Consider the following 72,089-nt stretch of genomic DNA (forward strand, 5'->3'; position numbering starts at 1 on the left):
CTAATCAAGCCTGATTAATGCTTTTCCAAATGACACAATATCTGACCCTGAAGTATGAGACTTGAAGTCAACGACACTGCTCAGCCCCCAAACCATTGGGTTCCACTAGCATTTAAGACATGAAAGGTTTTTTCAGAGCCTTCTTCACATCAGTATTCCTCAGGCTGTAGATAAATGGTTTCAGCATGGGAGTGACCACTGTGTACATTACCGAGGCTGTTGAAGTTGAGGGTGAACCTGGGGCAGTGCTGGCACTAAGGTACACACCTAAGCCTGTTCAATAAAACAGGGAGATGGCCAAGAGGTGAGAGGCACAGGTGGAAAATGCTTTACACTTGCCCTGCACTGATGAGATGGCATGGATGTACGAGGCAATCTTGGAGTAGGAGTACAGGACCCAAGATAGGGGAAAAACTAACAGCAGCGCAGCTTCAAAATCCATCATGAGGTCATTGAGAAAGGTGTCAGAACAGGCCCTGTGGATCACCTAATTCAAATCACAGAAAAAGTGGGGGATTTCTACATGCGTACAGAAGCTCAGCCTCAGCAACAGTAAGCTCTGCATAAGGGCATTCAGGACACCAATGGTCCAGCACAACAGAACCAGCTGCTCACAGTGTTGGGACTTCAGGATGACTTTGTAGTTCAGGGGGTGTCAGATGGCCACAAACCGGTAATAGGCCATCACGGTCAGAAGAAAGTCATCCAGACCTCCAAATATTATAAAGAAGAACATCTGTGTGATGCAGCCTGCATAGCCGATGGATCTGTTCTGCATCTGGATGTTCACCAACATCTTGGGGATGCTGGAAGAGGTGAAGCAGACTTCTACCAGGGACAGGTTGGCAAGGAAGAAGTACATGGGGGTATGCATGTGTGGGTCTGAGAGGATGGCCAGGAAGATGATCAGGTTCCTGCTTAGAGTGAACAGGTACATGGAGAGGAACAGCCCAAAGATGAGAGGCTGTAGGGTTGGGTTTTCCGAGAATCCCAGGAGGAAACGTTCTGCAAGCTGAGTTTGGTTTCCCATTTTCATGTAGTGCGTTTCACTATAAGGATGAAGTAGTTTAACTAGAATCATATTCATTCACAATAGACTTAACCAACAGAGTATATACAAAATGAAATTTTTCATTCTGAATCTAACTTCCACGTCTGGAGACGGCTCCAGTCCCATTTCATTTTCCTAGCAGGATCACTAAGTATTGAGTCCCACCTTCATCCTGCCTAAGGCATGTAATGTTTCTCACATTGACTGAGACATTTTTGAGCATTTGGTACATATATTTTATTACTCATTATACACTCAGCATTGATTTTCCAATTACATGGGTGAATCAGAAAGCTAGGGGAGATACTCTGTATATGTGCTTCCACATAACGTAATAAATAATGGGATTCAATTCTGGTTATGAAAGATAAAATGAACTTCAGTCAAACCATGCAAGTGAAGGCAGAAGTGACATGTCTTTGATTATATATATATGAGTGATTAGTCTCATTTTGTAGAACCCAATTTTTGTAAATTTAATAACAATTGATTTGGAAATGCAGTTAAGAGATTAATTTATTTATGTGCATACATTAATCAATATGTTTCTCTAAATTTTGATGACCCCCTCATAATATGGATCAAGACATATTTTTGCGCCAGACATTTTCAGCATAAACACCTACTTCTAAATACACTTTTTTTTATTGTACTGAAGCATACTCAAGGACAAATGAAAGGACTCCATGGCAGAATACAAGCTATCATCAATGGCCAATCTTTATATGTAAGAAGAAAACAAAGACAGGAATAAAACTCTGTGTTGTAAGAGCACACTATGAAAGCACTGATATGAAAGGAGAAAATGAGAGTGACTGGGAAACCTAGAGTGTCTCCAACTCACAGGTGATGTAATAAATGTCAAGCAGGTGTCTGACAGAGCTCTCCCTACTGCATCATTAAGATAACACTGAGTCATGGGAGAGCACAGAGTGAGAGCAGAGACAAAACTGTTAGATGTGTGTGTTCCTGCAGCTGCTACTCTCAGGATTTCCACACAAGTGTTTCCGCTCTCCTGACCCTTTCCTGTTAGTAAGGGAACAGTCAGTTACACAAACTCTTTACTGCCTGAATGGGCACACTGGTGACTCAATCTACAGAGGCTTTTCCAGGGCCACAAGTTGTGGTCTTCCCTCCTGTAATGAGTTTTGAGTGGTGAATAACCATACACACTTGAACTAGAAAACTGTTAACCACTAATGCCTCTCATTTTTAAATTATAGATAATATTTTCTTACCCTCATTTCTTCATCAGCAATATCCATTACCCTATGAGATCCAACATTGTCTCTCCCCTTTGACAATTATTAATAAATGCATTCATTAGGTAAGCAAAGCACTCAACAACCCCACGCCTATATGGTGCATTAGAATAGAAAGCAAAACTCCTGGCTGACTCCAGCAGGGCTCTGTGTATCCACAGCCTGAGACCCCTGGTGTGCTGTCTGCTAGGCTCACTGGCATGGCACCTTCAGGTGGAAGATGACCTTTTAGATTCCCAAATTTCTCCCTGGTAAGTGGATAGTGAATGCTGCAGAGTGAAGTTCTCACCCAGGCACAGCAGAAGGAAGGAGGGAAGCATTGTTCCCTGAGCCAGACTCAGGATCCCAAAAGCAACAAGCAGGCTGCTTCTAGCCTGAGGTTTACCCGTCTGTGGGACCACAGCAGAGGAACTACTTACAGTTCCTGGCACCTGCTCTTTGGGCAGCTCCCTGACCTCTAAGCACCTGCTGGAATCAAGGGACTCTGGCCATGACAGAAAGCTGTATTCTTGCAGGTATTTCCCAAGAGACCATGATGGATTCAGGTGAATTCTCTCTCTCTTTTTCTGCTCTGTGACAAACACAAATACCTGCCATTTGATTTCTATCTTTAAAAATTATAGCTCAATAATAAAAGCCAGTTCCCAAAGAAAATTATCACGTATTTCCCCTACTATGTTATAGTTAATGCTGAATACATAAAAATCTAGACATAGAAAGAACATCTTCAGATTTAACTCTTGTTTTATTCCTGAGATACTGTGATTCATCTAATTATTTTTCTTGTTAATTTATGAAATTTAGTAAAAACTGAAAGTCACACTTACATAAAACTAGTTCCTATATATTTTTGGAGGCAAATAATTTATTTCCTGTATCAGAAAAAAAAAGGAAAATCTCACATTCCCTATAATTAGTAAGTCTGCATTTTTGGAGTAATATTGGGAGTAGACTCAAAAAGATATAACAAGGTTCATGATATATGGCCTATTTTTGTCAAGTGGAAACTCCATGCTTATTCAGATGAAAAAATAAAGTAAGTACACTCTATACTCCGATAGGATTCTGCTCTTATACCTGTAGTCATACAGACTACATATCACACACACACACACACACACATACACACTCACACGACACACCAGTAAGTTTATGTAAAAGTGAAATTTGATAATAGTTTTTAGTGGCTTGCACTGTGACATTTCCATCCCCACAAGAGACCTGTTTCAGGTCCTAGCTGCTTTGCCTCCATCTAACTCCCGCCAGAGCACATTGGTGGCAGGCAGATTTTGATCCAAGATCTTGAGTCCATCGTACCCCAAGTGCCAAACACAGGTGGAATTTGTGGTCCTACGTTCAACCTTCAGCCACTGAGGCCTTTTGGGTAGTAAATTAGCATAAGATAGTACACCCTCTCTGTCTGTAACTCCCTAACTGTTGGTCACTTTGCCCCCTCTATCCAAACTTCAACTATATCAGTTAAGTTAGCTCAATCTTAGAGCATCCAGGACGTGGTGCCAGCACTGAGCGTGGCAGAGGCACATCATGCAAATGTCACAGGTCTAATGCAGGTTGGAGGAAGAGACTAAATCTCAGGAAATAAATTCTGCAAGTCAGTCACCAAAGTCACACACAGAACCTCAAATAAACTTAAGAAACATGACGAAAGACATACAGCTGACTTGAGAAGCAATGGAGCCTGCTCTTCAGCATGAGTCTCCGTTGCACCATTCCACGCTCTCACAAGATATCATTTAAACGATTATTGTGAGATGTCTCTTTCTGTACCAAAGATAGCATATTTGATAACCAAGGCAAACAGAACAGAACAGGGACATAGCAGTCTGGGGAATTTTATTGTGGCATTGGTTCCTATTTTAAAAGATAAGATTGGTAAGAAATACATTACTGTAATTAATTCCTACTGATTTATTATTAGTCATGCAATGGAGGCTGCCTTCTAGGGAATCATAAACATTGGAAAACACGCACATAGGAGCAAGAACATGTGAGATCCCAACGCACGACTGGATGAGCATTCAAGTTCTGTATAAGTTCATGTTATTGCAAAGTTCCCTGAACCTGAATGGTCAATTGAATAGATGGTGTTCATGTGGTTCCTTCGGCTTCTCCATTCCTCACCTGCAGTGGCTATGCCAAATTCAGAAAGGACAGAATGTCACCTCTGGGGCAGGCAAGGTCAAAGTTCCCACTGGGACTTTTCAAGCAGGAGCGTGAAGAAAATTTAAGGAAAATTCACATCCATCAACCATTCACTCAATCCCAGACCCGTATACCTGGACCACAAGACACTTTCAGCACAAAGTACTTGGACACAGGGAGCAGAATACTGTCACACACAAACTATCTAGAATGGAAAATTATTCTTCCTTCATTGCTGCCCTTTTCTTGATTTTTATCCATTGTAAGCAATTTATTTACATGGGACCTTCTTGGGCGATGACACAGGGATGAGAGTTTTGGAGTAACAGAGTCTCAATTTTGTCAGTATGTCTGAGAATACAGATGGCATCCTGGGTTCCAGGAGCAAGATCCTAGACTGGAAGGAAACCAACTGACCACTCACACACTACACTCTGGTACCATAGTCTGTGCTGTTTGGTAGTAGCATGCACATAGGAATGCTGGACAAAGATCAGAGTTGCATCCTGCTCTAAAATTGCATACATGGCATCCCATGTGAGAAATCACACATTTGAATACATGGCATCCTATGTGAGAAATCACTGCCTCATTCTCTCAACAACAGGGTTCACAGCTACCAAGTGCACCATTTTTTGTATAGATATGCTTATCCTATTTCTAACACTTTGAAGGGATATCAGCGTAGAAATGATGAACCGATGAGTGTTGCTAGGAATGACTGGGAATTAAGGGCTTTGCTTTTCTCTATAAAAAAACTATATTTGGGTTCTTTCTCTGACACATCTATTTTGTAGGCTTGACTGTTCTTGGTGATGCTTTCCAGGAGTGATGATATAAGTGTGTGAGATGTTACTCTGTAGGCAAGTGAGTCAAGATTGCATGCATCCCCTGAAATATTTTATACAATGCATGTGAGCCTATAACTATCATCATCCAAGCAAAGGCAAATACAACTAAAAAAGCTGAACAAGATTCTTATAAGAGTAAAATCCTGGCACCTGTGCCATTTTTACTTTATATTTTGCAATAAAAAATAATGTGTTATTACAAGCCAATGATTGAAGTCTTTTCAACACATCTTCTGTTCATGGAGACATAGATATATACAAATGTTCTCATTCTTCTCAGGTGCTGTGTTTTTGTTGTTCTGCACAAGGTAGGTCCCTAATGTCCAGCAGGTATTTCATAAATAAAATTCTAGGAAATAAGACATCTTCCCTGCATGCTTTCCACTTCCTTCATTTTTTATTTAATTTGAAGTTTTAAATCACAATCTTAATGATTAGAAAAACAAACAAACAAAAAAAACAGAAAAAAAGTGCTGCAGTACAGGCATATTGGCAAGGGATACTAAAATAATCAAGTCACAAGATACCAGTTCCATTCCTATATATCGTGGTTTATTTGTGTGTATTCTATATTATCTGTGACATATAAGGAAAAGCATGAACATGTGACTTTTTGATGTGGCTGGAATAGAAAATCTAAAGCTGTTACAATAATGACGCCTAGGGCCCGGCGCGGTGGCGCAAGTGGTTAAGTCCTCGCCTTGCATGCCCGGGATCCCATATGGGCGCCGGTTCTAGTCCCGGCAGCCCCGCTTCCCTTCCAGCTCCCTGCTTGTGGCCTGGGAAAGCAGTCGAGGACGGCCCAAAAAGCTTTGGGAACCTGCACCCGCGTGGGAGACCCAGAAGAGGCTCCTGGCTTCGGACCGGCATAGTATCGGCCCGTTGCGCTCACTTGGGGAGTGAATCATCGGATGGAAGATCTTCCTCTCTGTCTCTCCTCTCTGTATATCCGCCTTTCCAATGAAAAAATAATAAAAATAAATCTTTAAAAAAAAAAATAATGACGCCTAATTGCATGTTTTTAAAAAATAAACCAGTAAGATAGGAGAGATTATATTAAATAGTATCATATGATGTCATATGATAAGAAATTGTATCAGGGGATACGTGAAATATTCAATTATGCACACTTGACCTCATGCAGCTAAAGAGCATGTGTAAGACTTATGCTAGTTAAGATTCCCATCAACACTGCATGTGGCATACATATGCAAAGGGATACCAGCAGACATCCAATGGATGAAATCTACTCGTTTTATAATAAATTTGGTGAACTGGAGATCATTATCCATATTGTAAAAGGCCAGTTCACAAAAAGAAAAATTTACATGTTCAATAAAATAAGATTTTAAAAAGTAATTAATTGCAAAAAGTAGTATAGGCACCATAAAAATAAACATGGATTTATAGTTTTAGCACATAGACTATTACCACATGAACATCTATTTCTCCATGACATTTTTGAGCCCCTTTTATTGCTGGAACCATAAAGGTGGAAAAAGGAGAAATCAGAAAGAAAGTTTGCTGACCTACAAGAAATTACACACACTGCAATTCATTTCCAGTGTACACGGATGAATTATTATTATTATTAATATTAAAAGCAAGACATGAACAAAACAAGCAAGTGTTGTGTCTTCCTTGGATAAATGCATCACAGTGTCTGACCTTAGGCTTGAGACATGAAGTAACCAACTCTGTTCAGCCACAAGGCCATGGGTTCCACTACAGTTTACACAGCAAAAATCTTTTCAGAGCCTTCTTCATGTCTCCACTTCTCATGCTGTAGATGAAGGGGTTCAGCATGGGAGTGACCACTGTGTACATCACCGAGGCTGTGGCAGTTGAATGTGAATTATGGCTAATAGAAGAACTAACATACACACTTGTGCCATAAAGTAAGGAAAAAAACGAGATGTAAGGGGCACATCTGCCCTGAGCTGATGAGATGGCATGGATGAAGGAGGCAATCTTGGAATAGGAGTATAGGATCCCAGTCAGAGGACCTCCTGTCAACAGCTCATCTGCAAGATACGTCATGAGGTCATTGAGAAAGGTGTCAGAACAGACTCTGTGGGCCACCTGAAACACCTCACAAAAAAAGTGGTGGATTGCTAGATGTGTGCAGAAGCTCAGCCTCAGCACCAGTAAGCTGTGCAACAAAGCAGTCTGATGGTCCAGCAGAACAGAACGAGCTGCTCACGGAGCCGGAGATTCACGATGACTGTGTAGTGCAGGGGGTGACAGATGGCCATAAACCAATCACAGGCCATCATGGCCAGCAGAAAGTTGTCCAGTGATATAACAATTATGAAGAACATCTGTGTGATGCAGCCTGCATAGCTGATGGCTTGGCTCTGCGATTGGATGTTTGCCAGCATCTTGGGGATGGTGGTGGAGGTGAAGCAGATGTCCACCAAGGACAGGTTTGCGAGGAAGAAGTACATGGGAATGTGGAGGTGTGGGTCTGAAAGGATGGACAAAAAAATGAGCAGGTTCCCACTTACAGTGACCAGGTAGAAGGAAAGGAAAAGTCCAAAGATGAGAGGCTGCACTACTGGGTTCTCTGAAAGTCCCAGGAGAAGGAATTTCACAACCCATGTATGGTTAATTGGTTCCATGTTGACAATGTGACTACCTATTGGAGATAGAATAGGACAGAGTTGAGTGCTGGATGCCTTGCAGAAACATCATCATTTTGATAAATGGATCCCTCCAACATCCCTCTGCTCCTTCTGATGAAGAATTCCTCTCTGATGAGCCGCATTTCCTTGTGAAACTGTGCACCTGCAGGTATGCGTTCCATTCATAGACTTGAGAGAATGAATATTGACCACTCATCATGTTCCTGGCACCGTTTCAACAATGTGTGAGCAAACCTGAGACCCATATGTCCTTAATCCTGAAGACAGAATATAAGCAAAGAGAAATCATGCAATAAATCACATCATGCTCGTGTATATTTGGAGGAGAGCAACAAGCTTTAAGCCATGGGAAATAAATAAGGCTGTACTACTCATGTATCAGGTCAGAAAAACCCAGCAAACAATGTGTCATTTGAACAAAAGTTAGGATCTTAAGGAACATAAAGCAGGTGCACAACCTTGTCTTGGAAATAGTGTGTCTGGCAATAGATTCGGGCCAGGCAGATACCCTGTGAAGGGGCTCATTTCAGGTGATTAAGACAACTGTGGAAGACTTTCACAACAGGAATGAGCAATAGGGGAATGTTGACACGGATGAGAGAATATTAAGGCAGGAGGTAGGCTCATCCCCCTGACACTTCAAGATGGAGGAAGTCCTTCTGTCCAGTGTCACTGCATTTGATCTTTTTTCTGATGAGCTACAAAGACCTTTCTTGAAGTGGAAAGGGTACTACTCTATGTCCACCTGTGCTTGTGTGTTCTAGCTACTGTATTATGTGTGACATTTGAGGACACAGGTGGTCTTGATTTATAATATGCCTATTTGAACTTAAAAGTATCATAATGTCAACAATACACTGAAAAGACGGAAGATCCCGAAAACTGTGTTTTAGCAGAATGTATTGGTAGTTGGGGATTGCATAACCCCTAGGGTCCATGAGTCACTTCAAAATGCCCACAAGTGAGAAACGTCACAACCTTGTGAAACTGTCAGCATTCAAAGCACAGTTTGGATTTTTCAGCATGAGAAAGACAATAATCATGACCTTGAACCAGTGCAAGCTGGAGACTATGTGGTGAGGTGCCCATTTTCTGTCACTGTTACTGCTAACCACCTCCACAAATGATGTACATACAAACAGACACACACACATAATAATATTTATGTGCACACAAGGCATGTGGGAACGTTAGAAAGTTAGTGGAAATTCACACTGTGTCTTACTCCTGCTTTTCTACCGTCTCCTTCAAGCCCCTGAGAAATGTAGTGAATGCCATGGTCTCCTTCATGTGGCATGAACACTCTACCCATTCCATCACATCACTGGAGAGGAGCTCTGTGGGGCTGTCACCATCACACTAACTGTCCCTATGGAGTGTGGATGGTACCCATAACTTCAGCTTGTGACTCCCCTGCTGGCTACATTTCTATATGTCCATTAGCTTACCTGGGCTGGAAGGTTTCTTTTCTTTTTTTTTTTTTTTAACATCCCTAATAAATAGGAATGTTCCCAACGGGGGGATCTGACAGGATCAGGGAGCTCCTCAGAGAGATCATTAGAGCTTTCACTGGTCTTGGCAACTTGCCTGGTCCAATTATATCTTCTTGATATCCAGCATTAAAAAAAAAATAAAGAGATACAGCAGGTTGGGATCAAATAGAACAATGTGATGATATCCTCAAGGCATTGAGAAACATGCAGATTGAATGCTACTACATGAGCAAAGAGAATAAACCAGCCATTCACCAAAGTCAACACACAAAGAACATCATAACTTGGCTTGGGTTTTTTGTGTCAACCACAATTATTTTCTTATATCTATTGCTTATTATTTGACAGTCGATTTCTATGAGGTCTCATGGCTGATGAGGGAAGGTCTTCATTTTCCCTTTGAAATATGTCATATTTAGTATTCCATTTTTCTGAGTCTCTCTCTTGTCTTATAACCCCATTGAGCATTCTCTCATCTTAGTTCTCAGCTTTGCCCAACCTACACACGTTCTGTCATGCACACACATTTACAAAAGTAGCCATTCCTTGATTTTACATGAAATAACATTCTCCATGGGATGTGTCCCTCAAGACATTCATTATGTCAAAGGCATTTATTTAGGTATGCGATGTCTTTGCTTTGTTCATGCAAGGGTTAAGTGAGTAGCTGCCTTACTTGCTTTATTTCTGTATCAATCATGACGTGGTCCAGGGAACAGTACTACATAACGTAGAAACAGATTTGAAGTAAGGAAAGAGCAAGAACCGGAGAAGAAATCACATCATTAAGATCATCAAAAAATGTTTTAAACAAAAGTAAATCTCCTACATGGATTGCATAGCAATAGTGTAACATAAACATAGATTTAAATCAGTGACTATCTGATCACAAAATATATGACATGGAATATTCTGGCATAGAGAAGATTCAAGGTCATAATTGATTGTTTTGAATAATAATAGGCATTTAGATAGTATGTGTATTTTTAATTCCTTACAATTTTTGTTTGTTTAAAAATATTAATTTAAAATATTTTGAGATTCAACAGATTTTCAAATATATAATATTCTCTTCATATGTAGAAATTCTATGCATATATGATGTTCTTTCTTTACATCATGGATATTACCTCGCATCATGGAGGGTTCATGACAACAAACATAAAGTGAGGACACTAAAACAGAGTATTCAAGACAACATTAATTCCAAAACAAGATAGTGTTACAATTTAGATAGCAAAGTTTGAAAGCTTTCATAAGTTCTGGCACAGGTGTCTCTCTAGCTGCAGAAACACTGCATTTGTCCACACTGCACGTACTGTTAAAGAGGATCAGAAAACTCAGAGACCTGAACTGTGGTGTCTGTAAGAAGCTAAGCACCTCTGACAAGGCTGGTGTCCATTATCACAGCTGCAGTTTGAGTCTCAGCTGCTCTGCTGCAGATCCAGCTCTGGGGATGCACCTGGGAAGGCAGCAGAAGCTGACCCCACTGTTCAGCTCCATGGGAGACCCAGATGGAGATCCTGGCACCTGGAAAGGCAGCAGAAGTTGACCCCAGTCCATACATCCTTGCCATGCACATGTGAGACCCAGATGGAGTTCCTGGCTCCTGGAAAAGCAACAGAAGCTGACCTTGGTGCTTAGATCCCTGTCCTCCAAATGGGAGACCCAGTTGGACTCCCTTTCTCCTGATTTCAGTCTGGCCAGACCTGGATATTGGAGTGAATAGAGGCACTCACTCTCTCCTTGTGTCTGTCATGCTTTCAAATGTTTAAAATGGTTACAGGGTGCTATTCAACTGTCTCATGCCTATTTTCATTTTTATATTTAGCACCAGCATCCTATTTTCAAGACACATTTAACAGTTCCATTGGGAGTCCATCTTTCATTGCAGCTTCATATTTCAGTATGATAGTCTCTAATATACAGCTATTGTGCTTTTCCTTAAATGAAAAGTCATAAAAAAAGTCAACACAGGAACAAAATGAGAAAATCTATGAAACAAATATAAAACAGAAGGCAAAACTTTCTACAACAGTGGGATTTAAACACTGTTGGGTGTGTACCAGTATTCTTTGATTTCCTTTGACCTTCTTCATCATTTGAGTTACAGTTAGGGCCTAAAATAAATTTAACTTTCTGAGAGTCAAGTTTTTATGCAATTTGTTTATTACAAAAAGGAAGGAAATCCAGAAGTATGATACCTAATTGAGGAAAACCAGGAGAAATGGATAGACTTTCTGAAACTGGTTGATCAGTTGTTCGAGATGACATTTTATTTCATCATTGATCCATTTATATTCTCCCTTTCATATTTCAATGCAAGTTACTTGTTAAGCAGTAGCACAAATAAACCCATCAGGTAAGCAATGTGGAACCCACGTGTTAAGATATACTTCTCAGGGACTAATAAGAGCATCACTTAATTTTTCATAAAATAATTACAAATAAAAAGAAATTTAATATTTTAAAATAAAATAATTGGCTAGAATCAGAATTTGCCAATAGCCACAGGCGTAGCATACAACTAACCATGATATTCAACAAGCAAAACTTAAAGAAATCAGTTTCCCAGGAGAAGAAACAATAATCAAATCTCAAGATGCTCTTTCCATTTCTACATAATTTTTGCATTCAACGTTAACTATGACATATTATGGGAAACACATGATAATTACCTTAGGAGAAATGGCTTGTCTCACTGAGCAAAACATTTTAAAGTGAGGTGCTAAATGGCAATTATTTGTGATTGCCCCAGAGCAGGAGAAACAGAAAAAGATTCACCTGAGTCCGTCATTGTCTCTTGGAAAACACCTGCAAGAAAACAGCTTCCCATCATGGCTATAGACTTTTGGGGCCAGCAGATGCTTAGAGGTCAGGTAGCTGCCTAATGAGCACGTGCCAGCAGCTATAAATAGATCCTCTGCTGCAGTCTCTCAGACTGTGCAACCTTGGGTTAGAAGCAGCCTGCTTGTTGCCTTGGGTGAATCACCCTGGTTTCTGCATTTGGGGTCTGAGTCTGGTTCAGGGACCAGAGCTTCCCTCCTTCTGCTGTATCTGGGACCAAGCGTCAGGCTCCAGCATCCACCATCCACCATTCCCAAGAGGGGTATCTGAACACAGCAGGAGTGGTTTCAGGCTATGGCCACAGAGTCACCCAGGAGCTGAGCTAACACACCAGACAATTCCGGAGTTCTTCATCATGTAATTAACCACTGAATACAAATGCTAGTGATTATCATGGCAAAAAATGTTGGATCTCCTAGGGCAATGGTCAGTGCTAATGAAGAAATGAGGGGAAAAACGATAATCTCTCAGAGACAATGAGAGGCTTCAACTGCCTGGAGTGCATGGAGCCAGCTTTGCAGCATTTTACGTTCCGGGGGAGAGAAGAAATTTTCTTAGTGGACGGACATGTAGTGCAGTGTACGGACATCCAGGCAGTGAGAGATTGGTTGTTCCCCATTCAAAATTAATTAGAGGAGGGAAATGACAACCCCCTGGTCCTGGAACAGCCTCTGTAAACTGAGTCAAAACTCTCCTCCTTTGCTTTATGACTGACTGTACCTGTACTGAAAGGAAAGGCCCTGGTAGGAGAAATGTGTGGATGGAAATCCTAATAAGAGCAGCCACTGCAACATAAATGTCTAACAATCTTCTCTCTGCTCTCACACTGTGTTCTCAGATGAATCAATGTTAATGACACAGTAAGACGGGCTCTATCAAAGACACCTGCCTGACAGATATTGCATCATCTGAGAGTTGGATACTCTCAAGGCTTCCAGTCACTTCCATTTCTCTGCAATTTCATGCTTTCCTGGTGTGCTCTGGTGAGAGAGTTTTATTCCTGTCTTTATTATCATTTTACATACACAGATTGCTTTTTCTGCCATTCAGTTCTTTGATATGTACTTGGAGTGTTCTTCAATGCAAAAAAAGAATGTGCATTTAAAGGTAAGTATATTATGGTCCAAAACATCTCGTGAAAAAGTATTTTAATCCATACTTGTGCAGGGTAATCAAAATTTAGATAACTATTTTGCAAAACACATATACAAACATGAGTAAATCTGCTAGCTGCATTTTGAGACATTTTGATATACCTTTTCAGTAAAATTTAAGAGAACTAATGAAAGATTGCAAATCACAAACTCATTCTGAGTTGCAAATCCACTGCAATTAAAATCTACAAAAAATATGATTCTGCACACGGAGTCTTAATAAGTCCTTTACAAGTATTTCTAACGTTCTCCACATTCAGTTGTTCTCATTTGACATCCTTTATGATTCCTCCTGTATAGCTCATTCAACTATTTACTCATAGTGACACACTTCTGCCTCCAGTTGCATTTCACTAAAGATCATTTTATCTGTAATAAGCAGAATTGCATCCCAGTATCTTATAATATACAGAAAACCACATATTATACATCATTTCAACTCCTGCTTATTTCTTCATGCATTGATTTGGAAAATGTATAGTGAGTTGGTATACACTAATGAATAAAAATTTCTAAGTGGTCAAAAAATATCTTATTAAATGTGAGATGTAGTTGATGTTTTAGGGAAGGCCTGAGAGAGTTAAGGAATTCTTGTTCAGTGATTTCACTGGGAAAGGGACAAAATGGGACCTGAGCCATCTCCAAATGTAGGAGGTACATTCTAAATAGGAATGCATCAGTTTCGGATTTGCACTCTGATATTCACTTTCTCTTTGTATGAATATGCTTCAGGTGCAACTGCATATTCCTGATTGTGACCTGAACCACATGAAAGTGAGAAACCAAACTGAACAGCTTTCAGCATTCATTCTCCTGGGATTCTCAGAGGACCCAAGCCTGCAGCCTCTCATCTTTGGGCTCTTCCTCTCCATGTACCTGGTCACTGTCAGTGGGAACCTGCTCATTGTCCTAGCCATCCTCTCTGACACCAACCTCCACACGCCCATGTACTTCTTCCTTGCTAAGCTGTCATTAGCAGATGTAGGCTTCACCTCTACCAGCATCCCCAAGATGCTGGTGAATATCCAGACACAGAGCCAAGCCATCAGCTATGCAGGCTGCATCACACAGATGTTCTTCCTTATGCTATTTGGAGGTCTGGATGATTTTCTTTTGACCGTGATGGCCTATGACCGGTTTGTGGCCATCTGTCATCCCCTGCACTACACAGTCATCATGACCTCCCAGCTCTGTGTGAAGCTCGTTCTGGTGTGCTGGACCATCACTGTCCTGAATGGCATTATTCATTGCTTACTGGTCCTGACTCTGAGCTTCTGTACGCATGTTGAAATCCCTCACGTTTTCTGTGAGTTGAATCAGGTGATCCACGGAGCCTGTTCTGACACCTTTCTCAATGACTTCATGATGTATACTGCAACTGTGCTGCTGGCAGGGGGTCCCCTATCTGGGATCCTGTACTCCTACTCCAAGATCGCCTCTTCCATTTGTGCTATCTCATCAGCTCAGGGAAAGTATAAAGCCTTTTCCACCTGTGCCTCTCATCTCTTGACCATCTCCCTGTTTTATGGCACCTTCATAGGAGTGTACGTTAGTGCCAGCACTGACCCAAGTTCAGCCTCTTCTGCAGCAGCCTCGCTGATGTACACAGTGGTCACCCCCATGCTGAACCCCTTCATCTACAGCCTGAGGAACACAGACATGAAGAGAGCTCTGAAAAGACTGCTGTTCATAAAATTTAGTTAAACCAACTGTATTAGGGCTGAGCAGCATCAGGGACTTCATGTCTCAAACCTCAATGATAAATATTATGACGAATTTATCAGAGGAGGAAGCAGAGCTTGCTTAGTCTGTTCCCTGTTTTGTTTCTATTATTATTAGTAGTAGTAGTAGTAGTAGGATCCATTCCTCTGGGCACACTGCAAATTAATGACCCACCGCATTGCAATGTTTTTTGTCTGGTATGTCAACAATATCTTTCTGATTTTTCCTTTTTCCCATTTTTATTGTAAGTCTTGTTTCAGAAATTCAAGGGAACTCAACAATTCCATGGAAAATGTGAGCCAATGTGGGCAGTTAATGGGCTATATGACTTTTAATTGCATGCTTATTTTTAAAGTGACTACACATTTTTATAATGAATTCATGTATTTTAAATTCTATCGAAGTACCACTTATATTTGCTTTTGGAATGGCCTTTTTCGGTATGCCTTCGGTACCCAGTTGCACCATATTTAATGCAGAAAATAAGATTTCATTCTTTTGATGGCTGTGTGTTATTCCATTTATGTATACCACATGCTCTGTTGATGGGAATCTTTGTTAGCATAGTCTTACGCATATTCTGTGAAATGCACGATGGTAATTGTGGAATTGAAGTGTCCATAGTTCTCATGATATAGTTTCTAATCAAATAACACCTTATGACTCTAGTCAATGTTCTCCTTAATAGCTCAATAGTTCATTTTTTAGTTAAGATACATTTAAGAATCACTATAGTAAAATTTTGATTTTTTTATTCCAACCAGAACAAAAAACACATATTTTATGCTTTTTCTTATATATGATAGTTCATATATAATGCACACATGAAAACAAGATATGTAAGAATGGACCTGGAATCTTGTGATTTTGTTATTGTATTTTTTGTCAATACTCCTGCACAGGAGTCACTCTGATTTTTACTTGACATTAACACTATGATTAAAATATTGAAACTACTTTACTGCATAAAGTTGTAGAAGAAAAGGAAGAAAGGGGATATTGAAGCAGGGAGGTATGACTAATTTCTTTGAATTTTATTTATAAAAGTCCTGAAACCTGTTCTCTTTCTATCTGTAGATATTTAAGAAATTTAATTTTTTTAAAAAATCATAAGAATATTCCCATCAACTCACTTGAGGCAACGTTGATTTCCTCAGTGCAGGGATAGAACTTTTGTGAAAATGCCTGTTTCTTCATTGTGGTTCTGAGAATTCTTCTTACGTCTGGTAGGACAATATGTTATCTCTACCATATTCCAATGCAAGCTACTTGTTAAGCAGTAGCACAAATAAGCCCATAGTGTAAACTTTGTGTGAAATCCATGTGGTTAAATATCTGAAGGCATGAATTTGTCAGGGGTTAAGGGAGTATTACAGAGCTTTCCATAAAATAAGATAAATAAACTAAATTTAATATTTAAAATAAAAAAAATTGGATAGTATAGTATTATACAAGTAGCCACAGGCTTAACATACAACCAACCTTTATATGCAACAAGTAAAAAATAGAGAAGTCAAGTTTCCCAAAAGTAAACAATCAAATCTCAAGATGCCTTTTCCATTTCTTTTTTTTTTAAGATATATTCATTTATTGAAAAGTCAGATATACACAGAGGAGGAGAGACAGAGAGGAAGATCATTCTTCCAATGATTCACTCCCCAAGTGAGCGCAACGGCTGATGCTATGCCGATCCGAAGCCAGGAGCCTCTTCCGGGTCTCCCACGCGGGTGCAGGTTCCCAAAGCTTTGGGCCGTCCTGGACTGCTTTCCCAGCCCACAAGCAGGGTGCTGGATGGGAAGTGGAGCTGCTGGGATTAGAACCAGCGCCCATATGGGATCCTGGCGCGTTCAAGGTGAGGACTTTAGCCGCTAGGCCATGCCACCTGGCCCAGCCTTTTCCATATCTACATTATTTTTGTACTAAGCTTTAACTACAACATCTTAGGGGAAAACCATCATATTTGTCTTTAAGGAACAGGTTGTGTAAAAAAGAATTTTTTTAAAGGTGAGGAAATAAATGGCAGCTAATTGTGATTGCCACAAAGCAGGAGAAAGAGAAAGAGGATTCACCTGGGTGCATCATGGTCTTGAGAAACACCTGCTTTCTTGCCCAGGCTATAGTCCCAGGTACCAGCAGGTGCTTAGAGGTCAGGGAGCAGCCTAATGAGCAGGTGCCAGGAGCTGTAAGGACTCCTCCTCTGCTGTGGTCATATAGATTGTGCAACCTTGGGCTAGAAGCAGACTACTTGTTGCATTTGGGGTCCTGAGACTGATCAGGAGCCGGAATTTCCCTTCTTCCCTCCTCTGTGCCTGGGACAGAGCTTCAGTCTGCAGCATCCACCATCAAGGAAGGAAACTGAGCATCCATACAGACATTTTAGTCATGGAGAGGTGATGCAGGTGAGCTTGGTAGACACTTGAGAAGGGATCTCAGACTGTGGACACAGACAACTTTCCCTGGGGTTTAACCAAAAGCTGAACTAACCTAGCCAAACCCTGGGATAGGTCTAGGGTTGTGACTGCTATGCTTAAGTATTGAATGCATTGGTCAGTGATTTTCAAGGGGAGGGAAATGTTGGATATACTATGGCAATAAACATTGCTAATGAAGAAATGAGGGCAAGAAAAGATCAATTCTAGTAGACAATGAGTGGTGAAAGTTCCCTCGAGTACATATAGCCACCTTTGCACATTGGGGAATCTGGAGAAAGCAGAGAGTGAATTTTATATGTGGTAGACTCATGCTGGAATGAGTTCATATTAGATTTTAGTGAAAAGAAACATAGTGGTGAATACAACCCCTGGCCCAGGAACAGCCTCTGCAGACTGAGTCAACACCCTGCTCTTTCCAGGAGTGAAGAGTTGCAGTAACTGACTGTTCCAGTATCAACAGGAAAGGGCCAGGAGAGGGGAAATGTTTCCTGGAAATCCTGATAGAAGCTGCTGAAACACTCAGGTCTCAGGGTCTTCTGTCTTCTCTCACTTCACTCTCACGTAACTCAATGTTATCTTAACTAGACAGTAAGAACAGCTCTATCAAAAGACACCTGCTTGACAGTTATTACATAAGCTGTGTGTTGGATACACTCAGGGTTTTCCTACCATTCTCATTTTTTTCCCTAATTTCATTGCTACCCTGGTGTGGTGTCAGGTGAGAGAGTTTTATTCCTATCTTTACTGTCTTCATACCAACAAATATTGACCATTGTTGTCAGCTTGCTTTCTGTCATGGAGTTCTTTGAGCATACCTAATAAGCACACTGTACTTATTTCAGTACAGTGAAAAATATATTTACAGTGTAGCGTGGTATGCCCCAAATGTCTCATGCAAAAATATATCCTAATTCAAACTTATGAGGGGTCATCAACATTTGAACAACTCTTCTTTGCAAAATGTATGCACAAAAATAATTGAAGCTTTTAGCTACATTTGTAAGATCCTTTGATGGACCGTTAGTAGAAAGTAAGAGGATGTGTCAAAGCTTCCAGTTTTTGTTGTCAAAATCTCTAACTCATCCTTGGGTTCCATACCTATGCATATTAAATCTACAAAAATTTCAGTCTGCAAACAGAGAGTTAGTAAGTCAGTTTCATATATATTTCCGATCTACTCCATGTTGAGTCCTTCTGATCATCTGAAATCCTTTGTGATTCCTCTTTGCTTAACATGATTGAGTCATCTGCTCAAAATCATAGCACTTCTGCTTGGACTTCCATAATGTGCCAGAATATCACTTTATTTCACAATCAGAACTGAATCTCTTCATCTCATAAGATGCATGAAATCACACATTTTATACAGCTTCTTCTCCTGATATTTGGTTTATACAGTCAGTTGGAAAATCAATGGTGATTTTTTAACCTCTGATGGATACATATTACCCAAGTGGTCAAAGAATACCTTATTATAGTTGAGAAGCATTTGATGATGTAGGGAAGAATTGAGGGTACAAAGCAATTTTTGGTCAGTGATCCCACTGGGAAGGACCAAAATTAGCACCAAACCAACTCTAAATTGAAGTTCTGAATCGGACAGCATAAATTTGGGATTTCTGCAGTGTTGTTTACATCTGTTTTTTATGAATATGTATCAGGTTCAGCTACTTCTTCCTGACAGTAATATCCACCACATGAAGCTGAGCAACCAAACTCAGCTTTCAGAATTCATTCTTCTGGGATTCTCAGAGGACCCAGCACTGCAGCCTATTACATTCAGGCTGCTCCTCTCCATGTATGTGATCTATGTGATTGGGAATCTACTCATTATCATGGCCATCCACTCAGACAACCACCTCCACATGCCCATGTTCTTCTTCCTTGCCAACTTGTCCTTCTTTGACATCTGCTTCATCTCCACCACCGTCCCCAAGATGCTGGTGAACGTCCAGACACAGAGTCAAGCTATCAGCTATGCAGGCTGCATCACTCAGCTGTTCTGCTTCATAAACTTTGGAGCATTAGATAACTTTCTTCTGGCAGTGATGGCCTATGACCGGTTTGTAGCCATTGGCCACCCCCTGCACTACACAGTCATCATGAATTCCCGCTCTGTGTGCAGCTCCTTCTTGTGTACTGGACCATCACTGTCCTGTATTGCTTGTTTAACAGCTTAGGAGTGCTGAGACTGAGCTTCTGCATACACCAGGAAATCCCTCATTTTTTCTGTGAGTTGAATCAGGTGGTCCACAGAGCCTCTTCTGACACCTTTCTCAATGACCTCATAATGGACTTTGCAACTGTGCTTTTAGGGGTTGGTCTCCTGTCTGGGATCCTGTACTCTTACTCTAAGATTCCCTCTTCCATCTGTGCCATCTCATCAGCTCAGGGAAAGTATAAAGCCTTTCCACCTGTGCCTCTCATTCTTTGATCATCTCCCTATTTTATGGTACAATCATAGGTATGTACCTCAGTGCCAACACTGCCCCAAATTCAGCCTCTACTGCAGAAGCCTCAGTGATGTACACCATGGTCACCCCCATGTTGAACTCCCTCATCTACAGCCTGAGGAACATAGATATGAAGAAGGCTTTGAAAAGACTGTTGTTCCATAAATGATAGTGGAACCCACAGTGTTTGGTATGAGCAGTGTCAGTGACATCATGCCTCAGGCTTCGGGGTCAGACAATGTGATGCATTTATCAGAGGAGAAAGCAGAACTTCCTGTCAGCTCGCATTGTTTTATTAATGATTAATTCCTCTGAGGGTACATTGCGGATGAATGACCCATTGCATTGCATTAGATGTAAACTGGTAGATCAATTTAAAAGTGTAAATAACATTGTAGAAAAACTAAAGCAAGAGAAGACCACCATTGAATTAGGACTGATATTTTAGAATTTTACTTAGGAGATACATTAAGCCTGTACAAATTATATCCATAAAATATTTTAAAAATAATATAATTTATTTTTTGTTAAATAATCTCACTTAGTTGATTCAGGTACAAAGGGTGAAGGGATACAGGAAAGTGGATAATACCATTGTTTCCACACTAGTATCATTTTTTCCCTGTATTTAGGGTCAAAGGAGAAACAAAGGGAAAAGTCCAACCCAGCCTCCCACACATCCCACCCAGGTCCCAAATGTGAGGCACACTCCAAGAGTCCTGCTCAAACAGTTTCTATATTTCAACAGTTTTGATTTGTTACAATCTTGCCATTCCCATCATGATGAAATCTATTCACAATCCACTGGCTGACACAGGTTCTTCATGATTAGGGTTCTGAGAATAGCAGTTCAGTTGGAGTGATCTCCAAAGAAACTTCATCAGAGATGATCCCACCCTGATTCTTGCGTGAGTTTGCTAGTACAGTGTCCGGCACAGTCCTTCACCGTAATCAGCTTATGCACATGCTGGTCGTTGCAATTGCTGGGTCATTTCTGTTTCCAGCCCTGTCTTCCACTTGAACCAATGGGTGTTACAGTCCAACTTTATCCAACCCACTTCATACTTGGTCCTGATGCTAACCAGTGGAAGCTGCAGCCTAGTTGGGGCAACTCCCCATAAACCCCAACAGACCTGCTCCCTACCCTGGTTCCCATGCAGGACAGTATGTACCACAGGCTTATTCAGTCTGTCCCACATCGCATTTAGCTCTGGTATTTGTCATTGGGCATGAAGCCTAGTTCAACCCAACCTACTATCCAGCCCATACACATACTGTGCTCTCCAGTGGGAGTGGTTTCACATGAGGGTGGTGCCCACTATCTCCTTACTAGGCCACTCCAACTTCCGGATTATGCACTCTCCAGGTGGTTCTGGCATTTAACTTAACAAAATTAGCCCCTAGTGCCAGCCTCTGCCAGCTGATGATGTGTCAAAGGCCAACCAACCCTCACCCACTGTAATTTTTGCTTGCACCAGTCAGAACAGTCAGCCCAATCTGGCCCTTCCCTAATCTAGCTCACATGAGGCCCACAGGTGTTGCAGCCCTGCCTGTTCTGGTCTGCTCCCATCCCAACCCATGCTCTCCAGTGGGAGTGGTTGTCCAGCAGGGGAGACCACATTCTCCTGCCAGCTTTGCCTCCTCATCCCCAGTTCTCATGTGTATTGTTTGGGCACTGCAACCACATCTGGTATGGCTCACCTCACCTTGGCATTGCTTAATGTGACCTGGCATGTGTTGCAACCAAATTTGGCCTGGTCCACACTCTATGTTGGTGTTTGGATTCACCAGTGGGTAATGTGAATGGGTTCAACCTGGTCTGCCCCCAAACTATGCGATACGTATGATGGTGGTCATCTTTCTTTGTCCCGTTTTGGGTTGCTCCTTATCATAGTTCTGTGCTCAACTGCAGGGACTGTGTACTAACAAAGGGGTTTCCCAAGCTCCTTCTTCAGAACCTCTCTCTGTGACAGATATTGTACATACTGGTAGTTCCATGGGCCAGCCCTCATTGCTGGCCTTGAATCCATTCCATTTCTTGGTGTTGGATGTTTCATACACTTCCAAGGTTTGTCCATACCCACACACTGCTCACAGATGGCTCAGTAGGGTCAGAGACCTAGCCTAGTCTTTCCTACATCTACCCAGGTTCTCCAGAGCACCAAATGGTGTTGGCATCTAGCCCTGTTTGGTGTGCCCAGCCCTAGTCCAGACTGGTTTCATATCCAGACTTAATGCAGCCCCTACTCTAGCCCTTGCTCCCTCCCATGGGAATCATAGCCAAGCAAGGGTGTACTCTCAGAGCTCCTCCACTGAATCTATTCCCAGCCCTAGATTGCAGGTGTGCCAGTGGGTGCTTTGACCCAGTTGGCTTAGCCCCTCAACTGTTTCAGCCTTTGCCTTCGATGCTGTGATATGGTATCCCTGCCTTATGCAGACAAGTTGGTGTAAGAGCCTAGGTCAGAATAACATGTGTTCCATCCTGATTTTTGTTCTTTTTTGTGAGTTAAGGTTTGCATGGCCCCACCCAGTCGGCCTCATTCCAGTTGCGGCTCAGCTGACCCCACATCCCAGTGTAGGATGCACCTTCGGGTGGTGCTGCCTTGACCTGCCCAGATTGCCATCGGTTCCTTTACCTATAAGTGATGGCAGGTGGCTTGGTCACTCCTAACTTAGCCCATTGCCACCCCAGCTCAGGAGCTAACCTGCTGGACTTGTAGTTCCACAGGGTTGTGTCCTTACTTCCCCTACAGAGTCTATCCCCTGGACCAAGTCCTCTCGCACACTGGTTAGTGTCTTGACCCTGACAAATGTGACCAGTCCACTATCCCACCACCCAGATGGGTAATGGTACCTATCCCTGCTAAACAGGTCCCCATCCATAGCTTTGGTGTGGACTGGTGTGTGGCAGTCAGTGATGCTCTATGCTAACAGCCCATCTCAGGATCAATCTGGCCCGAATTGATCTTTTGGACTCTCCCCTCCAAACCACCAGGTCTCAGTCCCCATGCTTGCCAGAAAGTTTCATGACCCTGTTACTGGGAATCACCCATATTTCATCTCTCACTTACACTAACGCTGGCCTTATTCATGGGTATCCCTAGACAGCAATTACATATCCCCAAATCCCCAGAGTTTGCTGCCTCAGGCCAGCAGGCAGAGCCTGGCACTACTTGGTGCACTAGTTTCCCAAAGCCAAGAACTTAGTCACTGCCTTCTACCAGTGGCTTTGGCCTGAGTCCCCAATACTGTTTACAGTCCAGTGGGGACAGCCCCCACAGCTGCCACACTGCGGGGAGCTGCAGTTACCCCCAGTCTCAAAGCCTGAACCCCTCTCAAACACTTCCTCCCTCAATAACAGGAATACAATATTAAAATTGAAACTTTTACTGGAGTATTGCATAGCAGACTGTCAAAAAATAAATCAAGTATTTTGGCTTTTCATATAATAATTTTATTTATTATGTATCTTTTTTTTACACCTCAGACTAATTTGAAATTTAAAATTGAGAGGTACACCACTGCTATTCAACATAGTCCTAGAGGTACTTGCAGAGGCCATAAGACAAGAAAAAGAAATCAAAGGCATACGTATAGGAAACGAAGAAGTCAAGCTTTCACTATATGCAGATGACATAATCCTATACATAGAAAAACCAGGAGACTCAATACAGAAACTGCTAGAACTTATACGAGAGTTTGGCAGAGTGGCGGGGTACAAAATTAACGAACGAAAATCAACAGCCATAGTGTACGCAAATAACACCAAGATGGAAGAAAATCTAACCAACAGGATACCATTCAAAATAGCTGAGAGAAGTATGAAGTATTTGGGAATAAATCTAACCAAAAGCGTAGGAGACCTATTCGAAGAAAACTACAAACTATTTAAAAAGGAAATTGAACAAAACCTCAAAAGATGGAACAACATCCCGTGCTCCTGGATAGGCAAAATCAATATCATTAAAATGTCTATACTGCCACAAGCAATATACATTTTCAATGCAATTCCAATCAAATTGCCCAAAACATTCTTCACGGAACTGGATACAATGATTCAAAAGTTCATCTGGAAACACAAAAAACCACGAATAGCTAGAACCATCCTGAAAAATAAGAAGTTAGCAGGGGGAATCACAATCCCGGACCTCTGGACATACTATAGAGCAGTGGTTATCAAAGCAGCCTGGTACTGGCACAAAGACAGAAAGGAAGATCAATGGAATAGAATAGAAGCTCCAAAAGGGAACCCACACAAATACAACCAATTAATCTTTGACAAAAAGACCAATGACAACTCAAGCAAGTGGGAAGGCCTCTTTAGTAAATGTTGTTGGGACAACTGGCTGATAGCCTGTAGAAACAAAAAGATAGACCCACATCTATCACCATACACCAAGATCCAATCTACATGGATAAAAGACCTAAACCTACATCCAGAAACCTTCAAACTCTTGCAAGAAAATGTAGGAAATACCCTGCAAGACCTAGGAGTAGGTCCCAATTTCTAAGAAGGACACCAAAAGCAATAGCAGTTGAGAACAGAATAAACAAATGGGACCTCATCAAACTAAGAAGCTTCTGTACAGCAAGGGAAACAATCAACAAAGTAAAAAAGCAACCCACAGAGTGGGAGAAGATCTTTGCACACGATATAGGCGATAGGGGGCTAATTTCCAGGATATACAAAGAACTTCAAAACAACCAAAAAACCAAAACGAACAAGCCACTCAAGAAATGGGCACGGGAAATGGGCAAACATTTCACAAAGGAACAAATCCAAATGGCAAACAAACATATGAAAAAATGTTCCAGCTCCCTAGCAATAAGGGAAATCCAAATTAAAACATCGATGAGGTACCACCTAACACCAGCAAGATTGGCCCACATAAACAAGAACACCAACGACGCCTGCTGGCGAGGATGCGTGGGAAAGGGAACCCTACTCCACTGCTGGTGGAGCTGCAAATTGGTACAGCCTCTATGGAAATCAGTCTGGAGAACACTCAAACAACTCAAAATCTGCATACCATATGACCCAGCAATAGCACTCCTAGGAATATATCCAAAACACCTGTTTTACGACAAACCAACATGCATCCCTATGTTCATTGCAGCACAATCAGTAATTGCAAAAACATGGAAGCAACCAAAATGCCCATCAGCAGAAGATTGGATAAGAAAGCTTTGGTTCATCTACTCCATGGAATACTACTCAGCTATTAAAAAAAACAAAATGCAGTTCTTTGTGGCTAAATGGGCACAACTGGAAACTATAATGCTAAGGGAAATGAGTGAATCCCAAAAGATTAGATACCACATGTTTGCCTTGATTTAACGTGTAAAAAAAAAAAAATAAAATAAAATTGAGAGGTAATAAAAGAGTCCAATTTTTTCTCCACAATGCATTTCCTGTGTTACATTTCATATTAACATTTTTATTATAGTTATTAAATCCCTTTAAGTTCCTTAATTTGAATCCTAAAAACCCATTATCCCAGACATGCTCTCTCCCACCAGTAATCAACTTTCATATTGACATTGTTCTCTTGAAATCTTGAATTAGGAAGGAAAAAGAACCTGGAGAAATAAATAGAACCCTATATGCACAGTCATTTAATAGCCCTTACAACAGAAAGCCAAAAAGAGGCAATAATCAGTCAAAAAATCTGGAGATGAAAGAAAATCATGAGAGTCTCATATGTAGATTGGTGAACAAAGTGAGATTCTCCTGTCTACATGCTTTGCGTTGCTGGGTTGTCCAATCTGCGGTTCACGTGGAGGACACAGAGACTAAATGATACTGCTTTGCTGAGGACCCTGCACATGGCCCTCTTGATGTCCCTGTTCCTCAGGCTGTAGATAAAGGGGTTGAGCATGGGAGTAACCACTGCATATGTCACTGAGACCACTGCACCCTTCCTAGTAGATATTGAGAAAGCTGAGTTCAGATACACCCCAAAGACTGTTCCATAAAATAAGCAAACCACTGTGAGATGAGAGCCACAGGTGGAAAAGGCTTTATGCCTCCCCTCTGGAGATGGGACCCTCAGAATGGAAGAGACAATTTTATAGTAGGAGTAAAGAATCCCTGAGAAAGGAATGAAGCCATATACAAACCCAACAAAATAAATCAGCATGTCATTCGTGAAGGTGGTTATGCAGGTGAGGTTGAGAAGCTGAGAAGGGTCACAAAAGAAGCTAGAAATTTCCAAAGTTTTGAAGCAGGTAACTTCTAAAACCATTAAAAATTGTAGTAGGGAATCCAAAAGGCTTGCTAAAAAAGACACTGCAACTAGGAAACCACAGCAATGAGGGTTCATGATGACCTGGTAATGCAGGGGGTGGCAGATGGCAACAAACCGGTCATATGCCATTACTGTAAGCATCAAATCATCCATGCATCCAAAGATGATGGAGAAAGACATCTGAGTCAGGCAACCTGCATAGGAGATGACTGTGCTGTGGGTGAGGATGGCAATGATCAACTTGGGAACTGTGGTAGAGGTGAGACCCACATCAGCCAAGGACAGGCTGCAGAGGAAGAAGTACATGGGTGTGTGCAGTTGGGAGTCTGAGGTGACAGCCAAGATGATGAGCATGTTCCCAAGCACTGAGACCAGGTACATGGAGAGGAACAATCCCAGGAGTACAGGCTGCAGCTCTGGATCCTTGGAGAAGCCCATAAGTTGGAATTCTAGGACACGTGTGAAATTTTGGCTTTCAATATAACCTGAATTGCTTTTTGGAAAGAAAGCAGTGTTGGCTAAATAAAATAGATAAGAAATTAAATAGCATTACATACATAGTTAGCTCATCTTTCCATGTTTTTAACACAAAGATATCACTAAGCTTTCTGATAGAAATGCTATAAAATGGAAAAGAAGGTTAGAGACGTTTTTGTGGGGATGGAATTTTGAAAGTCACAATTGTTATATGATGCATATTTTGCCCCTAAATTGATTCACCTGAGAGAAGCTTCATTTAATTCATTCTTTTTTTAATGATAGTTTGGCATTGTGCCTTCTTTCCTGTCACAATAAAGTATTTTTATATTTTCGATTTTATTATTTTATTTTATAACATAGTTCAATGGGCTCATATATTTTCCTTTACTCCTACCCCACCCATTGATTTCCTCTATATTATTACAGTAGTACAGTTCACAAACAGTAATAATTCCATCATTGTGGGCCTGGGCCATGCAGAAAGTCCACACTTTATTGTCAAGATAAATTTAAAAATTGCATTGGGAGTCCATCTTTGATCTGAAAGTAGAGATAGCGCAATATCATCCCCTCAAATGAAAAGCCACAATGCAACATCAACAACAGTAAATAAAATGGGATTTACAACATCAAGAAGTTAACTAACACGGTACTGAATGACGAATGTGTAGAAAATGCAAGTTCTTAACTACATCCTGTAACTACATTATTGACATCTCAATTTTAGTTTATACATAACCAACTGTTGTAAACCTTAAAACGACTGTAGAGTACTATTCAACTGTCTCATGTCTTTTTTTCCCATATATATATTTAGCTATTTATAGTATTCAAGCAAGATTTTACTGAACTTTGTGAATTTTAGGTTATTCCAAACAGGGTTATAACTCAAATAAGCCATATATTAAGGCTTAAGGAGCAGAACAGTTTTAGGAGGAGTGCGCTGAGAAATCTTCCATATATTAGTTAGTGAGGAGTAACTGATCTTTGCGTCCTACGTAGTGAGGTACATGAAAGTCCAAAATGACTTTTCCTTGACAATAAGACAATTCTATAAGATATGTGTATAAAATATAGTTGAGGTGTAGAATTTGATACTTGTGCCAATTTACTTATTAAGTCATTAACATTTTCTGCCCTAATCTAAAAAATCATTATCAGCCACATGCTTTTAAAATATACATTCAGAGCCTGGTGTGGTAGACTAAGGGCTAAAGCCCTTGCCTTGCATCCACCGGGATTCCACATGGGGTGCTGGTTGTAATCCAGCCAGCTCTGCTTCCCATTCAGCTCCCAGTTTGTGGCCTGGGAAAGCAGTCAAGGACGGCCCAAAGCCTTGGAACCCTGTACCCAGGTGGGAGACACTGAAGAGGCTCCTGGCTCCTGGCTTCAGATTGACTTAGGCCTGGCAATTTTAGCCCCATGAGGAGTGAATGAATGGATGAAAATCTTCCTCTCTGTCTCTCTTTCTCTCTATGTATCTGAATTTGCTATAAAAAAAATCTTTAAAAATAGATATACATTCAAGTAAAACACTGACATATCTAGAAACGACAGCTCAGGATAAATGACTAAATATGTCATTAATATGGGATATTTCCATTTGTCTCTGGCAGATAGCAACTGCCTGAGAAGCAAGTATGGATTTCAGCACTTTTGTTGAGGTCATTCACTCACGATTGAACCAGCATGTGAGAGTCACTGCACCTCCCTGTGGTTGTATTCTATACCGGATGTAGAATGAATAAAGACAAATGTAAAACAAATGCAGCATTATTTGTTTAATGGTCTAAGACAAATACAGCATCAAGATGAGGCTTAGATCAGAAATATCTTGCTAATGAGGAGGGTTTTTTTTTTTTAATTGGTGTTTAATACAGAATCCGTCATGTTGGAGCAATCACAAACAACCGTAATGCTGTAGAGGCCCAGAGGACCTGCAATGCAGACAGGAAACCACCAAGTGTGGGAACATCACATGTTATTGGACAAATATTGGGGTTCAACGAAGTTGCCCTTCTATAATTAACAACCTGGAGAGAGGACTGCTTCAGTGTGCTGCAAGGTACAGGATCTAAGAGTCATTCTCCAAACAGGTATCATATTCTTATACAAGGGTATATTATGCATCAAAGGAATTTTGAAAACATGTAATATTCTTGAATCCTTTCAGTATAAATATTCTTTAATGCAAAGTTGTTTTTTTCCCATACTATGTGAAAAGTATATATTTTGAAACGGTTATGTATGCATTTTCAAAGGCTATTTGCCACCAAAATGAGCAAATAATTCATTCCACTTTTTATGAGCATTTAAAGTCTCATATAAGGACAGAAGCCAAAGATCTTGTTATAACAAATAGGAGGATCCGGAGGAGGCCCCGTCGCTTCCTTCGCAGCCCATGGGGCTGTCCCTGTGAGCTCCTGATGGAGTTTGAGGCCCTGAAGCCGTCGCTGAGCCGCACCTCTGCGGGGCTTCCCGGAGCAGCGCTTAGCGGACCCCGCCCGGGCCCCCTCAGCTTACAAAACACTACACAACAAAATAATGATCTGCTACACTGCTAACCTGAGCATCCAGCTTCCACAGTGCCTATGCAAGCAGCTCAATGGACAGAGTTTCTGTCCTGTCCAATCTGCTATAATGAATTTGATGAGAATGTGCACAAACCCATCAGTTTAGGTTGTTCACACACTGTTTGCAAGACCTGCCTGAATAAACTTCACCGAAAAGCTTGTCCGTTTGACCAGACTGCCATTAACACAGGCATTGATGTGCTTCCTGTCAACTTTGCACTTCTCCAGTTAGTTGGAGCCCAGGTACCAGATCATCAGTCGATAAAGTTAAGTAATTTAGGTGAGAATAAACACTATGAGGTTGCAAAGAAATGTGTTGAGGATTTGCCACTCTACTTAAAACCATTAAGTGGAGGGAAAGGTATAGCTAGTTTGAACCAGAGCGCACTGAGCCGTCCAATGCAAAGGAAACTGGGAACACTTGTAAACTGCCAACTGGCGGAGGGAGAAGGCCGTGTCAGAGCCATGCGAGCCACCCATTCACTTGGAGAAAGAACTGTAACAGAGCTGATATTACAGCATCAGAACCCTCAGCAGCAGTCTGCCAATCTGTGGGCTGCTGTCAGGGCTCAAGGATGCCAGTTTCTAGGGCCAGGTAAGGCAGAGCACTCTCTTCCCTTCCTTATTTGCTGGTAGGGCTTGAGAGTGCCAACTTACAGAGATAGGCAAGGATTCTGAGACTCAACCCATCTTGATATTTGACTCTTGAAATAAAATGGGTTTTGTTAGTCATTATCTGTATAATAGGCAGTTCTTTGTATTAAAATGCTCCTTTTAAATGTGAGGTTAGATTTCACAGCTACAGTTTGTAAATTAGAAATCTGAGTTAGAACAGACCTAAGATTGCACAGGTTGTAACGAAAGGAAAAATAGACTTTTTTCAGTCTGAAAAAATGGGAAAAGGTTGTGGTTGGTTTTAAGCTTGGGAAGCATGGAAATTATTAAAAGTAGCAGTGGGATAATTCCTTTATAAGTAGTGCTTTCGATATTTTGTTTAAGAAAAATTGTTACATCAAATTGTTATGAAGTACCCTTAAATTTTCTTCCAGAAGCTTTATTTTATCTTTATTTTATGGTTCTAATTCAGAACTATGGTATTGATAAAAATTTATTTTTGTGTCGTTGAGACAACTGGGTATATGTGTGGATGAAGAGAAAATTAAATTTTAAAAAGGTCAGAAATAGTTATGATTTAAAAAAAAAGTTTCATGAGTAACAAAGCAAAAAAGTGAGTTTCTATATCCTGGGGTTAGGGGTAACTTTTCTAACTTTGGTTGGAAGACCAGAAAAGTCAAGGGAAAACATTAATATCTGAATATATAATTTTTGTTTAGTTTACTTTATAAAATTTAAAGTAAAAAGTTGACAAACATGGAAATTTTAGCAAATTTTATCTGATACAGAGCTTATGTAATGGATGTTTCTAAAGTTCAGAAGAATAAAAGTCCAGAAACCTAAGTAAAAATTGACAAAAACTGTAAACAAGAAGCTAATAAGAAAAAAAAAAATCTGTAACATATGATATTCAGTTTTCTCGTGTGAAGAGAAGTGATACTAAAACACCATTTCTAACATATCATTTGCAAAGTGTAAAAATCTGGCAATACATTTTGTTGACAGGGCTCATAGAATGAACACAGAGTGGTCTAAACAGTTACACAAAGGAATTTGGTGCTATCTGGAAAAATAATATCTGCATTTATTTGTGGTCCCAGCAGTCCCACTAACCCACCCCAAAGGTACAGCATAATGTGCAGAATTAACATTAAGTTATAAGTCAGTGCTTGTACCAGCAGATATCTGGAAACAACTTTGTGAATAAGGTACCAATTTAATCAACTGATATATATTCTAATGGAGTGCTTACCTTGCAGCTGTTGAAAGAAATAAGGATGATGTAGACATATTCTGCTGGAGCTTGCTCTCTGGAAACATTGTTAAAAAAAAAAAAAAAACAGTAACAAGGTGCAGAATACTGTGGTTAGTATAGCCTCTTCTTTGTAAGAGAAGGAGGTATTTACAAAACAGTTAATTTATATTAAAAGTTACTTTTTAAAGCAGATTTCTGAATAATACCAAAAAAAAACAGTGTTAAAATAATAGTTTTGTGAGTGAATTAATGGGCTTAGCTGAGAATTATTAGTGGCTGTTAAAAATCATTCTATGTTGGGCCTGCCCTTCAGCCCCGGAGCCCAATATGGGGGCCAGTTGAGTTCTGGCTGCTTAACTTCAATTTACTTCCCTACAGATACCCCTGGAAAGACAGCAGTGGATGATGGCTCAGGTCCTCGTGCGCTGCACCCAAGTAGAAGTCCCAGATGAAGATCCTGGCTCCTGGCTTCTGGCTGGCCCTGCTCTGGCCATTGTAACCTTTTCGGGAATGAACCAACAGATGGAAGATCTCTGTCTTTGCTTCCCTCCTGTCTCTGTAAAAATCTACCTTTTAAATAAAAATAAATACATCTTTTAAAAATAAAAAAATAACAAATAGGAAATTACTACACCAGGCCAGAAGATATTTTAATTGAAAGTCAGAAGACCCCAATGAATTAGAGAATATGTATTAAAAATATATTCAAAAATCATGCAGGAAAATGTAAGATGTGTTGAGATCGCAGGCAGGAGAAAGTGTCTGTAATTCTATGTGCATCTAATTCAGTATTCTAAAATATGTGAAAGGGGTTCACTATGTATAACATAAATACTTTTTAAGAAGGGCAACTGCCAATGATAAATTATCAATAATAGTGAAAAACTAAGTTGTATTCTGTTCTTTTTATAATCTATTTTGTGATCATTCATTGTCGCGTCAGTCCTTATCAAGGCAATTCTATCAGCTAGTAATCAACTTCAGATATGAAGGGACACACTCTGATAATGACAACCCACTCAACAGCTCAGAAACAATTAGTGCCATGGACAGATTTCCTAATTGCACCATCTCTGGAGCCAAAGCAATAAAGTCCTTTGTCTCCCTCATCATAAGAGATTTAATTAGAACTTGAGAATGTTAGCCCAGGTGCCTCTGAGGTCCATCGTTCAAATTATGCAAGTTTCTGCAGTAAAAGTAGAATCCAAGATTGCAGTTGTATGTCTCTTTTGGAATTAAGGGGAATGACTGCAAGAGTTGGGAGACAGAATGGTTGGAGAGGGCTCTTCAGAGAGACAGGGCTCTTCCCTCAATGACCATGCACTTGCCCTTGCTGAGAGATCTTGGTCTTGATATCCAGCCACTTTACCTGCTGCTACCTGCTGTGGTTTACCCTGAAACCCCACAGAAAGGTCAGAACAAACAGGAGTCTCTTCCTGCAGCTATAGGAAAGGGTGGAGAGGGAGGACTGGACATGTTGCCTGTGTCTGCCTTTGGACCACCTGACTCACACATGACATCACCCATTCCTACCTCATGAAGATTGATTTCTATATAATCAAAATAATGTATGGAACACTATGAGAGCAATCCTATAGAGGAAACAAAATGAGCTACTTACACCCTAGCCCTCAGAGTCTGGCACACAGAACATGAACATCACAGTCCTCTGATCTGAAACTTTGCTTCTTGATTCTCTCTCAGCTATCTTCCCTAAGTGTCCTGTTTGTCCAGATGATAAGGGAACAATGCCCCTGCATGGTTCCACCCACTTCTGCTGTCACCTTCTGCACTTACTGTGTTTGGCTGAGTCTGGGCGGGAACATGGCAAGGGATGATGGCTCCACTGATACTCTTCTGTGTACGGTATGAAGAGTCTTGGGCTCTACACTTAGGAATGGAGAGCAGACATGCTCAGGCTGTGTCCTCCTGATACAGATGCTCACAAGGGCAGTGGACATTCATATGGGGCCATTCTATGTATACTGCCAAGACACAGCCTAAAGACATTGTCTCATTATTGACACTGGGAGGCCCTGGGAGTTCAATGCCCAGAGCTCCTAATTAGCCAAGATCTCCATGGTTTCCCCAGCCATGGTGTCTGGCTGATGCCAATGGAAAGGAAATAAGAAAAAGAAAATGTACCTGGCTGTTTCTAAAGAGAGCACATTTCTGCTTCCTGTTGCTGCATTGCTACACGCAGGATCTTTACAAAAACCTCAGCTACTGGCTTTCATTTTCACAAACCAAAATGTGAATCTTATGTCCTTGAGTTCATTGAACTAACCCTGAAGATCATGATGAGTTCTCTTCTCTATGCTAAGAATCTGACACTATTTTCATTTTTCTCAGAATTTGTGTCTAAACGCAGCTTCCTATATTCATTGCTTAAATTCGTGCTTGTTTCGGTATTTTTGGTGTTGAAGGCCTATGGTCTGTTAAAACACTTAAATAATTCCTCTCGGTAAATTGTGTTTTCATTAAATATAGTGATATATATTAAAGCAATTGATTGTACAGATTCATGTGAACTCTTACTCTTCGTTGTTCTGGGAGTAGCAGAATGAAACCCAGGGTATACATCAAGAGCTAATAGAAATATAGGATTTACATTTTTTTAAATTTTGAATTTCCTGGTGATTTTGAAGGTGTCTATACATATAACAATACCTTCATTTAGCCTTAGGATTCAGTAAATAATGTGAGCTTTTGAAATAATTCCATTGCAGATACTTGTAAAAGGAGAGTGGAATTCTTACTGGTTGTCCTGGAATTCCCCCCTTGAAGCAACAATTCAGGTATTTGCACTGAAAATTTTTCTTCTGTCATTCTAACAACCCCAAGCTATCATGCTGGTCCTGGACATGAGGAAACTTTGTTTCCTACAGTGCGATTTCCCTCCATTTGTTGAGGAGACAGTACTTTCTCCTTGGATTTTTTTTCAGTTGACTCTGCAAAGCAGAGTTTGCCAATCACTTATCAGCTAATTCCAGGGAACTCTGTTCCATTGATCTGCATGCCTGTTTTTGTGCCAGTTTCTAGCAGTTCTGATTACTGCAATACATCTTGAAATCTGGTACTGTGATGCCTCCAGCTTTTTGTTGTTGTTGTTGTTGTTTAGGATTTCTTTGCTATTCTCTCATGTCTCCATATGAAGTTTGGCATTATTTTTTCTAGATCTGAGAAGCATACAATTTTGATTGAATTCCACTGAATCTGTAGATTGCTTTCAATAGTATGGGTATTTTGATAATATTAATTCTACCAATGCATGAACATGGTAGATTTTGGCATGTCTCCCTCTATCTATTTGATGTTTTGTAACTTTCATGAAATTATAAAGCAGGGAATCAAAAAGGCTGATCACAAAGCTCACCAAAATGAGGAAGCCACAGCGGTGGATGTTTATGATGACCTGGTAATGCAGGGGGTGGCAGATGGCAACAAGTCGATCATAGGCCATCACTGTCAGGAGCAAATCATCCATGCATCCAAAGATTATGGAGAAAGACATTTGAATCAGGCAGCTGGCATAGGAGATGACTGTGATGTGTGTGAGGATGGCAAAAATCAACTTGGGAATCATGGGAGAGGTGAGCACTGCATCAGCCAAGGACAGGTTGCAGAGGAAGAAGTACATGGGTGTGTAGGTGGGAGTCTGAGATGACAGCCAGAATGATGAGCAGGTTCCCAAGCACTGCGACAAGATACACGGCAAGGAATATCCCTAACAGGAGGGGCTGCAGGGCTGGATTCTCAGAGAAGCCCATGAGGTGGAATTCTGAGACATGTGTGAGATTTTGGTTTTTAGTATTACCTGGAAACAGTTTGTAATAGAAAATAGCGTTAGTGTCAGGATAATTAGGCACATGGGAATTATACATTTTCTCAGTTCTGTGTTTCAATAGCTCTTTAGATCATGCTCTCTCAAATTTCAGAGAACCTGGGTTGGATTATATGCTCCACTTCCACTCCTATTCCCAGCATCGTGCTAATGCCCACCCTGGGAGGCACCAAGTGAGGGGTCATAAGCTTCATGTCGCTCACATGAGAGACACAGATTCAGATCCCTCCCACCCCCGCCAACATCAGCTCTTGGCCAAGGCTCAGCACCTGTGTCACCAAGGAGTGACCCAGTTGATGAGAGCTTCTTATCCTGTTTGCCCTCAGCCACTCAAATGAGTAAGACTTAATATTCTCTAGTAATGCCAAGGATAAGGAAAAATGCTGCTTTGTTGTGGATAGACCCTAACTCAGAAGCCATAGGGAGTCTATCAGGGAAAGTCCAACTTCCTCTGCACACAACACTCCACATGCGCACATGATCAGCAAAGAATGCCTGACAACACTGAGCCCAATTACAAAGGAGACACTGGAGAGACGGAGCTCCATACGACCATGGTCTAATAGAATGATGCGCCATGGCATGCTGTAAGACATGTGAGTGTGCTCAGGAGATAATAGAAAGGAGAGTTAAGTGGGAAATAAGAAATAAGTTTACTTTTAATCCATTGAGAGAGAGAGAGAGAATGCTTCCATCCAATGGTTTGTTACCCAATGACTGCAAAGGCTATGCCTTCTCCAGGATGAGAGACCTGGCATGGCATGCAGGATCCCGATGTGCGGGGTAGTAGCATCCTCTGTTGCTTTCCCATATGTGTTAGCAGGGAACCAAATGAGAAGGAGAATAATTGAGACTGAAAGCAGTACTCTGAACACTACTCTGGAATCATCCAGCAGGGCCTTAACCTTTCTTTAACAAAAGATTTACTTAGTTTTATTGGGAAGACAGGTCAGATTTACAAAGAGAAGCAATGTAGAGATAAATCTTCCATACTCTGGTTGATTCCTCAAATGACCACAATGACCAGAGCTGGGCCAATCCAAACCCAGGAGCCAGAGGATTCTTCTGAGTCTCTTCCATGGGTGCAGGGTCTCAAGAATTTGGACCATCCTCTGCTGCTTTCTAAGGCTGTATCCTTAGAGCTGGATTGGAAATGGATCAGCTGGGACACAAACTGGAACACATATGGGACCCTGGGGCTTGCAAGGTAAGATTTAGCCTTCAGGTCATGCTCAGGCTTAACTTTCTGGGTCACAACACAGGCTTTGGATGCCTGAATGTATCTCCACCTGCATTGTTTCAGAAATATATAGAACAACCCTTAAGCCATACATATTACAAAAAATGCACTATGCGGTGAACGAAGTTTATTACTGTAGGAGAAGTACAACATACCATTTTATGACACAGAAAGGAAATCAAGGTGCTTTGATCTTAAGCTCTGAATGAATTTGAGATAGTGGACAATAAACAAAGAGAAGTGTGAAAAACCACGAGAACTGAATACCTCAGAAGAGAAGCAGCAAATATACAGTTGTGGAAATGATATGAAGCAGAAGGAAACAAGAAGGGAAAGGGGGATATTTCACTTGCACTTCTGCAAGCTCTGAGGTTTATAGATCTGATTCGTGTGTATGACATGCACATGATCCTTGGAAGATAAGCCTTACAACTATTTTCACAGCCCTCTGGATATCATTATTTCTGAGACTGTAGACGAAGGGGTTCAGCATGGGGGTGACCAGGGTGTACATTACCGAGACTGCTGCAATTGAGGCTGAACTAGGGGCAGCATTGGCGCTGTGGTACACACCTATACTTGTGCCATAAAATAAGGAAACAACAGAGAGGTGAGAGGCACAGGTGGAAAAGGTTTTATACTTGCCCTGAGCTGACGAGATGGCATGGATGGAGGAGATGATCTTGGAGTAGGAGTACAGGATCCCAGATAGGGGACCTCCTGCCAGCAGCACAGCTTCAAAACCCAACATGAGGTCATTGAGAAAGGTGTCAGAACAGGCTCTGTGGACCACATGATTCAACTCACAGAAAAAGTGAGGGATTTCCACGTGTGTACTGAAGCTCAATTTCAGCACCAACAAGCTGTTTAACAAGGCATGCACGATTCTTATGGTCCAGCACAATAGAACGAGCTGCACACAGAGATAGGAATTCATGATGACTGTGTGGTGCAGGGGGTGACAGATGGTCACAAACCGGTCATAGGCCATCACGGCAAGAAGGAAATTTTCCAGCACTGCAAAGATTATGAAGAACATCTGTGTGATGCAGCCTGCATAGCCAATGGATTCCATCCTGATGTTCCCCAGCATTTTGAGTATGGTGGTGGTACTGAAGGAGATGTCCAGCAAAGATAGGTTGGAGAGGAAGAAGTACATGGGTGTGTGGAGGTGTGAATCTGAGAGGATGGCCAGGAAGATGAACAGGTTTCCACTGACAGTGACCAGGCACATGGAGAGGAATAGCCCAAAGATAACAGGCTGCAATGCTGGGTCCTCTGAGAATCCCAGGAGAAGGAATTCCACAAGCCATGTATGGTTCCTTGGTTCCATTGGTCAGTGTGACTACCAAAGGACAGAAAACAGAACAGAAGTGAGTGCTAATTACCCTGCAGAAACAACGTCATTCGTACTTTTTATATCATTCTGGATCCCTCCAGAATTTCCCAACTCTCAATGTAAGGAAGTCCTCTTCAATATGCATCACTACCTCATGAGGATGTGCACCCTGAAGCTACAAAGAGATTCCTTCATGCACTTGAGAATGAGTGTTGACCATTCAGCAGGATCCAGGCACTGTTTCAACAGTGTGTGAGCAGCCCTGAGAAGCAAATCTCCCTAATAGTGAAGACTTGAACACTAAGTGTAAGCAAAGACAAATCATGCAACACATCACAGGATGCTGATGCATGTATGCTGGTAAGGAAGGCAACAAGCTTTAAAACACATGGGGGATAGATAGGGTTGCACTACTCACATCTCAGGTTCATAAAAGCACAGCAAACAATGTGGCATTTGGACAAAGATCACAATTCCAACAAAAATATAGTAGGTGCACAACATCATCTAGCAATCGATGTGTCAAGCAAGAGACACAGGCAATGCAATGTCCCTGTGGAGGGCTCATTTCAGATGGCCAAAGCCGCCGTGGAGGACGCTAACAGGAATGAGCAACAGCGAAATGCAAAGAGATGAGTCAGACAAGTCTAAGGCAGGCAGTATGCTCACCCCACTAACACTTCAATGTGGAGGAAGTCCTGTCCCATGTCACTACATTTGTCCTCTCTTGAAGTAAAAATGGTACTGCTTTATCTCCACCTGCGCTTGTGCGTTTTGAATACTGTATTAAGTGCAATATTTGAGGACACAGGTGCTCTTGACTTACAATATACCCATCTTAACCTAAAAATATGAAGTCAAAAATACACTGATAAGAGATGAGCTTCTGAACACAGCTTTAGCAGCTTGTATTGGTAGTTGGGGATTGCACAGCCCTGTGGGATCCATGGCTCACTGCCCACTGCCCACAAGTGAGAGAAATCACAACCTTATCAAACAGTTGGTATTCAAAGCACAGTTTGGATTTTTCAGCATGAGAAATTCAGTGATCATGATCTTGAACCAGTGCAAGCTGGAGACTGTGTGATGAGCCTATGTACTCTTTTTCTGTTTCTGTCGTTGCTAACCACCTCCACAGATGTACACACACACTCAAGAATACGCATGTACACACAGGGCATGTAGGAGCATCAGGAAGTTAGTAAAAGTTGGCACTGTCTCTTACTTCTGTTTTTCTACCATCTCCTCCAAGTCCCTGAGACATGTAGTGAATGCCATATTCTTCTTCATGTAGCACTACGCTCTACCTATTCCGTTTAGATCTTTGCAGAGGAGCTCTTAAGCAGCGTCACTGTCACACTAGCTGTCCCTATGAAATGCACACAGCACCCATAACTTCAGATTGTGACTTTCCCACTGGCTACATTTCCATATATCCATTACCTGCTCTGGGCAGGGAGATATTTTTTTTTACGTGCCCAATAAATAGAAATGACTCCAGGAAGGATTTAACAAGATTAAGAGCCTATTGAGAGACCACTGTAATTTGCACTGGTCCTGGAAATACGCCTGCTCCACAACAATAGCTCCTTGATGCCCAGGGGGGGAAAAAAAAAGTTCCAATAGATCACAGTGGTGATATCTTTGCAGTAATGAGAAACATTCTGAATACAATAAGAACAAATAGAGTAAGAAAAAAATGAGTGACGAGAATAAACCAGCAATTCCCCCAAAGTCTGCACACAAACAAACAGCGACATTTGACTTGAACTTGTTGTGTCAACAAGAATTATTTCCCCGTGTCTAGGACATAGTATTGGAGCAGTGGGTTCTATGAGGTCCAACAGCTGCTGAAGGATGGCCTTTATTATCCTTTTCAGGCATGTCATATTTGTTATTCTGTTATTTTTGAGGTTTTGTCTCTTGTCTCATAAATCCTTTGAGCACCCTCTGGTCCTAATTCTGATCTTTGCCTAACACAAACAATCTCTTATGCACAAATTTGTTTCAGAAGTAACTGTTTATTTTACATGAAATAACATTCTCCTTTGGGTATGTCCCTCTAGACAACACGTTTCAGGCATTCCTTTAATTATGTAGTGTCTTCCCTCTGCTGCTACAAGGGCTAAATGAGCAGCCAGCCACTTTACCTGTTTTATTTCTCTTTCAATATGGACAGGGTCCAGTGAATAAGGTGAATAACATAGAAACAGATTTGAGTAAGGAAGTGGCAAGAACAGGATAAAAAATCAAATTATTAAGAGTCTCCAAAAACGATTTGAACAGAAGAAAGTTCTGAACATGGACTGCATGTTAAACATAGCAACAGTTAAACAAAACCATGCATTCATAAATCAGTCAGTGACTATCTGATAACAAAATATGTGACATGGAATATTCTGACTTAAAGCAGATTCAATGTCATAGTTGATCGTCTTCATCAATAATTGTCTTTTAGATAATATGATTATTTATTTAAAATTCCTTACAGGTTTCATTAATTTTAAAGTATTAATATAAAAATATTTTGAGATTGAATAAATTTTCAAATCTTTAATATTCACTTCATATGTAGATATTCTATGATGCAAAATGATCTCTCTGCATCAGGGATATTATTTCACATCAGTTGGGGTCATGACAACAAACATACAATCGGTAGCCTAAGGTTGAGTATTTTAGGCAAATTTGATTTCATGGCAAAATAGTGTTGCAATTTAGATAACAAAGTTTGAATATCTCATAAGGTCTGACATGGTTGTCTCTCTAAGTGGAGAAACAGAGTGCATCTGCCCCTCACATATTGTTATGTCTGTGACAAGCTACGCGTCTCTGACAAGGCTGGCATCCCTTATCAGAGCTGCACTTTGAGTCCCAGCTGCTCTGCTACAGATGCAGCTCTGGGGATGCACCTGGGAAGGCAGCAGGAGCTGACCCCAGTCCATACATCCTTTTCAAGCACATGGGAGATGCAGATGGAGTCTATTTTCAAATCTGACCTCACGTGCAGTCCTCATACAGAGCCAGACCTAAAACTCTCTCTGGACTTACATACCTATGAGACAGACATTCCTACCCCTGTAATGTTGGTTCTGTGCTGGCCCATTACCCTGAAATTGCTTACTGAGGCAGTGATCAATGCAACAGCAACGAGAACATGACAAGGAAACCCCTGCTTCTTATGCTTGGCATTTGATCTCGTGTTTATGGGTAGCACTCACAGCTACGTGGACTTGCATGCCTATTTGTTATACCTGCGTTAATGTAAGTTATCATTGTGATTCTCTTCTGCATATTTGTGAAATATTTGAAGAATTAATTTTTTTTCCTGGAACAACTGCCAAAATGAACCAGCAGTCTCAACTTTCAGTGTGATTATCACACTGGAGTAAGAAAGCCAAGTTGGTGGTATTTTGAGAGTGAGGGAGGGAGGAAGGGCACCATGGGAAGTTTCATTGTTTACTTAAAACTACAAATACAAAGTTTGCTACCTTTGTATATATTTAATATTTTTCACATGTTACTGGTTGCTCATCATTCAAGCCAAATACTCCACAGGGGATGAAGAACTGAAAATTCAACATTTCATTTTGAAAGATTTACACATTGTAGGTCACGTCTCATCCAAAGACCATTTTAAGTCCATTTCACTTATTTTGCAGAATGGGTTATGTGTATGGGCTATACATTAAAAAAAAAAAAAAAAAACTCTCTTGTTTGTGTAAAATAGCAGATTTCTAAAATCTCACCGAAGGGATACTTCCCAGTGTGTTCTTACTCAAGACCCATGTTCGGGCCCGGCGCCGTGGCTCAATGGTTAAGGTCCTCACCTTGAACGCCCAGGATCCCATATGGGCGCCGGTTCTAATCCCGCAGCCCAACTTCCCTTCCAACTCCCTGCCTGTGGCCCGGGAAAGCAGTTGAGGATGGCCCAAGGCTTTGGGACCCTGCACCCGCGTGGGAGACCCGGAAGAGGCTCCTGGCTTCGGATCGGCATAGCATCGGCCATTGCGCTCACTTGGGGAGTGAATCATTGGACGGAAGATCTTCCTCTCTGTGTCTCCTCTCTGTATATCTGCCTTTCCAATAAAAAAATAAATCTTAAAAAAAAAAAAAAAAGACCCATGTTCACCACTGCTCCTTGAAAAAAATGTTTGTTTTTTTTAAATTTTATTGGAAAGGCAGATCATATTTACAGAAAGAAGGGACAGATGTATCTTGCATCTGCTTGTTTATAGTGCAATTGTCCTGAAAGGCTAGAGATGAGCTGATCTGGAATGAGGACAACTGGAGCAGGTAAAATTTAAACCGTTGCCCTTATTAGATACCAGTGATTTCAAATTCATGATTTATCCCTAGAACCATTGCACTGGTCCCCTTCCCATTACATTTGTAACATTCACAGGCTAGGCAGTCTTTCTTCTTTTGAATATATTTTTATTTTGAATGTTGAATGATGTGGTACAATTTTGTATAGGCTGGGATTCCCCTCAAACTCCCACCCCAGTCCGATTTTTCCCATTTTATTACAATAGTGTACTTCTTCATAAGGAATCGCAATTTTATCAGTCTCTCATTTAAGTGCACCCCAATATTGTTTGTAAAGACAATATCAGACAGTCCAGCATCCCATTGTCTACACATGTCCAGCAGTTTTATTGGGATTCCATCTTTCGTCTGGATGTAGGGATTCATGTTCCATTATACCCCCATATCTGTATATGATAGACCCAAGTATTCTATCACTATACATCACCAAATGTGAGAAGACATAAAACAAGGTCAACAACTGATATGAGTTAGAACAGCTACAACAACAACAACAAATGACAGCACCATGAAAAAAGTGCCAATTAGTAACCAACACATGAGTTACAAAACAGGAAACACAGAAGTCTGTGGGGGAATATGATACCATCATATAATTCATGCACCAAAGATGAATTCAACTACAGACAAGAGATTATTTGGAATGGACCAAACTGAAATTAAAAAAAAAAAAAACATCAAAACACATGGGATACAGCCAAAAAACAAACAATCAAAAAAGAGTATGGATTGGACGACATGAATTACACTTTCCCTGTTGGCTTCCCTTACATAAGAGAGAATATATGATATTTGTTCTTTTGTGAGAAACTTATTTCAATGAGCATAATGGTCTCTAGCTGGGACCACTTGCTAGTAAATAGAGTAATTTCATTCTTCTTAGTAGATGAATAGTATTCCATGCAGTATATGTATCACAGCTTCTTTAGCTACTCTTCCTTGGATGCACATCTGGATTGTTTCCATAAAATGAAGAAGCAACCAATAGAATGGGAGAAAAATTTGCACACTACACAAGTGATGGGGGACTAATATCCAGGATTTACAAAGAGCTTCAGAAACCCAGGGACAGCAAAAACACAAAACAAAACCAAACAAAAACAAAACAAAACAAAACAATAAAACTGTAACAAAATGGGCAAGATAAATGAACAGGCATTTCTCAAAAGAACAGGTTCAAATTTCTAGCAGACATATGAAAAGACGCTCAGGCTCCCTAGCCATAATGTATCACCTAACTCCAGTGAGACTGGCCTACCTTTAGAATTCAACTAGCAACACCTGCTGGCGTGGATGTGGGGAGAAGAGCAGCTTGCTTCACTGCTGGTGGGCGTGTAGGCTAATACAACCACTGTGGAAATAAGTACGGAGAGTGCTTAGAAAATTGCAAATAAACCTGCCATATTACCCAGCTATCCCGCTCCTAGAAATATACCCAAAAGGAGTGAAATCTGCATGTGAGAAGGGGATCTGTAATCCTATATTTGCGGCAGCACAATCTACAATACAGAAGTGTACTCTTTTACAGTATGGTAACCCTTTTTTCATGACAGTGTTGTATTATGGAAAACTCACTGAGAGACACCATAGGAAATGAGATGTGCTCTGCCTATGCAAAGAACCTTGACTTGGCTGTTTCCATGACATGAGTTCTTCACAATACCATCTGTAATGGAGAACTAGGATCAACTTAACTCCTCAGAGATACAAAGTATTCTCATATATGGAAAACAGAAATGCTTTCATAGAAACAGTGTTGAAAAAAGCCCTAGGCTTCACTACATTTTCAACAGATTGGCACACTCCCACTCAATAGACACCCAGCCCCATACAATCATGATCAGCTGTCTTCCATGGAGGCTAAACATCCTCCCTGGTAGGGGCTGTGTGGAGAAAGACCACAGAAAGCAGAGCTTGAGCTACTTACCCACTTTCTCCACCAGGCTGAAGAACGGGTTTGTCCACATGGCTTTTCTAGAATGCTGCGGCTGTAGCATTCTGGGCTGTTATGACCAGGTGGCTGTTGATTGGAATGTCTGTGGACCCAGACAGCTTTCCTTGGGGTTAACCAAGAACTGAACAAACCTAGACAAAACCTGGGATAGGTCTGTGATGGTGAATGCTGTACTTAACAAATGAAAGCATTTGTCAATGATTTTCAAAGGAGAGGAAAATTTCGGATCTCCTAGGGCAATATCTTTTGCTTTTTAATAAAAGTCAGAAAGAAAAGATCTATTCTCAGGACAGTGAGTGTCTTAAACATCGTAGAGTAGAAGGAGCCAGCTTTGGAGCAATTGGAGATCTGTGGGAGCACAGAACTATTTTTCTGTATGGAGGGACATATGGTAGAGTGAAGTAACATTACTTTTGCAGTGTGAAGGTATTTTGGTCGTCCAACACATGAAACAGATTACAGAAAGAGGAATCGTAATCCCCGGCCCTGAAACATCCTTTACAAACTGAGTCACCACCCTACCCATTTAGGCCATGTAGAGTTGCTGTAACTGAGTGTAGCAGCTGATGGAACACATGGGTCTCAGTGTCTTCTGTCTTCTCTCATTGTGCTCTCATAAACTCAACGTTGTCTTATTGATGCAGTAAGAAGAACTCTATCAAAGACACCTGCATAACAATTAGTGCATCATCTGTGAGTTGGATACACTCAAGGGTTTCCTGTCACTCTCATTTTCTCCTTCATTTTCAGCACTTTCCACTTTCGTGGTATGCTGTAGGGTGAATTTTATTCCTTTCTTTGTTTTTTTTTTATCTACAAAGATTGAGCATTGTTAACACTTTATTTCTGCCATGCAGTTCTTTAATGAGTACTTGAATGTATTTCAGTGTAATGAAAAAGGGAATTTACACGGTAGGTTGTTGGGGTACAAATTGTTTGGTGCAAAAAATACCTTAATCCAAACTCAGGAAACGTCATCAATACTTTGAGCACTCTGAGTTTCCCAAAATGTATGCACAAAAGCAAGTGTATCTGTTAGCTGTGTTTCCCAAGACATCGTGATGGACCCACTAAGTAAAATTAAGAGGATTTGTGAAAGCCTGTATTTTTGTTGTTGTCAAAAACAGTAACTCATTCTCAGTTCCAATCCCACTGTTACTAAATCTACCAAAATTTGGTTTTGCCAGGAGATTCTTAATAATCCTGTTTTAGATATGTTTTCAACCTGCTCCACATTGAGTTGTTCATATCATTTGACATCCTTTGTAATTCCTCCTTGCCTACATCATTGAATCATTTAATCAAAACCATAGCAATTCTGCCCTCAGTGGCACCATTCAACTGAAGATCACTTTAACTTTCATAATCAGAATTGAACCCAATGTCTATTAAGATACACAGAACCATATATTATACACTGCTTCTGCTGATTTTTTCATGCATTTAATTGGAAAATCAATGGTGCACTTGGAACCACATATGAATATATATATTTCTTAAGTGGTCAAATCATATCTCATTAAATTTGAGAAATATTTGATAATTTACAAAAGGACTGAGTGTGGGAGGGAAATCTGAATCAGTGATCCCACAGCCAGGGATTAAAATGGGAACTGATGCATCTCCAAATGCAGGAGCCACATTTTGAAGTTGAAAACATGACTTTTGGATTTCTACCCTGTTGGTTTTCTACTTCTGGGATTCTCAGAGGACCCTGCCTTGCAGTCTCTCATCTTTGGAGTGTTCCTCTCAATGTATCTCGTTACTGTAAGTGAGAACCTGCTCATCGTCCTGGCCAAACTCTCCAAATCCCACCTCCACACACCCATGTACTTTATCCTTGCCAACCTGTCCTTCTCTGTCAACTGCTTCCCCTCCACCACCATCCCCAAGATGATGGAGAACATCCAGACTCAGAGAAGAGCCATCAGCTTCGCAGGATGCATTACGCAGGTGTACATTTTTATACTCTTCACAGTTTTGGACAAGTTTCTCCTGGCCATGATGACCTATGACCAGTTTGTGGCCATCTGCCACCCCCTGCACTGCACTGTCATTATGACTCCTGATGTCTGTGTGCTGCTGCTTCTGGTGTGCTGGGTCATCAGTCTCCTGCACTCATTGTTACACAACTTACTGGTCCTGAGGCTGAGCTTCTGCCTACACATGGAAATACCTCACTTTTTCTTGGAATTTTACCATGTGATCCAACTTGGTTGTTCTGACACGTTTTACAGTGACTTTATAATGTATTTCACAGTTGTGCTGCTATGAGGAAGTCCCCTGGCTGGGATCCTGTTATACTCTAAGGTTATTTCCTCTATCTGTGCCATCTCTTCAGCTAGTGGAAAGTATAAAGCCTTTTTCACCAGTGCCTCTAACCTCTCTGTCGTCTTCCTATTTCATGGCACAGGTCTAGGTATACACATTACTTCCTCTATTGCCTATAACTCACTCTCCACTGCCACGCCCTCAGTTATGTACACAGTGGTCATCCCCATGCTGAACCCATTTACCTACAGCCTGAGGAATGCAAGCATGAAGAAGGCTCTGACAAGACTCTTGGTCCATAAACTCTAGTGGAACCCACAGTGCTAGGGTTGACCAGTGTCAGTGAGTTCATGTCTCAAACCTAAGGGTCAGACACTATGATGCATTTATCAGAGGTAGAAACAGTGCTTGCCCAGTCTGTTCACTGTCTTGCTTTTAGTAATATTAATTCCTCTGTGTACACTGCAAATGCATTTCATTGTGTGTTATCTTGTATATCAACACACTTTCTTTTTGATTTCTCCCTTTTCCCACTTTTATTGTCAACATTGTTTCAGAAATACAAGGGGCTCAAAAATTTCATGAAGAGATGGATGTTATTCAGTTGATGGTTTATGTGCTAGACTTTTAATTCCACTTGTATTTTTTTTACAGTGCATATATTTTTATACTTCATGCCTATAAGTTTTGTATTCTTTAATTATCACATAAATTTGTCTTTTGGGGGATTGGTGTATTTCAATATTCATAATGGTCTCAACCTGCACTGAGTTTATTGCAAAAAATAAGATTTCATTCTTTTGATGGCTTTATTATTGCATTATATAAGTGTATCACATTCACTATTGATGGGAATCTTATTCAATCTAGTAATTACACATGCTCCTTGAACTGCATGAGGTTAAGTGCACAGAATTAAGCTTTCTACATATATCCTGATATGATTTCTCATCAAATAACATAATAGGACGGTATTCAATGTTCTGTTTCTTAGTTTGGTAATTTATTTTTCAGATGACATACATGTAAGGCACATGTAAGAATCATTATAGTAAAAGGTTTAGATATTCTGTTGCAGCCTGTCCCAGAAAGACACATATTTCATGTTTTTTCTAAACATGTGATAGCTACCATAGAATAAATAGAAAACTCTGCAATGTATTAGAATGAAACTGGCATTTTTGATTGGATTAGTTTATTAACCCTTGTCAACATTCCCATACAGCCATAATACTTCTGCCTTTTACTTGTCATTGAGACTATGATTAAAAAGTTGAAGTTACATTATTGTAAAAAATTAAAGGAAAAAGAAGAAGGAAGGGGAGATGGATGCAGGGAATTATGTTTAACTCGTTAGAACTTTATACAATGCCCAAAACATATTCTCTTTATATCCATAAAAATTTTAAAAACACAATTTTTGCAAGTCATAAAATTTTCCCATTCATCTGCTAAGCTCATGTAATTCAATGCTGCTCCTTTTGGTGCTGGGATAGGAATTTTGTGAAAGCTCCTGTTTCTTCATTTGAGTTCTGAGTATTCTTCCTATTCCTGCTATGATAGTAAGTTATCAGAAAACTGTCCTTGTTGCAATTCTTCAATGAAGTTTCTGAAAGCTGAAAGACACTTTCGGATTATGGTTATTTGCAAAACCTTTCCAAAGACACGTACTAGTATTATATAAGACTTGCGTAAAATCCCGTGAAAGTTCATTGCAACTGAGCTGCGATAGCTAAGGACATTGGATTATCTCACTGATATTGATTTCCACACAACCAAAATAAAGTTGCTAACAGATCAGATTTCAAAGAATTCAAGCTTCTTTCTGAGACACACATGAGAACTTTCACGGAAATACACACAACAGAAACATGACTGATTATCTCAGTGATGTACATCTCCACAGTGATGACATACAGATATGCAAATATGACGTCATGAAAACATAACTCAGCAGGTTCAGCTGATGTTTTCAATGTCATGACCCACATAGAAGCAATTTTCTGAGTCTCAGGTGCTCCACTACTCCACTCCTGGATAATACATCTGGAAAGGCTGCTGATGGGTGTAGATTCCCGTCACCCAGCTGGGACACCAGGATGAAACTACTGGCTTCATGGAGGCCCAGCCATGGCTATCATGGTCCATTGGGAGAGAGCCAGCTTAGGCAAGATCTCTCTCTCTCTCGCTCATTCCCTCCCTCTCACTCTCTCTGAATCTTTGCCTTTTAAATAATCATCTTTAGAAATATGACACAAAGTAAAGCATTTCTTCTTTGACAGTACTTCTCTTTCTTTTTACGTTGTCAACTAAACCCCATTATTTCTCATCTTTCTTTTTTTTTTTCTGTTTTTTGATTCCTATATGTATTTCAGAGACCTTTTCAGGCATCCTGATGTCAGTTATATAAATATATATATATAATCTCAGCTACCTCTATCAAAAAAATTGTAAAGAGATTTAAAATATACAGTGCCAACCTTTGAGGAAAATGTATACACATTTGAGGAAAATGTATACACCTAAAAAACAAAAATGCAACTACACATGGACTTTCAAAATATTTTTTCCCTGTATTAACTTGCCTATACTAACATTTATTTAGTTTTTCTCGATTGTAAGAGTGAGAAAGTGTTAGAAAGAGAAAAAGACAGAGAGAGAGAGAGAGAGAGAGAGAGAGAGATCTACTGTTCTCTAAGTGGTAATAACAGCTGAAACTAGAAACTAGACGAGATCAAAACGCATGGATGGCAGTGGCCCAGATATGCAGGCCATCTTCCACAACATTCTCAGGCATATTACAAGGGAAATGGGTCAGATATGGGGCATAACTGCCTAGGCTGCCTTTCCCCTAGGTAATTATTATAGTGCTCACAGAAAAGCAGCTAGCAGCTTGTGGGCATTCTTTGCTGATTATTGCCAAAGCAGTGTTAACTATCCCACTATTGCTTTCTGTCACCTTTGTGCATATCTGACTTTCCAATAAAAATAAAATAAATATTAAAACAATTAAAAAATGAACACACCTGACACTCATGGGAGCTGGGATTGTGAAAAGAACAAGTGGGGCCAGCACATGCACGGTCCTGGGCCGAGGGTAGATAATGCCAAGCAGGGTTGCTATCCTGCTGGCATGTGTGAGAACCGGGGCTGTGAACTGGCCTGGTGGCAGAACTTGGGGAATGCCCTGCAAGTCTGTAGTTCCCGTGATGAGCACAGACACTACAGTTGGTGGCAGGTCAACTCATGCGAGTCTGCAGAATGTATCTACATTTGTGTGGGCCAGGCCTGAGAGCCAGCCAGGCAGGGCCAGGCCTGAGCACATCACGACACACAGGAGAGCCTGGACAGAATGTGGGCTGTGCCCACTGGGGCAAGGCTGCAATATCTGCTAGCAAGAACTGAGACAGTGGTTGTGCCAGGTAAGGTTGGGTTGGGTTGAACTTCTGCCAAAATACACAAGTCCTGTCGCTCAGAACATGCCTAGTAGGGGAAACCTTCACACTGCATTGCTGGGTTGTAGCTCCCAGGAATGAATGTGAGACACAGGGTTATGTGAGGACCAGATTGGGCAATACTGCAGTACCTGTCATCATGCACATAGGCTGGTCTCGTGAATAGGCCCTAGTACACTACCACTTATATCACAGTCATCCTTTGATGACATGCTCAACATCCCCTGCTGACCCAAATGTGCTGGCTGTTGTGCTCTATGATGTGCACTACTCAGGCATCAGCAACAGAGGAGACTCAGTCCCAACATCTTCACTCTAGGGTTAGAGTCCAATGATCGATTTGGAGAGTTCCCAAAACATTCACCTGTGGTGACCCAAGGTTTGATTCTTGTGTGCACTGGCCAGGTCAGGGTCAGTTTCAGTCCATCACCTACACCAGGCAACAAACATACTGTTGCCTAGACCCAGTTAACACATGAACTGATGGGTGCTGTGGCCAAGCAATAGGTACAGCCTGGCAGGGAAGTGCCCACATTCCCCTTGTCAGGATTGTGCCCAGCACCAGATCTTGAAACTGCGAATGGCTGATTCAATCTTGCCTGAGAGGACTCACATCTAATCCTGGCACTTATCAACTGGACTGTGGCCTAGCTCAACTGGCCTGCACCCATTAAGGCTCTTGTGTTTGCCGATTAATACGATACCAGCCCAGCTAGTCTCACACCCTGTCTGCCCCAACACATAATCCCAGCTCTCTCACTTACCAGTGGAAGCAGCAGCCAGCAAGGGAGTTTCCAAAGTTATCCTTCCAGACCTAACCTACTCTTATCCCCTGGTCTTGTGTGTGCCAGTTGGTACTACAGTCCAGTCTGAAATGGACCAATTGAATAGTACAATTTTTTATTATTTTATTTTTATTGCAAAGGCAGATATACAGAGAGGAGAGACAGAGAGGAAGCTCTTCTGTCTGATAATTTACTCCCCAAGTGAGCGCAACGGCCGATGCTATGCCAATCTGAAGCCAGGAGCCTCTTCTGGGTCTCCCGCATGGGTGCAGGGTCCCAAAGCTTGACTGCCCTCCTGGGCCACAAGCAGGGAGCTGGATGGGGAGTGGGGCTGCCTGGGTTAGAACCGGGGCCCACATGTGATCCCAGGTGTGCAAGATGAGGACCTTAACCACTTGCTCCACCACACTTGGCCTGAATAGTACAATTTTACTTTTATTTTTTAAAAGGTATTTTTTTCCTTTTAAATAAATTATTTTAAAGACTTTTAAAGAAAACATTTTCATTTATTTAGTGTAGATAATACTAAGATTGATATGTGTAAACAGTGAATAATAATCAAAGCATGCATTTGCATTTGCATTTTCTTAAATATTAGGCTATTAAGAAACGGCCTGGTGTAGGGGCTTAGTAGCTAAAAGCATTGCTTTGCATATGCCAGGATCATATATGGGTGAAGGTTCTAATCCCGGCTGCCATGCTTGCAACCAGCTCCTTGCTTGAGGGCTGGGAAAGCAGTTGAGCCCAAAGCCTTGGGACCCTGCACCCATGAGGGAGACCTGGAAGAAGCTCCTGGCTTCTGGATTTGGATTGGATTAGCTCTGACCATTGTGGTCACTTGGGGAGTGAATCATTGGACAGAAGATCTTCCTCTCTATCTTTCATCGCATCTGTATATCTGACATCCAAAAAAGAATAACTAAATTTATATATATATATATATATTATCCTATATAAGAATTGAGAAACTTATAACTTTAATTAATTTGAAATATGTAATAAATTATTTCATACTTACATAAAAAATATTAACTACCTCATATTTTACTCAGGCTGAGTGCACCACCAACCATTATATTTAACAAGTAAAAAAAAAAAATTAGAAAAATCAGTTACCCAGGATTAGAAACAAAGATCAAATCTCAAGAATTTCTTTCCATTTATACAATATTTTTGTGTTTAAATCTAAATATGACATACTATGGGACACATGTTAATTGTCTTAGAGGAAACGGCTTATCTAACTAAGCAAAAAAAAAAAAAAAAGGTAGCTAGTTGCATTTACCTAGAGCAGGAGAAAGTGGATTCACCTGAGTTCATCATGGTCTCTTGGGAAACACATGCAAGAACACAGCTTTGTGTCAGGTCCAGCGTCCATCGAGGGCAGCAGGTGCTTAGAGGTCAGGGAGCTGCCTAATGAGCAGGTGCCAGGAGCTGTAAGTAGCTCCTCTGCTCAGTTCCCTCAGACTGTGCAACTTTGGGCTAGAAGCAGCCTGCTTGTTGCATTTGGGGTCCTGAGTCTGACTCAGGACCAGTACTTTCCTCCTTCTGTCTTCCGTGCCTGGAACAAAGCTTCAGTCTGCAGCATCCACCATCCAGGGAGGAATTTGGGCATCCATACAGACACTTGAGTCATACAGTTCCCATGCAGGTGAGATTGGTAGACACTGTGGGAGGGATCCCAGATCTGGGACAGAGACAACTTTCCCTGTGGTTAACCTAGAACTGAACTAACCTAGCTAACACCTGGGATATGTCTGTGGTGGTGACTTCTATACTTAACTATTGGATGTATTTGTCAGTGATTATCAAAGTGGAGGGAAATGTTGGATCTCCAAGGGCAATAAACATTGCTAATGAAGAAATTAGGGCAAGAAAAGATCAATTCTAATAGACAATGAGTGGTATAAGTTTCCTTGAGAACATATAGCCAACTAGGCACATTAGGGAATCTGGAGCAAGTAGTTGGAATTTTCTGTGTGGGGGAACATGTGGTGGAGTGAGGTCATACTAGTTTTGCAGGGAGAAGGGACCTCTTACGCACAGATGAAACTGATTAGAGAAGCCAAGGGGAAAAACAAAAAGCAAAACAAAACAAAACAAAAAAACAAAAAAAACCTTGGCACTGGAACAGCTTCTGCAGAATGAGTCACCACCCTGCCCATTCAGACAGTGAAGAGTTGATGTAACTGACTGTCCCAGTATTGACAGGAAAGGCCAAGTGTGAGGCAATGTCTGCATGGAAATCCTGATAGTAGCAACTGCTGGAACACACATCTCAGTGTCTTCTGTCTTCACTCACTGCACTCTCACATAACGCAATGCTCTCTCAACCAGGCAGTAAGAACAGCTCTATCAAAAAGACACCTGCTTGGGAGTTACCACATCACCTGTGAGTTGGATACACTCAAGACTTTCCTGTCACTCTAATTTTCTCCTTAAATACAGTGATTTCCTGGTGTGTTGTCAGGTGAGAGAGTTTGATTCCTATCATTACTGTTTTCACACATACCAAGATTGCACCTTGTTGTCAGGTTTCTTTCTGCCATTGAGTCCTTTGATGTGTACTTGAGTTTCTTAGTACAATGAAAATGTATTAAGATGGTAGATGGTTTTGCTCCAATATCTCTGAGAGAAATATATATATCAATCGATACTTACTATAGGTCATCGTTATTTGAAAAATTCTATTTTGCAAAATGCATGCACCAAAATAAGGAAATTTTTTAGCTGCATTTTGTAAGGCATTTTTATGGATGCTCTGTAACATCTAACACGATCTGTGAAACCTTGCATTTTTCTGTTGTCAAAATCACTAACTCATCCTGGATTCCAAACCCGCGTATATTAAATCTACAAAAACTTAGTTCTGCAGAAGGAATTTTAACAATTATTTTTCATACATATTTCTGACCTACTCCATGCCTAATCTTATCATTTGACACCATTTGTGATTCCTCTTTGCTTAACAAGACTGAGTCATTGGCTCACAATCATAGCACTTCTGCCTTCACTTGTCTCTTGTGCATGAAGATCGCTTTATTTTCACAGTAAAAATGTAATCTCATTATGAATTAATATACATGGAACCACATGATATACACTGTTTGTTCCCCTGATCTATCTTTCATGCATCCAGTTGGAAAATCAATGGTGGATTTTTAAACTCTGATAAGTAAATAATACCCAAGTGGTTAAAGAATATCTCATTATATATGAGAATCACTTGATGGTATAGGGAAATATTGTGGGTATAAAGGATTACTTGTCAGTGATTGGACTGGGAAGGACCAAAACCAGTAACCAAGACATCAGTAAATGTGGGAATTACATTCTGAATCAGAAAAAATAAACTTGGGATTCCTGCTGTGTTGGTTTCATCTGTTGTGTTTTTTGTTTGTTTGTTTGTTTGTTTTATAAATATATTGCAGGTCAATTACTTCTGCCTGAAAGTGTTCTACACCACATGAAACTGAACAACCAAACTCAGCTTTCACAAATCCTTCTCCGAGGATTTTCAGAGGACCCAGCATTGCAACCTCTTGCTTTTGGGTTGTTGCTCTCTATGTATGTGATCTGTGTCATTGGGAACCTGCTCATCATTCTGGCCATCTCCTCTCACCCACATCTCCACACACCAATGTACTTCCTTCTCGCCAACCTGTCATTCTCTGACATATGTTTTACTACCACTACCATCCCCAAATTTCTGGTTAACATCCAGATACAGAGCCAAATTATCAGTTATGCAGGCTGCATCACTCAGATGTCCTTCTTCATAATCTTTGCAACATTAGGTGACTTTCTTCTGGCTGCAATGGCCTATGACCGGTTTGTGGCCATCTGTCACCCCTTGCACTACATGGTCATCATGACTCCCCAACTCTGTGTGCAGCTCGTTCTATTGTGCTGGACCATCAGTGTCCTCAATGGTTTGTTAAACAGCTTACTAGTGCTGAGAATGAGCTTCTGCACACATGTGGAAATCCCTCACTTCTTCTGTGAGTGGAATCAGGTGGTCCACAGAGCCTGTTCTGACACCTTTCTCAATGACCTCATAATGGACTTTGAAGCTGTGCTTATAGGGGGTGGTCCCTTGTCCGGGATCCTGTACTCTTACTCCAAGATTGCCTCTTCCATCCGAGCCTTCTCATCAATTCAGAGCAAGTATAAAGCCTTTTCCACCTGTGCCTCTCATCTCTTTACCATCTCCTTATTTTATGGCACAAGCATAAGTGTGTACCTCAGTGCCAGCACTGACCCAAGGTCAGTTTCAACTGCAGCAGCCTCGCTGATGTACACTGTGGTCACCCCCATGTTGAACCCCTTCATCTACAGCCTGAGGAACACAGACATGAAGAGAGCTCTGAAAAAACTATTGTTCCCTAAATGAGTGGAACCCCTGGTGTTTGGGCTGAGCAGTGCCAGTGATTTCACGTCTTAGACCTCAGGGTCAGACACTGTGATGCATATATCAGAGGAGGAAGCAGAGCTTGATTTGTTTGCTTACTGTCCTTTTTAAAATCATTAATTCCTCTGGATACACTGCAGATAAATGACCTATTGCATTGCACTTTGTGTTATCTGGTATAATACAGTTCATTTGTTTTAATGTACCATTAAGAGTATGATTAAAAATTTTAAATCACATGATTGTACAAAATTGAAAAAAAAGAAATGATTGAGCCATTGAGCTATATTGAATGTCTTAGAATTTTATTTAAGAAATACATTAAACTTGCTGAATTTATGTCCATAAAAGGTTTAAAGATGAAATTTTAAAAAGACGTAAGAATATCCCCACCCATTTGTTAATCTCATGTAATTCAATATTGTTGTCTTTGGTGCTGGGATACAAGTTTTGGAAAGACACTTGCTTCTTCATTGAAGTTCTGACAAATCTTCCTACTCTTGGTATAACGGTAAGTTATCAGAAAATTGTTGTCATTTTCCCATGAACCTTCTGGAAGGAAATACACTGTCAATTTGTGGTTGTTTTCAATGGCTTTCACAAGCCACCTAACATTACTTCATAAGACTTAAAATATACATGCATAAAATCCTGTGGAATTTCATTGTAACTGAAGTATAAAACAAGGAAATCTGATTATCTCAGTGACATACGTTTCCACATAACCCAATGAGTGCTGCTCACACCTCAGATTTCTAGAGATGCCACACTGATTGAGAGAACTGTAAAAAACCTCATGAAAATATGACCTAGCAGATTCAAGTAATGTTGGCAATGCCATGATCCTGCATGAAGCAACGATCTATGTCCCAGCATTTCCCTTCTGATCCACTCCTGGATAATGCATCTGGGAATGCTGCGGCTGTGTGTGGATTCCTGTCACCCAGCTAGGAGACCAGGATTAAGCTCCTGGCTTCATGAAGGCTGAACCCTGGCTATCATGGCCCATGGGGAGAGGGGCAGCTGATGGAAGATCTCTCCTTCCTGTCCACTCTTTCTGTATTTTAAATGATCTTTAAAAGTATAACATACAAAAAGTTAAACATTGTGTCTTTGACAGTGCTTCTCTTTTACATTGACAACTTAATGAAATTAGTACTCACCTTTCACTTTCAGATTCAAGAAGACATTTCAGAAGCACTTTTGTGTACACTAATATCAATTGAATAATTTTTGTAAAATATTACTTTCCTGGGCCCTGCATGGTAGTTCAGTAGCTAAAGTCCTCAACTTACATTCACAGGGATGTAATATGGGCTCTGGTTCTAACTGTGGCAGGGCCTACTTCCCATCCAATTCCCTGCTTGTGGCCTGGGAAAGCAATAGAGAATAGCCCAAAGCTTTGGGGCCCTGCACCTGTGTGTATACCTGGAACGGGATCCTGGCTCCTGGCGTCAGATTGTCACAGCTCCTTCAGTTTTGGCTACAACGAATGTGAATCAACAGACAGATGATCGTTTCCTCTGTCTCTCCTCCTCTCTCTAAATCTGACTTTGCAATAAGATAATAAATAATGTTTTAAAAAACAAGAGTTTCCTTTAACAAGAAATATTAAAAGGTTTAAAATGCAGGTGGCCAAATGTTGAGGAATATGAGTATTCCTTAAAACAAAGAATAAAAACACACAGAAACTCAGACATACAACTACCTATAGATTTTAAAAATATTTTTTTCCCAGGGTTACCTTGCCTGTGTTAAATATTTATTAATTTATTTTTTCATTGTAACAGTGAGAGAGAATGAAAGTTAGAGTGAAAAAAAGAGAGATCTTTTATTCTCTATGTGGTCATAATAGCTGAAACTACACCAGGTCAAAGCACATGGATGGTAGAGGACCAAACATGCCATCTTCCACTACATTCTCAGGCCTGTTACAAAGACAGTGGGTCTGACAATGAGCACAACTGCCTGGGCTGTCAGGTCCCTAGGTGAAGTTACAGTGCTGGGAGAAACGCAATCAATGGCTGGTGGGCATTCTTGGCCTGGTTGATGCCAAATCTGTGCTAAATATACCACCATGCCAGCATATTTATTTATTCCTTTTTAAAAAATGATAAGTGGAAAAGCTGAGGAACTTCACTTGGGACATGTTCTTAGTCCCCAGAAGGTTGGTTGCAATTTGCCTAGGGAAGAGAGTTGCATACATATTGGAGTGGGTGTGGCTGAGAGCATGTTGGACAGGGAAGAATGACTTCTGGGGACATAAAACAACTTGGCCACTCTACCAGCAGGAAGGCTGTTAAAAGTGAATGGTTTCAACAGGGAAACATGTGGGTATATATTAGTCAGGCCAAGGCACCTGCCCACATGGGAGACCTGCACTGGAATTAGTAGCAACAACTGCTTCCTGCTGGTGCATAGAAGTCTAGTGAGAATGGACATACCTGGCAGGGCTAGCCCACAGTAGGTGTTCATGAGTGTCAGAGCAGGGATGGGCCACATGAGGAGGGAGCACAGCAACCACCACGATGCAAAAGCACTGGGTTTGGGGGCTGGATTCTCTATGGGGATTATGGTCTCAGCTCTGTGAGGTCACTGTACCCGCTGTTTTACATGGAGTGCTGGGGGTGGAAAAGGCCAAGACAGGATGGACCACAAACTCATCTGACATAAACCCACCTGACAATCATGGGAGCTTGGACATGAGGAGACAAATAGGGACCAGCATATGCAAGGGCCAGGACTAAGATCAGATCACATCAAGCAGGGCCACTGCCACCACTCGCACATGTGAAAGCCAGGTTGGGAACAGGCCTGGCAGTACATCATTGGGGACTCTCCTACAAGTCTGCATCAGAACTGGAGCACTGAAATTGGGGCTACAGGCAGGTCAGGACAGGAAAGTCTGCAGCATTTGTTTGGGTTGGGCCTGATCACATGCTGGGACACAGGAGAGCCTGGACACGATGTATGCTGTCCCCAGATGAACGGTATCAGGGTCCCTCGTCCCGCGAGCAAGACCCCGATACGGTAAAGATTCTTAAAAAAGTTTATTGGATAAGACTTCAAGCGTTGTGTCAAAGTGAAAGCAGTTACAGCACTTGTAAGATTTATTACAGTAAAGCAAAAGCAGCCTAATGCTAGCTAGCAATAGCCTTGAAGTGATAGCGATAGCTCTAGCTCTAGCCTAGCCTTGAAGTGCGCCTGGGAGAATCTCCTTTAACTATTTTTTCACCCAAACCTTTCTACATTACACAAACCAATCCATACACAGTTCCTAACATCATGTGGTAAGCACACCAATCATGACTTAGGTCATGTAGCTTCCCTATGTGCTTGGTCCAATCCTCAGTAACTTCCCAAAACCTGTTTACCACCTTTGTGCCACGAAGCGAGATCAACAAGCGCCATCTTTGAGGCGCGGCTCTGCTCTCCACAAACGGAGTCCATGAATGTGCCAGGTTCAGTTTGGTTGAAGCACTTGCCAACACACATAAGTCCCAAGAAATTGTAACAGGCCTAGTATGGAAACCTGGAGACATCCTTGCTGGGCTAAAGCTCACACTATTTAGTGTGAGTGTCAGGATTGTATGCAGACTATGCTGGGCAAGGCCACATCACCCATCAGCATGCATCTGGGCTGGTCTGGGGGAAGGTTTGTCTGGGACACGACTTCATACCCACTAGCGCTTGCAGGAGCCATCCTCTGGGGACACATTCAACATCCCATGCTGGCACACAGAGCTGGCTACCATATCTCCCATGATACCCACAACTCAGGCATCACCAACTTAGGAGACACAGTCCCAACACCTGCACTCCAGAGTTAGAAGGTAGTGATCTAGTTGGGGAGTTCTCCAAGAAACCTCACCGAGGGAGACTTTAGGTTTGATTCCTGTGTGCATAGTCAGGACAGGCTCAATTTAGTCTATCACCTACACCAACCGATGGACATACTGGTGCCCAACCCCAATTTGCATGTGAACTAATGGGTGCTATGACCCAGCAATAGGTACAGCCAGGGAAGTGCCTATGGTTTCCCTTGCTAGGCATGTTCCCAGCACCAGATCTTGTACCTAACAATGGCTGATGTAATCTTGCCTTAAAGGACTCACATCTAACTGGGCACTTGTCAGCTGGGCTGTATCCTAGCTTAGCTGGCCTGCACCCTTTCAGGCTCTTGTGTTTGCCAGTGAGTATGGTAGCCAGCTCAGCCAGTCTCAGACCCAGACTGTCCCACCACCAGTCCTAGCTCTCTCACTCAACACTGAAATCAGCAGACAACAAGAAAGTCTGCAAAGTTACCCTGCCATGGGTACTCTTAGCCCCACGTCTTCTGAGTGTTGGCAGGTGCTATAGTCTGTGATGGCCCAATTGAATAATGTCATTTTACTTTTATTTTTAATATATATTTACCTTATTTAAATTAATTATCCTAAAAAGATATTTGAAAAATGTTTTCATGTATTTGCATTTATGAGAATTAATGTGTGAACATTGTATTTGCATCTCCTTAAGTATTATCATATGTAAGTGTTGAGAAATATAATTAATTGTTCTTGAAATAGTTCATAAATTATTATAATATAGTTCATAAAATATTAACTACAACATATTAGTCACAGGATTAGCATAAAACTAACCATCAAATTTAACAAGTAAAAATGGAGAGAAATCAGTGTCCCTGGGGTAGAAACAACAATCAAATTTCAGGACGCTCTTTCCATTTCTAAAATATTTTTGTATTCAACATTAACTAGGAGAAAGACATTCTGATTGCCTTTGGGAACTGACTTGTTTCACTAAGCAAAGCATTTTAAGGTGAGACACTGAATGCTGTTTGTGATTGCCACAGTACGTGATAAAGAGAAAAGAGGATTCACCTGAGTCCATCATGGTCTCTTGGCAAACACCTGCAAGAACACGGCATTTTGTCATTGCCAGTGTCCCAGGGCCAGCAGGTGCTTAAAAGTCAGGGAGCTGCCTAATGAGCAGGTGCCAGGAGCTGTAAGTAGCTCCTCTGCTGTGGTCCCTCAGACTGTGCAACCTTGGGCTGGAAGAAGCTTGGTTGTTGCATTTGGGGTCATGAGTCTGGCTCAGGGACCAGTGCTTCCCTCCTTCCCTCCTCTGTGTCTGGGACAGAGCTTCAGTCTGCAGCATCCATCATCCAGGGAGGAATTTGGGCATCCATAAATACTTTCCACCCACATTTCCCATGCACGTGAGCCTGGCAGTCATAACTAGAAGGGTCCCAGTCTGTGGACACAGACAGCTTTCCCTAGGATTAAACAAGAAATGAATTAATCTAGCCAGCACCTCCAGGAAGGTCTGGAGTTCTTTTGTATTTAACTAATGAATGCATTTTTAGTACTTATCATAGGAGACGAAAATGTTGAATGTCATAGGGCAATGAGCATTGCTGTTATGCAAAAGAAGTTATGGAAAGATTAATTCTAATAGACAATGGGCGATGAAAGTTGCCTAGGGTGCCTATAGCCAACTTTGCTGCATTTGGAGATCTGGGGCAGTAGAGGAGGAATTTTCCACGTGGAGGAACATGTGGCAGAGTGAAGTCATATCTCCTTTCCAGTGCAAAGGAGCTTGGTTACTTACCACATGAAACTGATTAAAGATGATGATCACAACCCCTGGCCCTGGAATAACCCTGGGATAACCTCTGGAACACCATTCTAGGAATTTAAATTGTTAATTAAGGAGGAATGCAACAGACTATGCTAGTGTTGACAGGAAATGGCCAGCAGAGAGTAAAAGCTTGTATGAAAATCCTGATGGTAGCAGTTACTGGAACACTCATGTGTCAGGGTCTTCTGTCTTCTCTCACACACTGCTCTCACATGACTTAATGTTAACTTATTAATGTAGTAAGATGGATTCTTTCAAAGACACCTGCATCATAGTCATTACATCATTTGTTGCATACACACGATGGCTTCCAGCCACTTGTCTTTTCTCTTACACTTTCAGTGCTTTCCTGATGTGCAACCAGGTGAGAGAGTTTTATTTCTCCCTTATTGTCTTCTTAACCTACAAAGATTAGTCATTGTCAATAGCTTATTTTCTGCCATTCAGTCCTTTGCTGTGTACTTGAGTGTACTTCAGTGGTATGAAAAAATGTATTTAGAAAGTAAGTTGATATGCTGAATTATATTTACACAAAAATATACTTGTATCAGATCCATACTTATATACTTAAATCTTGATCCATACTTAGGAGAGATCATCAACATTTGGAGAACTCTCTCTTTTGCAAAGCCATGCACAAAAGTAATGTATCTGTTAGATGCATTTCCCATTTATTTTGGTGGATCTTTTCAGTAAAATTTAAGGGGACATGTAAAAGCTTATATTTTTCTGTTATCAAAATCATAAATACATCCTGGGTTCAAACCAAATTATTATTAATTTTACTAAAATTTGGTTGTCCAAAGTGTGTAAAGAATTCAGATATATATTTCTTGCCAACATGCTTCAAGTTAAGCTGCTCTTATCATTTGACATGCTTGGTGATTACTCTTTGTTTAGTATGATTGAGTCATTCACTCAAAGTCATAGCACTTCTGACTTCAGTTACACCGTGCGGTGGAAGATCACTTTATTTTCATATGCAAAACTGAATCCCATAATCACTTAAGATCCATGGAACCACACATCTTCCCCTGGTTTCTAGTTCATATATGGAATTGGAAATTCAATGGAGAGCTTGTAACCACCCAGGAAAAGATGGTTCTAAACTGATCAAGGAAACTGCATTAAACACAAGATGTATTTGATGCTTAAGGGAAGAATTGAGAGTAGGACTGCATTCAAATTCAGCGATCCCACTGTGAAGAAACATATTGGACCTGAGCCATGTTGAAAAGCACAAGGCACATACTGAAGGGAAAACATGTATTTTGAATATCAGCTCTGTTGTTTTAGTCTATTGTGAATGAATATTATTCTAGTTAAACTAATTTTTAATGATAGTGAACTGCACTACATGAAACTGATAAAGCAGGGATTCAAGATGGCGGAATAGGGTAAGGACAGGTTTAAACGGACGGGAAAACATTTATTCAGAATGAAGCAGAGAGGATATATTCCAGAAAATAGGAGAGGACAGAACAACAGTAGAGGGGTACCTAGAGACTGACAGACACAGTAAAGCAACAGACACTATGTGGTATTGCAGTGGCTGATACTCCAGTGGCACTCAGCTAACAGCAATCTGAACTTGACCAGCAGCCAGAACTCCAACTGCAACCAGGCGGGAAGGAACTTTCACTGGGAGCTTGGAAGGTGCACCCAGACAAAAAAACTCTCCATCCTGCTGGTCCGTTTGATTTGAACAGGAGCAGAGACAGAACAGCAGATCTGAGATGGACAGTGTGAGAACAGGATGGATTTCATAGCCCAGTCAGCCCCCTAGAGCTGAACTGGGTGCCATTTTGCACAATGAGACTAAGGCAAGGGAAAGAACCGAGCACACGCTGACTGGGAGTGAACTCATTTCTGACTCAGTGAACTGCAGCAACGTGGCATTCTACAGGTTCCACCCAAGACAGGTCTGGGTAGCCCTGAGACCTGATGGCCAGCAGATCAAGAACTCTAATAGTGGTACACCAGGCACCATTTTGTACACTGTGGCAATAGCTTTAGGACTGCAGGGGACAACAGTGAACTGCGCATGTGCTGAGCTCATGAGAACTCACTGAGGTACGTGGATTGCACTGGTCCCGCAGGAAAGTGATACCGACTGTGACATCGTACTGGTCAAAATAGGTCTGTGTGGCACCCAAACTTAACGTCCAACAGGTTCTGGCAAAATCAAAGCCACCAACAACCTAACTAGATAAGATACCTGGTGTCTCTCTAATACTGGGTATCTGCTGCAACTGGAAGTGGGAGAAAGGTTGCAGAGACGATGATGCACCCTCAGCATGGTATCACAGGAGGTGGAGAGTGGTGAGCCAGAAGTCAGGGCTGTGGAGACCACAGTGGAAATCTAACATAAGAACCCAGACCTGGAAACTCGCTGGAGGTTGTGCTACAAGTGGCTAAAATCAAAAAGTTGTGTAGCAACTGCAATAAGTAAAATGACATTGTAGACCTGTGGGGGACACAGGTTAGAAACCTGTCCCAAGGAGAACTCTGCTAACAAGAAGTACAATGACCAAAAGCAACAGAAGAGACAAAGGCTAAATGAATATTACTGAAAACTCCCCTGCAAAGGAGCAAAACTCTATGCCAACCTCACAACTCACTGAGGAAGACATTGAGAAAATGGGGCATACAGAATTCACAAAACTCATTTTAAAGCTTCTGATAAAAAAGAGAAGCTCATGCAAGAGTTCAAATAATTTAAGGAAGCAATGTATCAAATCAAGGCTGATATATGAGAAATTAAGAACACAGTTGTGCAAATTACAAGTACAATGGTGAGTCTCCAAAATAGAATGAAGCAAGCAGAACAAAGAATCTCAGAAGTGGAAGATATTTCCTGTTACCAGGGGAAAGCAAACAAAAAGCTGGAAGCAGAGCTGGATCGGGCAAAAAAAGTATTCAAAAATTGAAAGACATTATTAAGTGGCCAAATATAAGAGTTATGGGAGTCCCAGAAGGTGCAGAAAGAGAAGCTGAGTTTGCAAATGTGTTTAATGAAATAATCAAGGAAAATTTCCCTGATCTGGAGATAGAATTGGGAGGGGCACAGAACTCCCAACAGGCTTGATCAAAAACGATCTTCACCAAGACAGAGGATCATCAAGCTCTCAGTTGAACATAAGAAAAAAACATCCTTAATTGTGTCTGTGAAAAAAATCAATTGACATATAAAGGAATGCCAATTAAACTCACAGGAGATCTCTCACAGGAAACTCTACAGGGCAAGAAGAGAATGGAGTGACATATTCCAGATTCTAAAAGAAAAAAAAAAATTGTCAGCCTAGGTAACATAACCAGCAAAACTTTCTTTCATCTTTGAAAATGAAATAAAATCCTTCCACAGTAAAGGAAAGCTAAAAGAATTTGCCTCTTCCAAACCTGCTCTACAAATGATACTTCAAGATGTTCTCTTGACAGAGAAGAGAAATAGCACCTACCAAAACCAAAGGCAAATGCAAAGACCATCTCAGTAAAATTACAAAAGAAGACCAAACCAGTGAACAACCCATTCCTAAAATTACAGGACCAAAGTACCACGCATACATATTAAACTCGGAATTTAAATGGCTTAATCTCAATCAAACATCATAGATTAGTATACTGAATTAAGAAACAAAACAACAGCTATTTATTGTCTAGAAGAGACACACTTCACCAACAAAAATCAGCAGAAACTATATCACATGGGGTTTGATGTTTTTGGTTAGTTTCATCTCTTCAAAATACTTTCCTCTGATTTAATTATTCAGTGACTCATAGATCATGCAGTGGCATCATTTTCTTCAAGAAGGTTCTTGATTTTCATTTCTTCAGCTACAAGTTAGTCATTTAGTGGCATGTTACTTAACTTTTATGGTGTTGATAATTTCTTTTTTCTTCCTGATGCTGATTTTGTTTTATGGCTCTTCATTTAAGGGGATGTATAGTAGCTGTGTATTGGAGACTGTCCTATCTAATAACATATCCTTTAACTTCATGGCATTGTAAACTTCTATTTTTCTTTCTATTGCTGATTTTGTATTACGACTTTTCATTTAAGGGGATGTACAGTAGGTGTAAAATAGAGACTAACATCCAGATGTGAGGATGCAGTGTAGTATCATTTCTGCTTCCAGACAAAGATGGACTCACAATGAAACTATTCACTATACCTTGACAATAGTATTCTGGACTCTCTGCCATTGTCCATGCCTGCAATGATGGACATATGACTGTGTATGAAGAACTATATTTTAATAATGATATAGAGGAACTAGGTGGGGGGAAGGAATTGGGGAGGGGATAAGGGAAATTTCAGGATCCTATGGAATTGTATCATAAAATGATAATAATAATAATAAAAGGTAAAAAAAAAAGAAACTGATAAAGCAAATGCAGCTTGCAGAATTCTTCCTCCTAGGACTCTCAGAAAACCCAGCCTTACATCTTCTCATCTTTGGGTTGTTCCTCTCCATGTACCTGGTCACTGTCAGTGGGAAGCTGGTCATCGTCCTGGCCATCCTCAAGACCCACACCTCCACACACCCATGTACTTCTTCCTTGCCAACCTGTCCTTCTTTGACATCTGATTCCCCTACACCACCATCCCCAAGATGCTGGTGAACATACAGACGCAGAGCCAAGCCATCAGCTATGCAGGCTGCATCACTCAGATGTTCTTCTTCATAATCTTTGGAACATTAGATGAATTTCTGCAGGCTGTAATAGCCTATGACCGGTTTGTGGTCATCTGTCATCCACTGCACTACACGGTCATAATGATGTGCTGGCCCAGTGCGCAGCTGGCTCCGCTGTGCTGGGCCATTGGTGTCCTGCATGCCTTGTTAAACATCTTACTGGTGCTGAGACTGAGATTCAACACCCACATGGAAATCCCCCACTTCTTCTGTGAGTTTAATCATGTGGTCCACAGAGTCCCTTCTGACACCTTTCTCAATGACCCCCTTTTGTACTTTGGAGCTGTGCTGCTGGCAGGAGGTCCCTTGGCTGGGATCCTATACTTTTACTTTAATATTTCCTCCTCTATCCATGCCATCTCATCAACTCAGGGAAAGCATAAAGCCTTTTCCACCTGTGACTCTCATCTCCTGACCCTTTCTCTATTTTATGGCACAAGCATAGGTGTGTGCCTCAGTGCCAGTGCAGCCCCAAGTTCAGCCTCAACTGCAGCAGCCTCAGTGATGTACACTGTGGTCACTCCCATGCTGAACCTCTTCATCTACAGCCTGAGGAACACAGATGTGAAGAAGGCTCTGAAAGGAATGTTGCTCCCTAAATGATAGTGGAACCCCTGGTGTTGGGACTGAGCAGTGTCAATGACTTCATGTCGCAGGTCTCAGAATCAGACACCACAATGCATTTATCAGAGGAGGAAGCAGAGCTTGCTTATTCTGCTCACTGTCTTTCTTTAATCACTTTTTAATCATTAACTCCGATGTGTACAAGGCAAATGAATGATCATTTCATTCATTGTGTGTTATTACTGCCAGCACATAATTTCTTTCTGACTTTTCCTTTTCTCCCACATTTAGTATAATCATTGTTCCACAAATAAAAGTGATCTAAAATTTTATGCAGAAAGAAAAATGCATGAGGAGTCATGCTATGTGCTAAACAGCATTTATCCCCGTGTGTATTTTTACAGTGTATATAGTACTTTTACTTTTCATGGTTATATTTTGTAGTATTTTAACAACCATATAAATTTGCCATTTGTGCAACTGACCTATTTCAGTTTCCATAATGTTTCAAGTTGCACCAAATTTATTGCAAAAATGTAAAATTTCAGGCCTGGCAGCATGGCCTAGCTGCTAAAATCCTCACCTTGAACGCCCTGGTATCCCATATGGGCACTGGTTCTAGTCCCGGCAGCTCCACTTCCCATCAAGCTTCCTGCTTGTGGCCTGGAAAAGCAGTCGAGGATGGCCCAATGCTTTGGGACCTTGTACCCGCATGGGAGACCCGGAAGAGGTTCCTGGTACCTAGCTTCGGATAGGCATAGCGTTGGGCATTACAGTCACGTGCGGAGTGAATCATCAGATAGAAGATCTTCCTCTGTGCCTCTCCTCCTCTCTGTATATCTGACTTTACAATAAATAAATTAAAATCTTTAATAAAAAATTGTAAGATTTCATTCTTTTAGTTGCTGGCTCGAATCTATTTTATATGTATACCAGATATCTGTTGACGGAATGTTAATTAGCAAAACAATTACACATGCTCCTGAATTGTGGGAGGTAAAGTGTGCAGAATTGAAGCATCCACATTTCTCATGATGTGATTTTTTGTGGAATAACATCATGTGACACTATTCCCTGTTTTTAGCTGTTAGTGTAGTTTTCAGATAAAAAAGATTCTAGTAAGCTGTTTGCACATTCTAATTAATCCATATTAGTAGGATATATATATATAATATATAATGCTATATTATATAATATATAATGTATATAGCTTACATATATTATATAGCATGCATTACATATTATTATATATTATTTTATTATATATTATTATATATTAATATATAGTTACATCAATATAATATAGTGTCTATTATATATCATATATACATATATAAAACATAATATATAATAGATATAATACATAATATGTTATATATATGTATAATATATATAATGCTTTTTAATATGTGATGTTAATATACAGCCCTCACAGAAAGCCACAATGTGCAAGAATGAAACTGGCGACCAGTCTACTGCACATTCTGACAAACAAGGGAACCACACCTATAAGGCTGATCCAATGGCAGTTTTTGATGTAATTGTTCTGAGTAGCTCTTCCCTCTGTGGTACATGAAAGCTGAGCTTTTCTTGTTCAGCACCCACTGGGCAGAACGAACTGATCAACTACCCCAGTACAACTTGACAGCAAATTTCTGCACAAAAGGAGACTCAGAGGTGGACTATGACAACCATTCGAGCTCAGAAAGTTTTCCTCATCCTTGGAGCAGAATTGCAAGCACCATCTCAGAAATATCAAAAACAAAGGAACAGAAGCCTCAGAAAATACTCCACAATGGGGACCCTGGGATGACATTGGGTGGCAGTTCCACCACCCCCGGGGTAATGTGGTAGTTGGGAAGCTGGGCATGGCTTCTCCTCTTGTATCTGCCTCTCCTCCATCTGCAGGGAGAAGAAGAAAATGTGTAAACAAGGGTCTCACCACTACTCCCTAATCCTCAACCCTCTCCTCCCTGATTGACTATGTAAACATCATCACAAATAAAATAAAAAACAATGAAACTGGCACCTTGTGTATTGTTTATTTTATCGTCAATAAATTATACTGCTTGTCTATACTCTGGTACAGCAGTAGTCTTTCTGCTTTTTACTTGTCATTGTGGCTATAATCATATAGTTGGACTTACATTACCGTTAAAAATTAAAGAAAGGAGCCCGGCGCGGTGGCTCAAGTGGTTAAGTCCTCGCCTTACACGCCCGGGATCCCATATGGGCACCGGTTCTATCCCAGCAGCCCCGCTTCCCTTCCAGCTCCCTGCCTGTGGCCTGGGGAAGCAGTCGAGGATGGCCCAATACTTTGGGACACTGCACCCACGTTCGAGACCCAGAAGAGTCTCCTGGCTTCTGATCAGCATAGCATCGGCTGTTGCGCTCACTTGGGGAGTGAATCATCGGACGGAAGATCTTCCTCTCTGTCTGTCCTCTCTGTATATCCGCCTTTCCAATAAAAAAATAATAAAAATAAATCTTTGAAAAAAAATTAAAGAAAGAAGGAAGTAGAGATTGAGGCAGCAATATATGACAGATTTGTTAGATTTTTATTTATGAAATATATGATACCTGTTCTGTTTATAGCCTTAATTTTTAATAATTAATTTTATTTTTGCTTAATGTAAACTTGTTGATTAGAGAAGGAAGGACAAATATTAGGGAAAAGTGAGTGTGATCTTTGTTTTTGAATTTTCTATTTCTCCTTTATGTTTCAGGGGGTGGGGAAAAAAGGCGAGAAGCCATACCCAGCCTCTTTGGACTCACTTGCTGGGTTGTAATTCCAACCAGTTAGTTTTTGATGCAGGGTTATAGGTGGACTAGGTTGGGCAAGACTACAGCACCTGGCGGCATCCATATGCGCTGGTCTGGATGCAGGCCAGTCTGGAATAGGCCACAGCAACAACTGTTGCTTGCAGGAGCCAACCTCTAATGACATACTTAGCATTTTGGGTTGACCCAGATGAGCTGCCTGTTATGTCTCATATGATTTCCCCTACCCAGGCATAAACAACTGAGGAGAAACAGTTCCAACACATGCACTTTAGGGTCAGAGTCCCATTATCCACATGGAGAGGCCCCCAAAAATTTCACCTGTGATGACCTCAGACTTGACTCTTTTGTACACTGGCCAAGTCAGAGATAGCATAAATCGATTACTTACAATAGGCAATAGGCAGTGGATTTTCTGGTACCCCAACCAAAATACTCACATACTGATAGATGGTATGGCCCTGCATAAGTATCACATATTGGGGAAGTGTGCACTCTTCCTCTGCAAGAAATTTCCCAGCACCAGATCTTGCACCTGCCAGGGACTGCTGCAATTCTTCCTGGCATGATTCACTTCTAGTTCTGCCAGTTGTCACTTGGATTTTCTCCTGCAATTTCATCGTTTTCCTATTGTGCTGTCAGGTGAGAGTTTTATTCTTCACTTCATTGTCTTTTACCTAAAAAGATTGACCATGGAAACCTTTGGTGTGCACTTGATTGTAGTTCAGTGCAATGAAAAATGTACTTAGAAGATAGGTCGCTTTGGTTCAAAATGTCTTGTGCAAAAAAAAATGACTTAATCTGTAATTAGAAAAGTTTATCAAAAACCAGGGAATTCTATATTTTGCAAACAATATGAACAGAAATAAGTGCATCTGTTAGCTGCATTTCAGAGACATCATGATATATGCTATTAGTTAAGTTTAAGAGAACTTGTGAAAGTTTCTGTTTGTCAATATTGTTAACTCATCCTAGGTTCGACGTCATTGTTAGAAAGTCTAAAAAGTTATTCTCTAAAGATAATCTTAGTAAGTTACCTTTATGCATATTTGCAACCAAGCTGCATGTTGACTTGCTCTTATCATTCAACAACCTATAGATTCCTCTTTGCTTTGCATGATTGAATCATCTACTTTAAGTCATATCTGTTCTGATTTTGGTTGCGCCATTTGAATGGAGATAACTTATCATTCAAAATCAGAATAAATCTTATTATTTCTTCAGGCATTTGGAACAACATATTAAACACTGCACCTTCCCCTCTGTTCTTGATCATTCATTTAATTGAAAATCAGTGGTGAGTTTGTGACCAGTGATGAATAAATACTTCTCAAGTGGTCAAACAGTATCTGATTAAATGTGAGGAATATTTGATGTTTTAGTGAAGCACTGAGGGTGGAAAGTAATTTCACTGGAAAGGATCAAAATGGAATTGAGTCATCTCTAAATGTGAGAGCTACATTCTGAATGAGAAAACATGAAGTTTGGATCTCTGCTTTGGTTGTTACATCTACCTTGTATGAATATGACTCAGATTCAAATACATTCTCGTGGTAGTAAAATGCACCACACAAAAATAAGAAACCAATCTCAGCTTTCAGAATTCTTTCTCATGGGATTCTCAGAGGACTCAGCACCGCAGCCTCTCATCTTTGGCTGTTCCTCTCCATGTACCTGGTCACTGTCAGGGGAAACCTGCTCATCATGCAGGCTATTCTCACTGACCAAGACCTCCACAAACCCATGTACTTCTTCCTTGCTAACCTGTCCTTGGTGGACATCTGCTTCAACTCCACCACCATCCCCAAGATGCTGGTCAACATCCAGACACACAGCAGAGCCATGAGCTATGCAGACTGTATCACACAGATGTTCTTCTTCCTGCTTTTTGCAGAAATGGACAATTTTATATTGGCTGTGATTGCCTATGATTGCTTTGTGGCCATCTGTCACCCACTGCACTACCAGGTCATCATGAACATCTGGTTCTGTGTTACCCACTCCTGTTGTGTTGGGCCATCAGTCTCCTGCATGCCCTGTTGCAAAGTTTAATGGTGCTGCATCTATCCTTTTGTCTGCATGTGGAAATTCATCACTTTTTCTGTGAACTGAATGAGGTGGCCCGGCTTGCCTGCTGGAACACTTTTCTTAAGGATGTGGCTACATATATCGTACCTATGCTGCTAGCCATTGTTGCCCTGGCTGGGATCCTGTATTCCTACTACAACATCATCTCCTTGATCTATTCCATCTCATCAGCTCAGGGCAAGTATAAAGCATTTTCCACCTGTGCCTCTCACCTCTTGACCCTCTCTCTATTTTATGGCACGGGTCTAGGTGTCTACCTTAGTTCTTCTATTACTCATAACTCACATTCCACTTCCCTGGCCTCAGTGATGCACATGGTGGTCACCCCCAGGCTGAACCCCTTCATCTACAGCCTAAGGAACACAGACATGAAAAAGGCTCTGATAAGACTCTTGGTCTATAAACTCTAGTGGAACCCACGGTGTTAGGATTGACCAATGTCAATGAGTTCATGTCTCAAGCCTCAGGTCAGACACTATGATGCATTAATCAGAGCAGGAAGCAGAGCTTGCCTAGTCTGTTCCCTGTATTAGCTGTCATATTTTATTATTTATATTTTCTTAATTTTAGTTCTTCAGTGGAAACTGCAGATACCTGTTCTGTTGCATGCCCCTGTGTCTTATCTCTGGTAGCTCAACACAGATTCTTTTTCATTTTTATATCTTCACATGTTTGTGGTCAGCATCATTCTATAAATGCAAGAGGACTCAGAATTTCATGAAGAAATGAATGTGAATGAGCAGCTAGTGTATGTCCTAAACAATTTTATTTCCATGTATATTTTTACAGCATGTATCCTATTTGTACACTTCATTACTATACATATTTAGCGCCCTAAAGTAACACATGCATTTTTTTTCTTTTGAGGCTGACATGTTTCAGTCTGCATCATGGCTTCATGTTGCACCAAATTTATTGCAAAAACAGCTTATTTTTGATGGTCTGGTGGTATTACTTTGCACCTGCAGTCCACATTAACTGTTGTAAGGAATCTTAATTAGCACAACAACATATAATGACACTATTTAATGTTCTCATTCTGAGCTTTAGCTTATTTTTCAGATAACATATATTTAAGAGCAATGGTGATAAAAGTTTTGAATGCTGTTTGTTAGCTGTTTGGACAGCTTCTGTTACATAGGAAACCATTTATGCAATTTTAGGGTAAAACTGAACTCTCATTATTGCCCATCAATCCAGCATGTGCTCCATCCCCCAGGAAGCATAGACTTTGGCATAGAACCAACTGGTCCTTCTTGTCTAGGCTCCTGCTTTGGGAACCAGAGTGTGAATCACAGGGTCTGACACAGGTCACTTAAAATAATGAGACTCTGTTACTGCAAATATCCTAATTACACTCTCATCTCCAAGGAGGGTCCCAGCTAAAGAGATCATCTTTAAAATGTAAGAATTAGAAACACCATCAATCAAGGAAGAACAATTT

At 40.9% G+C, this 72,089-nt stretch overlaps 4 protein-coding genes and 6 pseudogenes across 4 annotated transcripts; 6 read left to right on the forward strand and 4 right to left on the reverse strand.

Moving 5' to 3' along the window:
• Positions 1 to 112: 112 nt before the first annotated feature.
• LOC121171808 lies at positions 113 to 874 on the reverse strand (annotated as a pseudogene).
• A 6,178-nt stretch (positions 875 to 7,052) lies between these two features.
• Positions 7,053 to 7,774, reverse strand: LOC121171809 (annotated as a pseudogene).
• A 6,460-nt stretch (positions 7,775 to 14,234) lies between these two features.
• Positions 14,235 to 15,170, forward strand: LOC121171810 (olfactory receptor 7A10-like). The gene has a single exon (XM_041003542.1). The coding sequence runs from the start codon at positions 14,235 to 14,237 to the stop codon at positions 15,168 to 15,170; it is 936 nt and encodes a 311-aa protein (XP_040859476.1).
• Positions 15,171 to 19,317: 4,147 nt separating this feature from the next.
• On the forward strand, positions 19,318 to 20,242 carry LOC121171811 (annotated as a pseudogene).
• Positions 20,243 to 25,808: 5,566 nt separating this feature from the next.
• Positions 25,809 to 26,858, reverse strand: LOC121171812 (putative gustatory receptor clone PTE01). Its single transcript, XM_041003543.1, has one exon. The coding sequence runs from the start codon at positions 26,757 to 26,759 to the stop codon at positions 25,809 to 25,811; it is 951 nt and encodes a 316-aa protein (XP_040859477.1). The 5' UTR covers positions 26,760 to 26,858.
• Positions 26,859 to 36,701: 9,843 nt separating this feature from the next.
• LOC121171813 (olfactory receptor 7A10-like) lies at positions 36,702 to 37,661 on the reverse strand. Its single transcript, XM_041003544.1, has one exon. It carries the CDS (start codon positions 37,659 to 37,661, stop codon positions 36,702 to 36,704), a length of 960 nt encoding a protein of 319 aa, XP_040859478.1.
• An 8,041-nt stretch (positions 37,662 to 45,702) lies between these two features.
• On the forward strand, positions 45,703 to 46,530 carry LOC121171814 (annotated as a pseudogene).
• Positions 46,531 to 53,927: 7,397 nt separating this feature from the next.
• LOC121171816 (olfactory receptor 7A10-like) lies at positions 53,928 to 54,854 on the forward strand. Its single transcript, XM_041003545.1, has one exon. The coding sequence runs from the start codon at positions 53,928 to 53,930 to the stop codon at positions 54,852 to 54,854; it is 927 nt and encodes a 308-aa protein (XP_040859479.1).
• Positions 54,855 to 65,062: 10,208 nt separating this feature from the next.
• Positions 65,063 to 65,815, forward strand: LOC121171817 (annotated as a pseudogene).
• A 4,267-nt stretch (positions 65,816 to 70,082) lies between these two features.
• Positions 70,083 to 71,055, forward strand: LOC121171818 (annotated as a pseudogene).
• The last annotated feature ends 1,034 nt before the right edge of the window (positions 71,056 to 72,089 follow it).

Source organism: Ochotona curzoniae, unplaced genomic scaffold (assembly GCF_017591425.1).
Source record: "Ochotona curzoniae isolate NIBS_2020 unplaced genomic scaffold, NIBS_Ocur_1.0 scaffold_274, whole genome shotgun sequence".
In the NCBI taxonomy this organism is placed as follows: domain Eukaryota; kingdom Metazoa; phylum Chordata; class Mammalia; order Lagomorpha; family Ochotonidae; genus Ochotona; species Ochotona curzoniae.

Excerpts from the sequence above, each read along its gene's own strand:
- LOC121171810 (XM_041003542.1), top strand. The coding sequence starts at position 14,235 with ATGAAAGTGAGAAACCAAACTGAACAGCTTTCAGCATTCATTCTCCTG.
- LOC121171812 (XM_041003543.1), bottom strand. The coding sequence starts at position 26,759 with ATGGGCTTCTCCAAGGATCCAGAGCTGCAGCCTGTACTCCTGGGATTG.
- LOC121171813 (XM_041003544.1), bottom strand. The coding sequence starts at position 37,661 with ATGGAACCAAGGAACCATACATGGCTTGTGGAATTCCTTCTCCTGGGA.
- LOC121171816 (XM_041003545.1), top strand. The coding sequence starts at position 53,928 with ATGAAACTGAACAACCAAACTCAGCTTTCACAAATCCTTCTCCGAGGA.